Source organism: Serinus canaria, chromosome 7, assembly GCF_022539315.1.
Source record: "Serinus canaria isolate serCan28SL12 chromosome 7, serCan2020, whole genome shotgun sequence".
NCBI lineage: Eukaryota > Metazoa > Chordata > Aves > Passeriformes > Fringillidae > Serinus > Serinus canaria.
Genome location: NC_066321.1, coordinates 21,347,691 through 21,415,424, shown reverse-complemented (window position 1 = coordinate 21,415,424; position 67,734 = coordinate 21,347,691). Strand labels below are relative to the sequence as shown.

Sequence of the window (67,734 nt, the reverse complement as noted above, 5' to 3'; positions counted from 1 at the left end):
GGGCATCGAGGTGACTTCAGGTGTGGCTCCTTGCCTCCTACCACACATGCAGAAATCCAGGAGTCATTCTAGGAGGGCTTGTTAAATGCAAAGCAGCAGCAAATGGATGACAGGCACTTTTAACTGCAGCCCAAAAGTAAATATAGACTCCAGCTTGGCCTAGAGTCACACCATTATGGCTGAGGCAAACAGCAAACCTGTTCAAAGGGACATTTGGAAGGATGCTATGCAGAGTCACTCATCTTTTAACACTGTAATGATGGGAGGGACCAGCATTTTCACAGAAGAGAGACCCACCTTGTAAGGACTGATTGTTCAAGGTACAAACCAGAATCTATTTCGCTACACCTTTTATTATTTCAGAAGTATGTGGAGGCTTACATCAAAACTACAGGCGACAGTTAGTATAAATAACGCTTTAATCAATGGCAGCAAAACATCAGCAAAGTCTATAAAAAGCATCACACTTTAACAGAGATGAGAGTAGCGCTGGACAATGCAACCGCTTAACAAAGGCTCCAATTCACAACGTTTACCCGTGATAAACAAAAATAATCAGCTCCCCTTCATACAAAAAATAACTCTGGAGGAGGGTTACAACCATTGAAAAAAAAAACCAAGCCACAACTCATGTTCGTTTTGCATGGGAGATAACGACCAGTGGGTGCTGCTGGTCACTATTAGAGACATTCCCGACCATTCAGAGCAATGGCAGCTGGAAACTATTTCTGTTTGGTGCTCTCTGCCTCCACTCCACATATTCTCCTGTCTTACGGTGCAATCACACCTATGTAAACCTACAGCGCTCCAGCCTCGCTCAAAGGGGACGTGCAAACAGGGTTGTAAGAGCTGTGCCTGCCGAAGCCAACACTCGTCCTGGAGTTATTAACATTTCAAAAGACAATGAGACAAATTCTGCTCGCAGCTACATGCCTGTTTGACTTCAGTGGGCGGGGGAAGGAAATCTGGGAGCAGAAGTTGGTCCTTTAACTTCGGGAGCCATCTCGGTTGATTAGAAGCACAAAGCAAGGATTTGCTTATCCAAGGGCAGTATTTTCCAGGACTGTACCACAGATGCCAAAGTTGGTAGCTCTCTCTCGAATAACACTTTTGCCCTGCTCGTAGCCAACTTATCGGACTTTAGGAAAACAGCAGGGGTCCGGGAGGAGGATTTTCAAGAGTAGCTAGAGGGATTTTACTTCCCCACACCCCTTTATCTTCTTTATTTTAATAGCTACGTATGAAGAGCAAAAGGATGGCTTTGAGCAGCTCTGGAGAGGAAAGGCCACTACTGCAGGAACCTGGTGTAACAAAACTTGAAAACTTGTCTCAGGAATTCCCTCCTCAAGCGTTGCTGCTAGCTGCTCTCCATGCTAGAGAAAGGGAAGGGTAGTTTGGGTCCAAAAGGTTAAGGGTTTAGAGGTCACTCTTCCCGGCTGAAATACAACTAATCGAATAGAAAATTTGTCCTCTGGGTGAACCTGTTCCTGCAATTTAGCCGAACTTCAGTAAAATACCTTTTCAGCTTCTCAACGTGAAGGCGTCAGAAAAAAGACGTCTTTACTATGTATGAACTCGGTGCTTTTTGTCATAGAAACAATGATGCGAATAATGCGGGAATATCCATCTTTAATATCACGACGTGGAGATATTCAAGTATTGCCATGTGCAAGTCTGAGAACTGGGCTAACCCTAAGGAAGAACAAAGAGTTTTCTCCAGGCTCTAAAACAAAAGACCAAGTCTTAAAGACACTTTGCGGACTTCAAGGGATGAGAAAAGGGCAGAAATTAACTGCTGGCCACAGTTAACGTTGCCGAATACACTCTTGTTGAAAAGCTCGCCTTTTATTTTCGAATTAATTCAAGCCCATTTTGGGCAGCGTTTTCCCGAGCGAGCCCAGAGAGCCGTGAGTTCTCAGTGGGAAGCATCCAGCCTGGAGAAGGGCACGTTAACTCACCCCCTGCTCTTTCCACCTCCCTTCAGTGTTTGCTGAGTTTCCTTCTTGGCCACTTTTCTCTTTAATAAAGGCATCACCTCGTTACAATTTTGGCTCTGTGGTCCCTTTCCTAGGCTGCCCTGAGGGTACAGGAGATAAGGGCTGAGCTTGAAAACGGCCTGAGCAGAGGTGTGAGTGGCTCAGGGAGCTGGTTTGGTTTGGTAGTTACAGAGCACTAAAACTTTGGCAACCAGCAGTCAGGGACAAATTCGTGGGTATTAGACCAGCTCTGCTCCCATCCAAGCCTTTCATCTTTCCTGAAAGCAACTTGCTGAGATTTCCAGCCATTGCAGTCATGTGTCATGGTTTGCTTAAAAACAATCACTGTTCTAAAAAAAAAAAAAAAAAAAAAAAAAAAGGCAACAAAAATCCCCACCAAAACCAGAAACCAGAAAAACCCCACCAAAACAAAAAAACCCCTACCCAATCTTAAAAAAACCACCCAAACCTAAAAACTAAACAAACCAAAGCCATAAAAACCCAATATAAACCCAAAACAAAACAAATCAGCAACTCACATAGCCTATGTCTCTCTAGCAGACAAGAAATTTAAAATCTGATTGAAAGAATGTGTTCAGCTTTCAGCTTTGAACGGCTCAGTTTATATCAGAAATTACATTAATTTTTCAGTCTGAGTTGCTGTTGTTTTCTGTGGGGTTGTTTTTTTGTGGTCTCGCCTCTTTCTTTTTCCTTTTTTTTCTTTCCATTTTTAAATGAGGTATCGATGGTTTAAAGCACAGCGCTGAACAGAGCAGACTTTGGAAACAGATTTCAAGCCTGTTAGCTCTGGATGGCACACGGTAAGAAGCAGGGACACTTTTCCTATTCACGAAGATGGAAATTTAAAAACAAGGGTGGGGGGAACAAGAAAGTTGTGTACGTTCAAGACAAGTAAACATTACATATGTGTTCATGAGACTGGGAAGGAAAAATGCTGTATTTCAGCTCCCCTTCCTCGTTTTTGGTTTGACTATTTTTCTTTTTGTCTTCATTCTTCTATGCAACAAATAAATAAATACACTAACATTACCAGAACATAAAATAACCCGTTTTCACTTCATTTCTATGCACACTTTCTGAGACGTTATGGAAATGAGCAAGAATTTTCATTACACCGAGAAAGGTAAAGCAGCACGAAAAAAAAAGTTCACAATTACTAGTCTTTATGTCCGAATAAAAGACTATGCTATGAATTTCCTGTCCTCAACTTGCCCAAAATGCATTCTCCCGAAATTGCATGGGATAAAAAGACAATTAAAAGTATAAATCCCAGAATAAAGCATCCAATCTTCACTTCCGAATTCAAAACTGAAACACAGGACAGTTTCATTTTCAATGATTTATTATTTTTTAAGGACAGAAGGTCTCATTTAATATTTTCCCAATTCCCACTGCCTGCATGACGGTTTGTTTGTTTGGTTTTTCCTCTCTCTTTCTTTTCTTTTTTTTTTTTTTTTTTTTTTGCTTTGTTTTGTTCTCCTTTTTTAGGTTGTGCTAGCAGAGGCAAATAAAATAAAGTCCAAAGTAGCGTCATTTTGTCTCCTTTGTACAACAGTACCTTAAAGAAAGATGACAGTTTCTGGTGTCCTTAGCTGCTACATGCAGGTTCTGCTTGGGCAGTGTCAGTTATGTACAGTACTGGTCAGAAGCGAAGGATGAAATGGAAAATTTCACCTCTTCTACAAAGTTGTCAAGTCAGTCTGATGGTCCTTGGAACCAGTTTGTAAATGGGGGTTTGAACCAGAGGAAGAAGATCTGCCCTTCGTGTTGGGCAGTTTGTGATCTTTTTTCCACTTCATTCTTCTGTTCTGAAACCAGATCTTGATCTGGCGCTCAGAGAGACACAAAGTGTGGGCTATCTCGATACGGCGGCGCCTGGTCAGGTACCTGTTAAAATGAAATTCTTTTTCCAGTTCTAGGACTTGCTGTCTGGTGTAAGCTGTGCGGGAGCGTTTAGGTTCCCCTCCGTTGTAATTGGGATTCACTGGGAAAAAAATACGGAGAACTTTTACAAAGCTAATCTTGACTTGCCGGTCCGACTTTACAAAAGAAAACCTTACGAGCTGCGAGCATGTGGCCGAGCTGGATTCGTCCCAGTTGCTTACAATGGCCGGGCCGCTTTCCCCCCTCGTTTGAGGCAGGCACTACGGGCACACTACGGGCAGCTAGGTAGGCTGGGAGCCTCTAGAAGGCTCCTAAAATGGAGTTTTATCCTGCACGGCAAAGCCCCGCATGGCCAACGGCCTATTTCCTCAGCAATAAAAATTTATGGCGAGTGTAATTGGCCACCTCGGCTTAAAAAGCTCGCCCACGAGCCTGGCAGGGACTCGGCAGAGCGCCGCTGAGGACGATCGGAAGCAGGGTAGAAGAGCAAAGTAAGAAGAGGATCCTTACCCGAGTTAACATGGACTTTCTTCATCCAGGGATAAACTACTGCCGGCTGCTTAACTGCGGAGCCGTTTGGGGGTTTGAGGGCCGGCTGCTGGCTGCAGGCTCGCGAGTTGGACATTGGAGGCGGTGGACAATGCTCTGCTGGGCCGGGGAAGTGGCTCGCCGGGCCGGATTGCTCCTGTCCGTGACCCCGCGGCTGCCCGGCAGAGCCCTGGGCATTGCTACAGCTAAAGGGCTGCTCGCTGTAGTTTGACCGTGGGTAGAGTCCCTGGTGCTGGAAATCAGCGCCCTGCGAGGCACTGTAGTACTCGGCCCCCTGCTCGCCTAAGTAGCTATTCTGCAAATATTCCTCGCAAGGAGGAAATTTGGGATCCACATACTTAGAGTTCACCATATACGAACTCATGGCCATTAATTTCTGAAGGTAGAAAATACTAATTTTTCTCGTGTTGTCTTTTTTTCCCCTGCCATAGAGCCCTCCTACTTGCTGTCAACTGAATAAAGTTAGGCGGGCATGTGACCGGCCCGGCCAATGGGGAGCCGAGCGCCCACCGCCGCATTTCCCCGCATTTCCAGCGATTCCACTCAATAACATCCCTCTAACCGAATGACCCCCCTCTCCGGCGGGCCGCACCCGCAAACCAGGTACCGGAGGTGTAGGGGTACCCCGGGGCGGCGGCCGCTGCCCTGCCCACAGCCTTTTGTCTGAGCCGGCTTCCCCCAGCCCCCGGGGATGCTGCCCTGCCGTCTGAGCTACTAGCCAGGATGGCCACCGGGGCTTGGTACCTCGCTTTAAATAAAATTAGAAAAAGAATCGAAAGGAATATACAGAGCGATGAGCTGAAGCGGGGTTAAAAGGGAAGGGACTGATAAGCAGGCGAGGAAAAGAAAAGCCATCAAAGAAGAGGGTAATATGATGTACAATAGATCTGTCCTGTCTTTGTCTAGCAGAGGTCATCCAAAAGTTACCAGAATTTAGTTCTGCTGAATAAAATTAGGCAATCAGTAACTTCTCATTCACTTTCGAGCCTCAAAATATACGTGTGCATACGTATGCGTGCCCAGACGCAAACGCCAACGTATATTTGTAAATCTATACATGTACGTATATAAAATCGTACAGATGGCAAGAAAGAGTTCACTTTTAACCACTAAAGTTCAATCAATTGAACTGGAGACGTCATTTAATTAGGTTAAAAATATCACGGGTTTAATGAGATAAATTCGGTCTTCATTCATCAATATCATTCCTGGAGCACAAGTAAATACATTCCAGCGAGGCGAATGCTGCTTTTGCTGCTGTCGTAAATATTTTGATGCGATCTGGACCCTTGACAGGGAAATTTTGCTAACGTCTGGCATATCTAGCTAATTTATGAGTATCTTATAAAAGACTCATTCACTGATTGGTAGATAATATATTTTTTTTTTCCCCAGAAATTTTGTAACTTTTGGTGAATTTAACTGTTTAAATTCACAGATTGTCAGTGAGAGTTAGGACTGAACGACAACCGAAGTTTTAAGAAACGTCCTAAAACCTAGCGAATAGTAGTGAGGCAGCAAAACTTTTATAATTTCTGAGTGTTCAGCATGCACATGCCTCTTGATTCCGCCAGTATTTTAACTTCTAACCATCTGCAGAAAGGTGAAGTTTTTGCATCGACCATATATTCCCCTAGAATCGAATCTGTGACTATATGAATATCACACAAATTCGGTTCTACAGGGTATATATAGACAACGTAATAACATTCTGTTTTCACCTACAATATAGCAGGTCTCTGCAATTCTCTTTAGTCTCTCACTGTCTTCTGAGGAATGCAAACTATTCTGCTGGGACTCAGTTCTGAAATACTGATTTGCAGGAAGGTGGGATTTCAGGAAAGATTCACGCTTGTTATTATTGCTGCAATAGAGCTATACGACCCTCCACCAATTCATAGCGACGAATTTCGCCTACCAAATTCTCAGAAAGACCTGCCGCTTTCTTTAAATTCTCTGCCACTTACTCCCTCGCTATGGAAAATGGACGTGGTCAGTCAAATTGCGCTATTTAGAATAATAATGGTTGAAGTAATTTAGGAAGGAGTCTTTAAATATTTAGGCTAACACGAATCTGAAAAGATTCTCCATAATTAGAAATTCCCCCAAAATAAAAAAAGAATTTCTGAAAAATCGAAACAGAAGCAAAACAGCCGACAACAGAAACAGCGGTTGGTGAAAAAAGATGAGATTAAAAGCTGGAGTTAGTTGCTCTCGGGAAAAAGAGAGTTTCCAAATTTACCTTCATCCTATTATGCTGGTCTAGCTATTATCCCCGCGATCTGCCTGCGAGCCTTAGCCTCGCACCCTCCCAGGTTTTCCCTGCCGTAGCGTTTATGGTGAAGGGCAGGGCGAGAGGTCAGCCGAAATCATTTACAAACATATCACAAAGTTTCATTATTTTTACTTTGTCGACAGCGGCACACAGGAGTACAAAAGTTCATGAATTGTGTCTGACCCAGCTCCTCACTGCTGTCCTGCGGTCAACCTCTTCTCCTTCCACTATTTAAAACAGGCACCATAAGGACAAATAATGGTGCGGGTGTGATACATCCAACCACTGCGGAGGGCAGATTTGGGGGTGTTGCGCTTATCCGAGCGATGTGTACCGGGTTGCTTGGCTGCCTCCAGCTCCCAAGTGCCTGAGCTGGGAGATGCTATTTTCAAACGTCTGCTTTCTGACCACTGCGGCTGTGCCTCCTTCACAGCAAGTGCAACTCAAAACGACTTTATATCCTTAATCTCCCCCCGGATTCTTCAAATCCCTACCCAGCCATTTTCAGCATCTCTCCCCGCTTTCCCATCCTTTCTCTGAGGGGAGAGGGGATACCCCCCCGCCCTCGCGGGGTTTGTTTAGCACCCGGCTGAACTGGCAGGGTAACTCCCCTCCGCCCCCCAAAGAGAGCTCTCGTTTGGGGCAGCCCCCGGGAGCGGACAAGCCCGCCTAGGGCTGCCCAGGGAGCAGAGATGGAGCTGGGGAAGCAGCAGCTCCCCGTTCTGCTTAATACTACACATTTTCATATTTGTTAGACGCTGTGACCTGCATTTCACCTTATTGCACGACTTGCTCAGACAGGTCAAAGCCAAAGAGTTATTGATGAACAAAAGCGTTATATATTCACCTCCTGTTCAACTGCCCATACAAAATACTTTTGATCTATCAGGCTTTTTGTATTCTGGTTCATAATCAGTATGCGAAATGTACGTTGGCAGAAAACAAGTAATCCATACATTTAGGGCCGACCATGTAATAAAATGCCAAGGGCGTCTACGTAGCACAGGACTGAGCTGTGGGGGGAGGAAAGTTACCTATGGAACACAATTAAAATTGCTACTCTGAAGGCAATTCTTTAGTTCGTATTTATAGGACTCAAAAACCAATATTGCAACGGAAGACAAAAAGACCAGGAGAAGCTTGGCACATATAGTGAAATGGATTATTTATCAGGAAACAGGGAGAGGAAGCGGGGAAAGGCAAACAAACACACACCAAACACTCCTCTCCTTTGCATGCTCCGGGTCAGAGCCGGGCTGGCAGAAACGGGAAGGGCGATGTACAACCTAATGAATCTCCAAATACTGCAGTCTTTCTCTCCCTCTTTGAGAGACAAGCCGGTCTCAGCCTGGAGGACCAGGACCAACGCACCCAGCTCCTCACTGGAGCCAGAAAGGTTCAGCAGCAGTTCCTGATGCACACTGATCTTCCGCCCTCCCCTCGGTCCCCCTGGCGCAGCTCAGGCAGGACCATCTGGGATGCGAAAACCCCTACAGTAAAAGATTGCCTTCCTAAGCTCTGATACCCATTCTATACCGTGCCTTCACAGCATTTAAATCCACGTTCGAGTCTCCCTTGCCCCGAGACCTCTCGCACCAGCAGATCAGCTCTACTGCCCGCAGAAGCGGGCTGCAGCTGGGCTGCCCCGGCTTGCCAGCACTGACCCCCCCCAGCCCCTGCCGCCTCTTTCACCCAGCCACCAGCCTGTGCCAAACCAGGGGAACATCAGAAAGCAGGCACAGCTCTGCTTGGGATCCCGCCTGGAGAAAAGAGTGGGAGTAGCCAAGGTTATGAGGTGCTGGGATACAACGTGATCCGTCTGGATTCTGCACAGGGAGGCGCTGTACAGTCCCGCCGAGTTAAAATGGAAACGCTGCTAATTGCTTTGGAGTGCTTAAAAGCAGGACGACACCTGTACAGCCCTGTAATAAACCCCCGGGAGACTGCACCTCTGCTTTTAGTGCTAGCCAGGATTATGACATGGTACCACAAACTGACTCCACAAGAACCTTCACATGCTGACATAGTCCTTTCTCTTTTTTTCCTTTTTTTTTTTCTTTTTTGGGGGGGAGGGGTGGTGGGGGAGGAGAAGGAAGAAATATTCATCAGGAATCATAGTTTGGGGTTTTTTTTTTAGGTCTGAAGTGAAAAACCAGGATTTTCGAATAACACAAACTCTCCAAGAAATAAAAGGTTACTTACTGTGGATGTTCTTCCATACTGCAGAACCTGTTGCAATAAAAACGTTTGTTATTGTTGTATTCCACATACGGGTGATATTTCTGGAGAACAATTACAAACCACGTTTGATAGATGAAGGCAGAGAGGAGCTGGTGGTAAATCCTGCAAGCAGAGGAGTGGTGGGATGGAAGCCCCTTCCAAATGAGGACCACGTTGCGTTCAGGCAGTTTTTTATGAATACACGCTTTCCCTGTGCCTGGGGTGTGATCTTTCACTTTTAATATTCATAATCTAAATTTTTTACGGGATAATTTCTAAAGAAATGAAGAGCCAGACCTCCCTCTTTCACTAATGGAAAAGAATAACAAAGGCCTTTTTTTTTTTTTTTTTTTGTTCTGTGGGAATCCAGTCACATTCAGATCACCTTTGCCAAACCATCACCCAAAAAATACGCCATGCAGCATTATATCCATGCTAAACACAGAAAGACCTGCAATTTTATCAGAATAAATATCGGATTATTTTAAAATAGCTCTCTTTTAGGATCACCTAATTAACCTCTCAGTAACCACGAGACACGCGTCTTTGTTTGCATTATAGAAGAGAAGATTTGACTTCAACTTTCCTTCAAATATTTTATTAAATATATCCAAAGATCACGCAAGGGAAACAAACCCACACGTTTTGTATAATTCTCCTGAAACGCATCATATATTTAAAAGTAAATACTACAGGGGGGTTCTTTTCTGTAAGCGATTTTTCATCTCCTGTATTGCCTTCCTACGAAATCTTGGCGAGTTATTGTATTAAACACGGAGCAGTTCCCTCCGTATCAATAGTTCACTGCATAGAGCTCCCCAAGACCTTTCTTGTTAATTTCTTTCTTTCTTTCTTTTTTTTTTTTTAAAGTTATGCCCACTCTAGGTAACGTTCATAGCTTGTGAGGAGAGTGGATTAATATCAGCATTTTGGCTCAAAGCACCCCCTTACGAAGCCTTTCCTTTTATCTTCAATTTTTATTAAAATAAATTAATTCTTTTTTTATTTTAAAATAATTAATTAAATAAATAAATAAATAAACAAAACCTTATCTCCATTGAAGAAATGCCATTAAATTCAGAAATCTCAGCCAGAGCGCAGCCGGCTCAGCCCGGCGCAGCCGCGGCCACCTGAGGGTACCTGCCCGTTGCCCAGCGGAGCCGTGCCGCCGTGCCGGGGCCGCCGCCCCGCTCCCAGCGAGTGCCCGGGGGCCGGCAGCCCGAGCGCGGCGGCGGAGGGAGGCGGATAGCGGACTTACTGTGCGCTCCCCCCGCGGCCTGCGGGACCCGGGAGCAGAGGTGCCTGCGCGGTCGCATTCCGCCGACGGTTCCCCGCTAACACTTTCCCGATTACTGCTTCCAGGAACGAAAGCATCTGCACTTGTATGCTCTTAAACTAATTTATGGTGGGAATTATATTTTGGCTTGTCAACTCTCAAGCCATAAAACAAAGTTTATTGGAATCACGTGCTTCTAAATAGCCACTCAGGACTTATCTCTGTGGAACCATAAATAACCTTCAGCTTTAAACTTTTATTCGCTAAATAAAGGTTCTCTGAATCTGTCCTATAAAACGGGACCGGGCCGAAATAGCGGGGATGGGTGGAAGCTCAGCTGCATGGCGTTAGGCCGGCCTTTTTGAGGAGCGTGTTTTAGGAAAAGCTGCAAAGGGGACTAAGCGCTCCCAAAGTGCTCTTGGGAAAGGAGCCGGGCGTGTTTTCTGTGGATACCCGTTCAAGCCTTTCTTTAAAGCTCTTGGGGTATAAGGAAGCCCATCTTTAGGAGGAAAGAAAAAAATCCCACCAAAACAAAACAAACAAACAAACAAACAAAAAAAAAAAAAACCAAAAAAAAACCAAACAAAAAAACCCAAACCAACTGAAAGATGGAACCTTTTCTCCCTTCCCTGGGTATTTATGGTATTTTGGTGAGGCTCCCCTGCAAAATGGCTTTGAGTCATTCATCTCAAAACTTGGGAGAGCTGTGCCAGGGGCTGCAGGTTCGCCGGGCACCCGAGGGACCTTTGTAAGTGACCAAACTGCTGCCAAGAGTGAGTGCACAGGGCTTCGGAAAGGGAGAAAGTGTGAAGCCTGCCACAATGAGATCTTTGAGGACTGGAAGTTTAAGGACGGTTATAAAGCAATAAAAGAGCCCTGGTGTGAAGGGAGCAGGGTGTGAGTTCGCAAATGAGAATTTCAAGGAGCCCGAGCACAGGAAGTCAAATGTCCCTGGCAGTCACACAGCATGAAGAAACTCGGGCATCAGCTCCCAATCTATCATGGCTAAGATGGGGATGTCGGAGCGGCCAGCAGCTCCTGGTACATCCCAGGAAGGGTTCGTGCCTTTGCCAGTGGGCGGGGAGCTGTGTCAGCCCCGCCGGGGACCGGCCGGCCGCCTGCAGAGGGGACACGGCCACTCGCCCGGCCCGCGGGTGAGAGTGCGCCTCCGCCCGGGGGCTCGGCTCTGAAGAACGAGCAAAATGCAATTCCTTGCTGCCTGGTGGCACCAACTGAGTGGTGCCTGTTTAACACTAGAGTCTGCTCTCACTTCTTATGAAGTCGCCCAAAAGGGCTAGCTCAGCTCTCACTATATTTTTGAGATGGCTCCAGTCACAGCTAAACAATTCATTTTCCTTCAGACAACAAGAGGTATCCCGAGATCCTTCCCTGCTCCTTCTTTATGACCCAGAGTGGCTTTGCATTCCACTATTTTTCTTGCTCTTTCAAGCCCTTACTCACACAGCATTGCCTTCATGGTTTTTTAGTGGTCTAAGTTGTGGAAGAGCCCTTTCCCTCTCCCCTGCCCAGGACAGCTGGCAGTGCACAGGGTGGCATTTCAGACACAGTGCAAGGTCTGAGAAGCTTTATCAGGCCCAGGGGCTCCAGCCAGCCTTCCCAGAAAGAGCAGTGGGCTGCCTTGCATGAGGCTGACTGCAGGGTCTCTTTCAGCTGCTGCACTGCCTGCGCTCCCAGTCCTGGGCAGGCAGAGGGACAAGCTCCCTGGAGCTCCCTGAGGCCTGCTCAGGTACCTGGGCCTGGCCATGGTGGGCCCTGGATCGGGCTTTGTGGTAGCCTCCAACTACCCTCCTCCTCAAACACATCACCCTCACTGGCTTCTGGAAGAAGAGCTTCTGCAGCAGGCAGCTGCAGGGAGCCAAAGTGCCTATACCTGGAGAGGGGCAAGAAAAGGCTGTGTGCTGGGACATGAGGGGTAGGGAGTAATGACAAAGTGCAATAAAATGTGGGGAAAATATTTTGGGAGAAGAACTAGGATGCAGAGTCGAGTGTGTTTGCCCCAGGCCTGGCACTGAGTGCTGGGTATGGCAAAGGTCAGGCTCTGGGCAGCAGGACCCAGGGGTGGGCTCCAGGCCCTGTGCAGTACTGGGAGCATCTCATCCCTCCCTCAGTGTCTGTGATGGCTTCAACTCTCTTGGCCTGTCTCGTGGGCAAGAGAAGGCCATAGTTTGGAGTTGAGAGACTGCCAGGCATGTGCAGGAGGAGAGGAGCCCTGGAGAGGCAGGTGGCATGGCAGTCAGGCTGCAGAAGTGACAGCCCTGGCAAATGGGATGGCCCAGGCTGGGCATGTGCTTCAGACACACGTGACCAGGACATGTGAAAGATGAGGCTGTGAGATGGTGAGGAACTGATGACTGAGATACTGTTCTCTCTCATTTAAGGACAAGACAAATGTTTCAGTAACTGAGTAATTCTAGCCATGAGATTTTTGAAGTGGGAGCTAGAATGATTTTCGTATTTCCTATTCTAAAATGCAGATGTGAAATTTGACTTTGAAGCTCTGGCCAGTTCATTCTCTAGGCTTTTATGCAAGTTTTCATATTTGGGGCTAATGATCTGGAGACAGATAAGAGGTGTAATGACATAACACAGTAACAATTGGTTTTCCTCTGGTAATTGGTATAAAGAGGTTGGGGGAATAGAATCACATGTGCATGCCGCCATCACTTTCAGTGTGACTTGACAGACATGACGACTGGCACCCTACCCCGAGGACCACATTGCCAGAAAATTAGAGACTCCACCTCTGACTTTGAAGACCTACTAAGCACCTTGATAGCGTCCAACGCATTTCGCCCCTCCGCTTTTATCATAACCCCGACTTTTCAACAGTCACCTCGTCGTCCATGCCCTCGCAGAGCAGGATGTGGGCATGCAAAGTCCCCTGCCTGCAGCGCCCCATGCCCGCAGGCAGATCCGGTGGCACCAGAGGCCCGGAGCGGGCAGGGCGGCGTCGAGCCGCGCCTCAACATCAAACAGGGGCAGCGGCGGCGACACCTCGGGTCCGCGGGGGAAGAGGGCGAGGAGTGCAGGGCAGGGAGGGGAGGCCGGGGGCCGTGGGAGCGTCTCGCCGGGGTAGGCACGGCCCGTGGGGGTGGGTGCCGCCAGGGTCGAGTCCGGGCACGGCTGGGGAAGGTGAAGCCTGCAGGCAACAGGTGAGGCGGAGGCAGGGAACTCTGCCGGGCCCCGGCTTGCAGGAGGCAAGGGAGGGTGTGCGGGGGCCGGGGGCTCTGCCCGCGGGAAGGGAGCCGGCGGGAAGGAGGGTGCTCTGGCACCCGCATCAAAGGAACGGGGAGGGAAGAGGCGGGTGCCCGACATCAAAGCGCGGGCTGGTGACCGGGAGGGCAGCGGGGCACACGAGGGGAGCCCCGCGGCACCGCGGGTTAGGCAGGGCGAGCGAGGGCGCGCACCGGGGCGCGCCGGGGTCTGCGGACCCGGGTGAGACGGGAAATCGCGGCGCTGGAGAGAGTGGGACAACCGGGTCGCGGCTTGAGACGCCCGAGAAGGGCGGTGGAGCCCCGCCCATGTCCCCCGCCCGCCCCGGTGGGCCTCTGCCGCGGGCTGGCGGGCGGCAGGGTACGGGTCCCGAGGCTGGCGGCGGGGCTGTGGGCCCCTCGCCCCGCGGAGGGGAGAGTGGCCAGGCTTGTCCTACAGCGCCTTCTCCTGGAAGAGGCTGTGGAGACATAAGGGCTGGTGGCTGCGGCCGGGGCCTGTCGCGCCCCCGGCGGTCGCTCCACGGCCCGGCCCGGCAGCCCTGAGGGCGGGAGCCACGGGCAGGTGACCGCGTCTCGGTCCGTCGGGGCGTGCGCCCACACGCGGACAGATGCGGCGGAGCCAGGCCTCGACGGCTGGGCCGGAGGGCGGCTGAGGTGACCCCCGCCGCCCTGCACTCTGGCAGGCTCCAGCTCGGATGGCTCCGGGCGTGGGGCACTGGGTAGGCACTGCGGGCTGCCTCCCCTTCCCGCCCCACCCTCCCCCGCGGGTGATGGGAGGCGAGCGCTGAGCTTGGGCAGAGCCTGCTGCCGCTGAATGCAGTTTTATTGCCTCTTGTCTCTCGCAGAGACCCTTCCCCTGCGCCCCGCCCGGCCCCCACGACCTGCTGCAATGTTTATTGCGCCTCATCTTTTCCTTTCGCTTCCTGTTTTTTCCTTTCCCGCTCCAGCAGCATTGAGTGCCGCACTGCAGTAGAGCAGTAAATACCTTTAACAGCTGCCTGCCAACCGAGGGGTGAAATACCGTCTTTGTTCGGGTTTCTTTTTCTGTCCCAAGCGCACATAAAACACCTCGTGGGAATCATATTTTTGGGGGGAACGAGAAAATGAATGGGCGGGATTTTCAATTCCTAAGAACGCAAAACCAACGTGCCTATCTTCTCCCAGTCTTATCGGGTTTCCTGGGCCCGCAGTTCACAACGCACCCCCCTCCTTGCACCAAAGCCCTGCCAGACTGGGGGAACAGAGGCTGCACTTCTCTTCCAGACAACCTGCAGCAGCTAAGCGGCAGCCAACCTGACTTCCCGAATGGCAGCGGGTGCCAGCGGTACCCCGGCACTGTCAGGGACAGTGGGCTGCCGCTTCCTGCCAGCTGCTTTGTGATGGTGTTTTTATACTGACCGTGCGTCAGTAAAGGGTGCACTGGGGATCGGCTGTTTCCTTTTAACACACACACAGAGGGAAAAAAAAAAAAGAGAGAAAATAGAAAAGAAAAAAAAAAAAAAAAAAGATGATGATTCAAATTCTCTCAAACACATCAGGAAAAGAAGCAAGTGCGAGAAGTTCGTCTGCGAATCTCGTACTCCAAAAATTTCAGCACACCAACACATCTATACTCATACCATGTTTTATAGGTGCATAAACAGATATAAAAATACATATATATATATAAACATGTACATATAAATATATATATGTGTCATATATATGAAGGCATATTTATTTGCCATGAGTACTTACAATTTCATAGGTATGTTTAAGAACATGAACCTATGTGTACTTGAATGTTAATAATAAATAAATAAATAAATACAGACATACATCTGATAAGGAAAAGAATAAGAGCAAAAGCAAGCCAGGAAGGAAGCCATTTAGAAAAAAGCTGAATTCCCACATGAACCAGTGGAATCCTAAATGCATGTGTGTATCCGTATGTGTCAGCAGATGGACCCGCAGACACACACATACACACTAGAATTCGTTAGAACATCCTGCTTTTGTTTTCTTCTTTTTCTCCAGGCTACGAATAATTTCAAAACAACTCAAGGACGAGATTTTCCGAAGTTTTCCGAGAGATTTATAGTCAAGAAGCTATAATTATTGTGTCACCTAGGAGGGATTCTGAGAGTGAAACTTAACGCAGCACATATTTTCCACGTTACTCTTGAAGACTGTTGCTATTTTGAAAACGATTCGTCCCAAATAATCCCCAAGTCCTGCCGGAGCTCAGGGCGGCCGGCTAGTGCAAACAGGCAGAGCGTGGGGGACAGGGATCTATCTTACTGCTTACTGTAGCGGGGCTCGGGCTCAGCAGGCTGCGGGGTGCTCGGGGGTGGATTAAAGAACAATTTCTTCTGTGGGTTCAAAATACGTACTCGGGGCATGACTGGCACCTTTCCACCCTCACTGTGTATTATGTGGTCAGGCGTTCTGCTTTGCCGTTAATTAACTGGCTGCTTTCGGGGTAAATGGCAAGTGGGTAAATTCCTGCAATGCAACATCACGGTGCACTGCAACCACCGAGCATCGATGTGAACGCTAAATACCAAACGGCGGCTTTTCCACCGTGCACTAACAGTTTGAAAATGAAGGTGGAATGAGTAAAGCATATATACGTTCACAACAACGTACTCCAAAAGAATATGTGTTCTGCAGAGAGAAATGGAAATGGATGTGTGGATACGATAAATATGTATGAAATAGGTAAGGTGAATATGGATTCATACACATATATTGGTAACGCAGGAATAGTTAACTATTCTATCTCCTCGACACATTTTAAAATAAACCCAAGGACTTATTGTTGGGTTTATTTCCGAGAGCTTGTCCTCGATCTAGCCCCCGATGATTTCCACGTGGGTAGTAGCCGTACTGCGGGCGTGCGTTTCTGGCCGTGTCTCCGAGCAGCCGCCCCCGCATTCCGGCTGCCGAGCCCGGCCCGTGCGCTGCCCACCAAGCAGCTCGGAGTCGCAGCCCTGGCTCCGCGCTGCAGCAGGACAAGGATGTGAGAAAAAGTCCCTGCAGGGCAGGCGAGGGCTGCCGGGACTGGCCCCGGGCACAGCCCCCGGTTCGACCGGCTCGGCAGAGCCGCCCCGCGCCCTCCGCCCCCGCGGGAGCACTGACCCCAATTCTCCTGCTAAAACACCTGTTAGGCTTTAAAGTTACTCGACTGCCCTTCCGCCGTGGGGGAAACAACCTAGAGCATCACCGCAGCACGCTTCAGGCTGGCAGGGCGAAAAAAGTATCCCCAAAGCAGAGGGCCTTATATCGGAAGAAACCCCCCCGGCAGGCAAGGCACTGTGCCCCAGCCTTCCGCCCCTCACCGCGGAACACCAAGACATCGTGGCCCGCGGCGCGTTTTCCGTGAGAGACGGCGCGCAACAGCCGCTCTCACTCTGCGGCATGCCTACAACCACTATTAATAATAATAACACCACCGATAATTACAATAGCAATAACAACAGCAGCAATCATAGCGGTAGTAATAGTAATAGTAATACTAAATGGAAGAAGGGTTTTCGAGGGACAGGTGATGAAGAGGGGCAGGAGGACAGGGGAGCCGGTGCCGTGCCGCATATCGCGGAGTACCGGCGACCAGCCCGAGGGGAACTGAGTGCTTACCAGTTCGCGGCATTGCCCGCCTGCGGAGAAGCCCGGGAGGGTAGCTGTAATCCATTTTGCACCCGTGTAGCAATCCGTGTGCCGGAGAAGATAGCGGCAGCGAGGGCATCGAACGGTGGGAGAAGACCCAGGGGCTGCAGGCGGCGCGGCGGCGGGCGCGGGTCTCCGCGCATCCCTCCGTGGGCGCGGGAGAGGAGGCGGCGCGGGGCCGGGGAAGTGTCAGTGCAGCGGCGGCGGGACCGGCCGCGGGTTTGGGGGAGCGGGGCACAAACATGAGGGCGACTGCCATACACCTCAGCCTAGACAAAGGTTAGAAAAAGAGGGGCTGAGGCTCTCTGAAGGCAGAATGCGGGGGGAAATTCGCCAGGGAAATCAGGAAAAGGCCATGAAAGCGCTCGCTGCCTGCACATGACCAGCCGCAGCCAATGACGAGCCCAAATAGGTCATAAAAAGGTCTATTACCAAGTTGTAAATTTTCTTCAAACAAAAAGGAATTTACTGCAATTCCTTGCGGATTTTGCACATACTGCTTCCCAGCGCCATGTTTCTTTCGCCTGCGCGCAGCGCTTTTACTGAGGCTTCGGTCCCGCCTGCCCTCGGCCTGCGCGCCACGGGCGCGGTGGCGGAGCCCCGAGAGCACGGTCGGGGTGCGAGAGATCCGCACGGGCCGCGGAGAGAGGGGCAAGCGGTCGCGGAACCGCATAAAGAGGGGCATGGCACTGTGCCGAAGGATCCGTTTCTTGCCAAACGAAAGGGGGCTTAACCCGCATCCCCACCCTCTTCCCCCACCCCTCCCCACCGCTCCGCCGGGCACTAAAAGAAACCACATCTGCTTTAGCGCCCACTACTGAAGCGGAAGCCGTCGCCGACATAAAAATGGTCCGAGCGTCTTCCCCACCCCGCAGTGTGCGGTTCCCGCAGGTTGCGCCGGGCACTGTCACCGCGCCCAGTGCAGGCTGCCTCCGCCCCCGATAAAACCTTCCCGGGGCACCAACAGGGAAAATACGATTCCTAGAAAGTATTCTAAAAAAATTAAAATGGGCCTGTGTCCACTAGAAATACTCGACTCGGAGACGGAGTAGTGTGGATGTTTCTTGCTCAAGTTTTGTTTCAGGGAATAGGCAGAGCCCTCAATCCGTGACCTCCGTGCCGGTTGTAACTGCTAACAAAAGTAAACACACCTAAAGATCGAGGTTGGATCTTTTTAACACGCTGCTTCAGGCGGTTGCACACCTTTGAATATTGCGGAGGCTATGGCAACTCTCGTGGTGTCTCTGCGGCACCCACGACTGCGCTGAGCTGCTCCTCAAGGGAACGGAGAAATTCCGCGGAAACCAAAGGCGCGGTACATCCACTCCGCGGCAGTCTCGGGCGGCCTCTCGCCGCCGCTCCCACCACAACCCGCGCAGCTACGGCTTTTCCTTGCCAAAAGTCCGATGGCTCCGATTTTACAGGGGACTCGGTGGCCGCCTGGGTCAATTCCTGACTCCGTTATCTTTTTTCTTAACAAGTTTCCAAGCGAGACCGAGGGAGAGATTTAGATGCCAAGCTATGGGGGTAAATGCCTTAACAACTACAGCGATGTTTTGTTATTCTTAATGAGTAAGACAGGGGTGATTCCAGTTACTACTAGGCCTTCGCCAATTATGCGGGCTCAGGGAAGTCAGTTTTTGCCTGCGTGGCTGCGTTCCCAGTCGGTCCTAGGAGAGCAACGCAACGGAAACTTCTTCAGGAATATTTTAATTTTATTCTTTGTCTGATAATTAAAAGCAACTACAGCAGCAGCGCAGCAGCTCTTTTCCAGACAAACACAAGCCTAAGGAGTGCTCCGCTCGTGTGTGAAGGTCCTCGACGTGCGGGCAGCCCTGGATGGCGGCGGGCGGCACCAGCACGGCTTTCCCGCAGCAGGGCCGCCGGAACCGTGTTGAGTCCAGCCTCCGCCGCTAGCGCAGCAAAAGCGAGAGGCTTTTCCTGCCCGAACACCAATTATGTCGGTGCCACTAGCACGAGTATTGTTTTGAAAAGCCAGGGGGTTTTGTGCGTCGGGCCACCGGGTCACTTTAAACGCGCAGCTAGCAGCCCCACATCCTCCCTTGACACCTACGGATACCGGTGCATTTATGCAAATCCATGCGGCAAAAATGTTTATTTCACTGCTTTGTTGCAGCTTCCCCTTGTTTACAACCTTTAGCCAACTAGGCGATTAAAATAAAACCAAGAACAATAGCTCCGCTCGCTCGTGCCTCAATCCAGAGCTGGCACTTTTCAGCAGTGGAAACGTGCCTGCCTCGGTGGTGGGGAGCGGGGAAGAGGAAGGGAAACGAAATGAACCAAACCCGCCCCACAAGTCCCATCCCCGTGGACGGCGGTTCTCTCAGCTCCGGGTGCGTTCCCGGGAGCGAAGCGGTGGGTGCGAGAGAAGGGCCCAGCGGCGGGCGGGCAGAGCGGCGGGCGGCAGCTCCTCGGGAACCGGGCTTTGATTTTCCGAGCAAGGCCTCGGCTCAGCCCCGGCCTCGTCGGAATGACGCTCGTTTCTGGGCAGAAAATGGAATTATATATGGTGTTTGTCGCAGTTTCTGGCGCGTCCATTCGATTTCCTTCACGGAGCCATTAGTCAGGGGAGCGTCAGCCGGTAGGGAAAAAAATGACGCAAAAATCTTGGTAGAGATTTATACCTCATCCCTCGACCCTCTGCCTGCTACTCCTAAAAAGGACTGCTTTCGGCCGTCCTGTTTGATACCGCGGGACCCTGCCGGGAACGGGAGCAGGAGGCGGGAGGGGAGAGAGAAATTAAATTGTTTTGTTAATGAGAGCGGACCTTTCCTCCCGTGGTTGCAGGAACCGTGAGGCAGGCTCTATCCTCACCAGCTGCGGCCTCCGCTGGGAAACGCATCATATGATAATATTTAGGGGCAGAAACCTCTTCCTCTCGGTCTACGCATGGTTTGGGACTCCTAAGAATTACAGCCCCCGAGAAACCCCCACGCAAGGTCGCAAAAGCTTTGTATTTCCCTGCTTGTCAGCCGTCCTCGGGGGACGCTGGGCCCGTTTTGGCCGTGGTTTGCTTGGAGCAGCCCTTGGGGATGGCGTGGGGCCGGAACGCTCTCCGGGCTCTCTCCCCGCAGCCGGGCTGGCAGCAAATGCTCCGTAGGGCAGGGCCGTGGTTGCCGGCAGCCCTCTCCTGCACGGCCGGGTCGCAGCCCGGGGTGCGCGGCAGGAGCAGGGCCCAGGCACACACCGGGCCCGCAGCCTGCGCTCCGCTCGCAGGTGAGGCCGCGGTCCCCGCTGGCCGCTGCTTGGACCGCGGTTCCTCAGCCCTCGGGGCAGGGAGCAAAAAGCAGGTTTTATACACAGTGTGTCATTCCCAGACCCTGCAGAAACACCCAGCATCGGAGGAGAGACAGGGGAAACTCTGACGGTTTCTTGAGGAGTAGATTACAAAAGGAATATAGAGATGCGCATACATTTGATAATTGAATAAATTCAGTTTATTTTAATCAAATATTATAGAAGGTTAAATATATTCCTATGATATTTTCTTCAAGATTATTAAATTTATTTAATTTATTCAACATAAGATAAGAACAAGAATTAAAATAGTACAAGTGCACTTGTCTTGATTAATAAAGCATTGTTAAATGTCTTACTTATTAATATTTATCATTAGGAAGTTTATGTCGTTTCCCACAATCACCGTCTTTTAAGATTGCAAATATATATATATATATATATATGTATATCATTAGAAATTTATTGCTAGAAACTCTGTATCAAATTTGAAAAAAAAAAAAGGTAGAGGAAATGTTAAATCTAGAGATCGTTCTGGATACGCTAATAAACAAAATAAAAGCACAAACAAGTGAAGCACCCGGAGCAAGGAAATGTCAAACGGAGGGACATGGGGTCACTCGTCCCACGACAAGACCACGTAGAGGTGTGGATGAGCCGAGATGTCGGGCTTTCGCCCTGCTTATTTTTGATTGACTCTCACAAAGACATTTGGGGCCAAAATTAATTCGTCTGGCCTTCAGCTCTGTCTTCTTCCAGATCATGTGCTTCCTTTTTGGCCTCCCCTTCCTTTCCCTCCTGTCTGGAAGCGGGGAATTTGTCCTTGTTGTTCTCTTTTTTCCATTTCATCCTCCTGTTCTGAAACCAGATCTTTACCTGCCTCTCGGTGAGTCCTAGTGCGTGGGACACCTCGATCCTTCTCTTCCTGGTCAGATAGGGGTTAAATAGGAACTCCTTTTCCAGCTCTAGAGTCTGGAATCGACTGTATGTTTGTCTTCCTCTCCTCCTACCCGGCGCTGCTGTTTAAAACAAAAACACAGGGGTTTGGAGGTTGGTGTGGCCGTTCAAAACAAGGCGCAGGCAGGCAGCGAGGACTCCGGTCCCTCCGGAATCCCTCGAGAGAAGACCCACGGAACCGCAGGGAGAGAAAGCAGAGGGCACAGAGGAGTCTAGAGCTTTACACTTGAGTGAGAGGAACACAGCGATAGTAAATGCACGAAGCGCCTCTGCTGTCCTTCTGCATAGGATGTTGCGGGGTCACTTTATCATCTTGTACACCACCCCCCTCCCGACCCCGCACCCTTCCCGTTCAGGCAGCGGCGACGGGAGACAGGAGAGCGTGTCAGCTGCGCCTCCGAGTCCGAGAGGCGTCTCAAAGGCTACTCTTGGGTCGGTAGCTGCCTGCTGCAGAGGTTTCTGCTTGCTCGCTGCATCTCTTTATTATCGCAAGCCACCGCGGTGATAGGAATCGCGGTGAGAGAGGTAGGGAGTGGGGGAGACAGAGGCAGGGAGCGAGAGTCAGCGAGAAAGAAGCAGGAGGAGGAAAAGAAAGTTTCAAACTCAGACGTGAGATGGAAGCAAATTTTTGACTGCGTCCAACCTTGTGGTCTCATCCAGGGAAACATTTGAGCAGGAGACGAGCTCTGATTTAAGTGGTCTGGTTCCTCGCCAATATTAGCACTGGACGATTTACAGTCAGGATATTGTACCAGCTCGGCCTCTTGCTGTGTCGTAAAAATCTGCTGTCTCTGTAAGTTATCGTATCCGTAAAATTTAGCGGGCTCCCCGTGACAGGTAACCCCGCTGCAGGGGGCAGGAGGCGGAGGCGCGGCGGGGGGAGGAGGAGGCGGCTGGTAGGCGGCCGTGGGGCTCCCCCCGGCCGGGTGGTAAAAGTCCGGGGCCGCGCCGCCGCCGCCCCCCGCCCCGCCGGGCGCTGGGTGCGGGAAGCCCGCGGCGGCCGCGCCGTTCCCGTAGAGCAGAGCGGCGGCGGCGGCGGCGGCGGCGGCAGCGGCGTGTCGGCCGCTCACCTCGGGTGCGAAGTGACAGTCGTAGTACGGGGAATTGATGGCTTCCCCCGCCGCCGCCGCTGCGGCCGCCGCCACCTTGTACTTGGAGTACAGCGGGTTGACAAAGTAGGAGCTCATCGGGGAGGGGGCAGCGGCGGGCGGGGGCACGGGGCGCTGCTCACGCCGCCGCCGCCGCCGCCGCCGCCGCCGGTGCCTCTACGCCGCGCTCATGCCGCCGCCGCCGCCGCTGGCCCGTGCGCTCCCCGCTCCTGCTCTCCGTGTATGTGGTGACCAGGACTGGATTATAATCGCTCCCAAAATGACCTGCCTCACTGCTTTTACTATTTCCTATTAGGCACACAGCAGCCCGCGCACGCACACACACACACACACACACGCTCATGAGCTCAGGGGGGACTTTTGGCTTCAGTTTACATGTGCCGCTCCTCGGGCAAGAAAAAAAACTCGGCCCAGCCCTGCCCGGATCCACCCCGGCCCCGGCACCCCCGCTCCCCCCTCCGGTGTGGGCTCGCTAGGAGCCGCTGAAACCCCCGCCGCTCAGGGGCGAGGCGGCCGCGCAGATCCCGCGCGATAACCGCGGGCGCGCTGCCCGGGGCGACGCCGCCCGGCTCACCCGGGCTGTACTGCCCGGAGCGCGGCCTGCACCGCCGGCCGGCAAGGGCAGAGCCCCTCAGAGGGAGCCGATGCCCACCGCAGGGTCTCCGGGGTGCAGGCGAAGACAGTGGGGTGCCCGTAGGGCTGCGGCGTGCAGCGGCAGGGCCCCCTTGCCAACCGGCCCTCCGGGTCATTTCCTTCCAGGAGAGCAGATCGCTGGGAAATGAGATACACATTTACCCTTGACGCCTTGCACGCATGGCTGAGGCTCCAGGTTAATTGATACTTAATGGAAATCATGCCTATGAATATACTTTCCATCATTTCACCCTTGGTGGACGTCATTACCGAGGCAAAGAGAGGGGGGTGTGGGGGGGAAATAAAAATGTGTGGGTGAACGGTTAGCACCGCTCGGGGACTCGGTCCGAAATAAGTGAGCCCTGTTCTCCGGGAGGAAGGAAGGAAGAAAAGCGCTGCCCAGCAGGCTCGGCGCTGCCCCCGCTCGGGCCGGCCATCCCCGCTGGCCCCCGTGCCCCAAGAAACGTGGTCTGCAGTCCTCTCTTTCCCGCTTCGTCCTGCAGTGGGAATCAGATTTCTGGAGAGACACCCTCAGGAGCTCGAGTCTGCCCTATTTCGAAGAGAGACGAAAAATGTAGGTGAAATATAACACAGGCCCAGCCAGAGTCACGTGTGACCGTCAGATGCGAATTGACAAAAAAATCCTTGTGGTTACATAAAAGGCATCTCAGGCTCCTTCCCCATCACACCCTGTTCTTCCAACACCCCCCCTGCCTCCAGGCCGATTAACTCGCTTTGTCTCGCTGACCAGCCCGGCTGCCCCGCATGTGAGCACCCCGACGGGCCCTGTGCCCGCAATGACATCCTTGCCCGGGCAGGGGCCCCGCGGCCCGGGGCGCACGGCTTTAGGAATTCGCGGAGGCTTAGGGACCCCCGTGCAGCCCAAGGAAAGGCGGGGGAGGAGGCGGGAAAGGCCCGGGCACACGCACACGGACAGACAGCAGCAAAAGCCCTTCACCAGACAGCACAGGAAGGCAGGAGGCCGGGCCTGGCAGAGGCTGAGCGGCAGCATAGAGACTCTGCCTCACCCTGCGGAGGGGCACAGAGGGGCAGTGGCTGCTTCCCGCATCCGCGCCAGACACCCCTCCCGTCCTCCTGTGCACCCCTCCGGGGCGTTGGTTCCCGGGGCAGCGCCGTCCCCGCGGGGCTGCGGTGCCCGCGGCGGACCCTCGGTGCCCGGGCCGCGGGCGCGCAGAGAGGGGCGCGGCGCCCGCGCAAGGGTGGAGCGCGGGCGCCCTCTGGCGGTGCGCTGTGGCAGCGGCAGGCAGCGCCCCCGCTCCGCGCCGCCCGCGCCGCCCGCGGCCCCTCGGCCCCGCCGGCCGCTGCTCGCCAGAAACTCAAACTGCGGAGCACCGGCGGGACCAGTGTGACCGACTCTTCCTTTGCTTTCTGGTTTGGGGTTGGGTTTCTTCCTTTTTTTCTTCCTTTTTCTTTCTTTTTTCCTTTTTTTTCTTCCCCCCCCCCCTTAAGTTTACAGTGCCATTTTCTTTTAGCACGTTTCTGTGACCCTCTTTTATTTTTTTGCCAGCGCTATAATTAACTGCATACAAAGAATGCGCCTCGTTTACACATGGCAGCCAGGAAAGACGCCTGAGCTTTGAAGACGACTGCTATCGCGTTTTCGATCATGTTTCTCCACATATTACACCATGAAATCTCCATGTGTGGTAGTTTCAGAGTTATACGTTTTTGTATTGAAGATGTTATTTTGTTTGCCCGCGCTTTTATGTATTTATGGATTGATTTATGTAAACAAAAGTAAAGATGAATCTTTGTTCACCCCCTCCTTCATCACACATGCCTGTGAATTATTCGGTATAATGCCCGTGCACGAGACTGTGCATATGTGGAAACATATATTAACACAACCAACGGGTAGGAATTAAATTATTCTGTTTGACACTAAAAGTAATTTCCATAGATGAACTGCGTTTCATCGATCGAGATGTTCAGTTTCCTTTCTGCCATTTTGAAATGAATGCACGCAATATCAAAAAACAGGTAAACAAAAGGGAAAAACATACCAGGTAAAGTGTGTCAATCTGCCTGATATAAAATGTTAAAAAGATCGTGTGGGCTTGGTGAAAATTTCTTAACAGAGCCTCTGATGGAATCAACACAATGCAGTCTTGTGTACAAGGATATTGTTTATGTGTTGTTACAGATCACACACCCCCCAACCCCCCCCCCGCCATGGGTATTTGCAAAAATATTGAGGCTGGCATCATAGGATTCATTGCTACAGAATATCCAATAAAATACATTTCAACAAATAAGTGGACTTCGTAAAATCTCTGTTTCGTGACCTTCAGGTCCTTTTTGAGTCTGTTGCCTTGGCCCAACGCTGACATACTGAAATTTATAGTCCAAGGTTTTAAGACCTAGTTTGTCTGCATTTTTTTGCCTTTTTTCCCCCCTAACAAACACAAACATCAAAATAAGGTGCTTTCAAAGAAAAGTGCCATAGCATATCGTAAACTCATTAGGTCCAGACGTCTAGCCATCTCAATGGTTTTATTATACCACGGTTCTTCCTGTTTTAAAAGAATTATAGGTATCTTCTCGACAATGGATGGGAAGCAATGCAACACCTTTTCCTGGCGGTGCCTGCTTTTGCTTTCTTTTTTCTTTTTTTTTTTTTTTTTTTTTTTTTTTTTTTTATTCACAGAGGTAAAAAACATTAAACACCAGGTCTCTCAGCTCTCCCCTTAATCTTGAATTAACCGAACTGCTCGTAAATATTTACGGGTCCTTCATTTTAATGGTTGCTCTTTAAACAAAGCATTTTTTACAATGAACTTCATCTCAATTATCTTGATAAAGTCATGTGTGTTTATAAATGCAGAAGGCATGAGGCGCGTTGCTAAATGAGCTCTCGCCAACAAAGCCGAACGTTTGGCAGCGGCCGCGTCCCTTCCAGAGCTTCCAGCCTCCCACTTACAGAAAGCGGAGGTTAAAAGCGACCCAGTAGGGGGGGAAAAAAAAAGGAATAAAACCCATGTTTAACCGAATAGGCATCATTGTGTTTCCTTGGCTCCTGAGGACTGGTGTGGAAGTATTTCCTGGCCGACCCCAAGGGATCGCTGCTGTTTGTAAGAGCGCTGGTACCTGAGGCCCGGGCATGGCGCGGCGGCCGCACCTACCCGGCCCCTCCGCGCTGACCTGCGGCTGCAGATGTGGCTCAGGGAGGCGGGGGAAGGTGCCGGAGGTGCTGCTGGCCGGCAGCTCGGCCGGCCTTTCCCGCCGCCCCGGCCCGGCCCGGCCGCGCTGGGCCGTGGGAGCTGTGCGGGGCTGCGCGGCGGGGCCGGCGGCGCGGGGCGCATCGCGAGGGGCGCACAGATTTCTGCTCTCACCGCAGCGCTGTCGTTCGGTCACGGCAGACTTTATTGTGTAATAAGTGACAACAATTACAACAGGTCCGTGGCTGGAGACACGGAGCGGTTAATGAATACAACAGGCACCGCGGGCAGGGACGGCAGCTACCGGGGCACCGACAGGCGCTAGGCCTATGGCGAGCGGCTCCGAGGGTGATACAACCTCCTAACAGTGCACTAAAGGGGGGGAAATAGCTCGTGGCCTCTCTGTGGCATCTATTGCGAAGGATTCAGACCTAGGAAGCAGAAGTTTGGGGAGAGATTTCTTCTTAGTAGGTCGTGGACAGCACAGCAACCCCCACTGATTTAAGCGGCTGTAATTTAATATGTATTTTATTACCGTAATTATAATTAATTTCCTTACCTTTATTTTGGCAAAATAACTATCTAGTCTACATCACTTTTAAGAAACATGTCAAACATTTAACATCAGATAGAGTTCCCAAAGCTAACGTGCACTCACAATATTGTCATCTAAATGGTCTGGGAAGGAGGAGGGGAGTATCAAGAGACTGAAAAACACGTTGTCGAGCAAGACAAAATTTCCGGAAATACCTGACACAGACCACGTTTCACTTCTACCAAGGAAAAAAAAAAAAAAGAAAAAAAAAAAAAGCGCAATTGATTTAAAATCCCTGGGGTGGAGTGGCGCAGGAGGAGGAGGAATGTATGGGGGGGCTAAGGGTGCAGAGATAGAATAAAACCAAACTAAAAAAAGAAAAAAATAAAAGGCAAACCAAACCCCCCAAAAAACCCCACACAACCAAACAAAAACAAGCAGCCACAACCCCCCCCCCAAAAAAAAAAAAAAACAAAAAACAACAAAACCTCAACAACCAAAACCCCACAGTGCCCCGATAAAAATCCAAACTCAAAAGTAAATCAATAGTCTCCAACTACGTTTCCACCCCAGCGTTAGTCTCCTTTATTGCCTTTCTCCTTGTTCATCTTTTTCATTTTCATTCTTCTGTTCTGAAACCAGATTTTGACCTGTCTCTCTGTGAGGTTTAAAATCCTAGCTACTTCGTAACGGCGGTCTCGGGTGAGGTACATGTTAAACAGAAATTCCTTTTCCAGTTCCAGAGTTTGATACTTTGTGTAGGGACAACGCTTTTTCCTCGTTGAACGAGCGTGGATCCAGTTTGCTGCAGGGTTATCTGGAAGAAGGGAGGTATATAGGGAACGGGGAGGGGGGGGAGAGAAAGGTCGTTAAATTAATTTAACGAAGGATGGACTGTTTTCACAACTTTGGAGGAATTATCATAAAAGCCTTAATGCCCCAGTCTGTTTACTGTACAAATGATGTCTTGATGGTAGGTGGTTATGTGGAGTCTTTTATGGGTGCTTGTTGCTGCTTGCGCTGGGGTAGGCGTCTAGACGTTTTTATAGGTTAGTAAAACTATCAGTTTTGCACATTCGAGCCTTACAGGTTTCGGCAATAAATCAAAGGGGCAATTTCTTTCTTTCTTTCTCTCTCTCTCGCTTTCTTCCTTCCTTCCTTCCTTGCTTGCTTCCTTTCTTACTTTCCTTCCTTCCTTCTCTCCTCCTCTCTTTTTTTCTTTCTTTCTTTTTCTCCCTCTCTCTCTCTCTCTGCCGCTATTCCTCTCTATCTCCCCCACTCCCCATTTTGTTTTGATTGTCTTTATCTTTTATTTTCTTTTTCTTGCCTGTCTTTCTTTCTTCCTTTGTTTTTTGGTGTTTTTTTTTGGGGGGGGGCAGGGGATTTTTTTGGTTTTTTTTTTACTTACTTGGGTCAAGTTGCTGCTGCTTCTCCTCTTTCAGATCGCTGCTCGGGCTGGGGTTGTGGCTGCAGGCGGCGGGGTCCTTGGAGCTGCCGGCAGGCACTTTCTCCCGGGACTCCTGGAGGAAGGAGCTGCACGTGTACTCGGGCACACCGATCCCCTGGGACTCCCGAGACGAGGAGCATTCAGTCCTTTTGGAGGAGGAGGAAGAGGAGGAGGAAGACGAGGAGGTGGCTGCTCCCGTCTCCGGCTTTATCCCATAGTGGCGCCCGTTGGAGGAGCCGGAGCTGGACGCGGAGCCGCCGCTGCTGCTGCCTCCGCTGCCGCTGCCGCCGCCGCCGCCGCCCGGGAAGCCCGGGAAGGGCTCGATCCAGGAGCGCACGTAGCGGCCAGCGTCGGCTGCCCCTAAGTGGGGCTGGTGCATGTAGGGATGGTAGATCCCGGTCATTGCCGCAGATGGCTGATGGTGAACAGTGGACCAGGAGGTGGAAAACACGGTGGATTTTGGTGCAAAGCTACAAGAGGAAAAATCTGAACTCTCTGCAACACCTGATGGCCTGGAGGTCGCACTGTGACCTCCCTGGACGAATCTACTCCCATAAACTTCTTCGCTTTCATGGCCTATGAGAGAATCGACATAATAGTTACTTATGGTGCCACTAGACGACATTTTAGGCTCCCCTCTTAGTCATATAAAAGGTTACACTGTTAACTGTATATGATACCCTCCCGGAGAACAATCGTAGTATTTTGCAGACTGCAACCCTCAACCATTGGTTGTGGAGCCCACGTGATCATATTTACCAATACTGCGAGTAAATCAATCCGCTAAACTGGGGCTGCTGTGATTAAAAAAAAAAAATCATCATCAACAGCGGCCCCGCACAGCGCGCCGCACCGCCTGCGCCCCCGCACCGCGCGGGGCCACCCGCCCGCCCTGCCCTGCCCTGCCCGCCCTGCCCAGCCCTGCCCGCCCTGCGTGCCCGGCTGCCCGCCCGCGCTGCCCGTCCTGCCTGCCCGTCCTGCCCGGCCCTCCCCGCTCTCCTGCCTGCCCTACTTGCCCGCCTGTCTGTCCTCCTGTCTGTTCGCCTGTCCGCCCTGCCGGCCCGGGCGCGGCGGGCGTGGCCGCGCTGGCTGCCCACGGCCGCGGCGGGTGCGGACTATTTCTTCACCTTCGTTGAGCGATTTCTGCCATTCATTTCTTAATCAATGAGAGGCAGGGTGTTTAAATAAATCCAACAGCCTTGGCTTGCTAATCACACTCCAAGCTGCTGAGGGAACCCGCTGGGAAAGGGGGATTCTTGCCTGTAAAAACAAACCATCGCAAGCTGGGACTGTAACGACTTCTCATAAAACAGGAAAATGTTACAGTAAAAGCACATTGCGGTACTTCCATATTTCAGAGCATGTGCGAGTATTATTATCCGCTCCCCCCACCCCCGGACAGAAAGTTTCCCTGGAAAGGATACACTTCTTTTAAAAAGAGATGCCCATTGTGTTGTTTTAAAACAGGTGGAAGACCTCTGTAATGATTTTATGCCTTTCAATAAAAATTTTATGAGGTGTATTTGATTATAGATTAATGTGTCCCTAATAAAATGGACGGATGGAAACAGCAAAGCCTCTGTCTCCGAGCACGACTGACGTGTGCCTGAACACACGCTCCTCTATCTGCGGAACTTTGGGGCTACACAGCCTTAACACAGCCCCGCTTTAAGGTGGCCAGCACTGCCCGGGAGGGACGCGGGCAAGGACAGCCCGGAGGAGGCCGCCCGGCCCCGCAGCTCCAGCGCGGCCGCGGGCAGGCCCGCAAGGGCGGACAGGCTCCGGCCCGCGGAGGCGCGGGGCTGTCGCTGACCCCAGCTCGCCGGCAGAGCTGTCTCCTCCGCCCCTAGTTCAGGGGGAGCCACGTTCAATGCCTACGGGAGATCTTTTTGTGCCCCCTTCGCTTTCTTTTGCATGCCTTCCCTCCCCAGCCTTCCCTCCCGGCCTGGTTTTTCTTGCCCGAGCGAAAGGAGGCCCCGTTAGTACTGAAAAGTGGATTACCCATGGTCTTCTGCCCACGCCTGCTTCCCCGGGCGAGGGACGGTGGCTGTGTCGGGATCTGGAGGAAACGCAGAGAGTTAGTGGCGAGCCCGCAGCACAGCCCGCCGGGGGCACGGACAGCAGCGCTGGGAAAACACTTCCTACTCGCGGGCCGTTATGAGGAAGGGACTGAAATTCCTGTTTATTTAATGATTTATTGCTCTCCTAGGTTGTTTTCTTCCTTTTTTGCCTTTTTTTTTTTTAATTTTTCCTTTTCCCTTGCTTTTTTTTTCTTTTTTTTTTTTTTTTTTTTTTTTTTTTGTCATTTGACTTTAGCATTTTCTTCTGCCATTTTATAATTTCTATTACATTGTTTTCTAGAAGCAGAATTTGTGATACGGCAAAGAATTGCCCCTCGCTTCAAAGAGATATAAATTGGTAAAGCAGGCAGATTAGAGTGAGCCTCATTTTTACATACGTTAAACTCTTGATATGGAGCCAGCTATTTACTTCCCACTGCCGAAACTTCTTTGGTGGTGTAGCGAGTACCTTTAAAGGAAAAGAAAAGGCCGTACGAATGTATGCAATATTTAAGGGGTTGTTTTGTTGGTTTGGGGTTACTGGGGGGAGGGGAGAGGTCTGAGCATCGTTCTGATGTTTGTTTTCGATAAGGGAAGAAGCACAAAGTACCTAGGTGCTTGCGGCTCTCGCAGTTCCAAAATGATGATGCCTTGGTTTGAGGAATATACAGCCTCTTCCCTCTGAGTAAATGTACACGTGAGGAAGTACTGGATTAAATTAAATATCAGCGACGAAAGAGCAAACAAAATGCCACCAACAGCATTATGAGCAGTATCTGTCACCAAGTCGCACAATATTGGCACTATCTGGAGTTTAATTTCTTGATTTAGAAAGAGCTTGGGGGACAAATGGGCGTTGATTGAGAGCGAGCTGGTTTCCCAGGGCCAGCAGTAGCCACGCTACTTTTGCAGCACCCGCTTGAAGGTGAAAGTATGCCCAAGTATTTGCACTTCAATTTGAAGTCATGTTCATTTGCAAGCTATTTGCAGTTCTGCTGAGTATATCTGCTCACACGGGCATTCGCCCGCTCTCAGCACACGTACCCTTCCCCAGCTTCCACCGCAGAGCCCTGCTAATACTATTTTTTAGCGATGTACAGAAAGGGTTAAGAGTCGTGAACGTCATTAGCGGGATGTGTGCTACTAAAATGGAATTGCGCGAAATAAAACGATCTCTGAGCAAACAGAAACGGTGCAGGGTGACAAAAGTGGGTCTGAAGAGGCTGGTGTACTTTTGCAAGCACGCCTGGAAGGGTTTCTGCTCAAAAAAAGCCAGCCTCGCCAGATGCTGGGAATGTTTTGAGGGAATTTTTTTTTCCATCCACGGTCTTCTAAAAGCTGTTGAGCCGACCGAAAACCGAGCTCCTTAACATTTACTTATGCCCAGCTTTGCATTTATTATGGAGGGGTTGTGTTGGTTTTTCCTTATTTTTTTTTTTAGTGAGCAAAGACACAAAATCAAAGTCTGCACATTGTAAGCACGCAGGCAGTGATATTTTTCAAATCAATGTATGAACATCAAATAAAATGACACACATATTCCTGACAGCTTGTAGTAGAAAGATATTTTTATCACTTACCATTTACGAGTTGTACAAGTTGATTGGATGAGGATGTCCAGTTAAGTCATAATATTTTACAACTTTTTTTAATCCGTCCTCTTTTTTTTTTCTTTTCTTTTTATTTCTTTTTGTTTGGTTTGGATTTTTGTTTGTGTTTTTTGTTTTTTGCTCTTTTTTTTTTTTTTTGGCATTCAGTTTGTCAGACTGCGAACATCACACAACATTTTATCAAGTAATCAGTTGTTTACAGACACATTTATAAATTAATTGGGTATACATCATTTCCCAGCCCAGTCTCCACCCCACCCCATAGGGAAAAAAAAAAAAAAAAAAGAAAGGAAGGGGGAAAAAAATGGAGAAATGGAGGAAAAGAAAGAATGCCAGGCAGACATACACAAAGACCAGAATATGGTAAAAAAGGTACACCAGTCCAAAAAGCTGCTGATAGAGAAAGATCAGGAGACCAACCTGCATCCGTGCTTCAAACATTTGTAGAAAACCAAAGGAACCGCAGTAGTTTACAGAGTTTATTGCATTATACATGCAAACAGAACATGCACAAGAAGGACAATTTGCTGCTGAACGACTACTATTCCACATATGCACCACAAGGAAATGTCTACAATGGAGAAGAAGGAAATATTCCATTTTACGAAGGACAATCTCTAAGTTCATTTGAGAGGATAGTTACATTATAATGTGCTTCTCTTTCCCCCCGCCCCCACAGTTTCCCCCCACTCTTTTTCTGAAAGTATTGAATGTACTCAAAATGTTATGGCCCGTGTAACAGCCCCACATAAATACCATTTTGTTAGTAAAAACATGAAAAAGTCACATTGCTTGGATGTTCGACAGTTCCAATAAGTTAAGACCAAATGATAATATTCAATAATAGTTACCCTGCATTACGATGAGAACAAAAATAAATTACACGTGCTAGGTTTTATATATACTCATCATAGTAATACATATTCACTTGCAGCGCTAAAAGAAGGACGAAGAGTCACATTCTATCAGAAAACAAAACAAACCAAACCAAAACTGGAAAATGCCGGGTTTTGCCAGAGTCTCTCCTGCCTTTATCAAGTGGTGGTGCTGTGCCCATTCCTCACTGGTGCCCCCCCCCGGGGTTAGGGTTTAAGAGAAGGTCAGATTAGCGGTCAGTTCCCGGATTCGGTTCTCCCTGCTCATCTTCTTGAGCTTCATTCTGCGGTTTTGAAACCAAATCTTGACCTGCCTGTCAGTGAGGTTTACGCTCTTACTGATCTCTAGACGGCGCTCTCGAGTGAGATACATATTGAATAAGAACTCTTTCTCTAATTCCAGTGTTTGGTGTTTAGTATAAGGACACCTCTTCTTTCTGCCACTCTTTGCAGTTAACCAATTGCTTGTTGGAGTATCAGACTTGATTTCCTCTATCAAAATCAAAGAAGAAGAAAAAAAAAAATCAAAAATACCTCAGACTGTTAGAGTGTACCCTTGGCCATGACCCCTCCTCTGCAGTGTCTGGCAGATATGGTGGATGTGGGCATTAAACACCGCCCGGCTGAGGTGTGGGCTCAGGCAGGGGACCTGCTGCCAGGCTGGGCTCGCCTGTCCCCGGCCCGGCACCCTGCCCTGCGGCCACCCCGTTCTCCTGCTCCTGCCAGTAAGGGTCTCTCAAGTTTTCGGCCGGCGTTTAACATTTCAACAATATTTAACCTGCCGTCCGCCCCATGGACACATCTTAACGGGTCTAGCCTCGCCATGGCCGACACGGGCTCCCACGACAATTGCCACGGAAATATTCCAATTACAAAACAGCCTCGCACTGTATTTTGAAGCAGCATCCCCACACACATCAGCTGAATCGCGCAAGCACACCTATAAACAGATATAGACATTTCCCAGACAAAATGATATATAAGAAATTACTACACCCTGTCTTGGATTTTTTTTTTTCATTTTCCTTTTGGGTTTTCTTTTCCCCACCAGAAAGAAATCTCCCCCACATGAAGCTAGACCTGTACTATTAAACATAATTGAGATAAAGAAATTCTCAATGCACACAGAGGGTAAAAATTGACCTAGAGGTTGCAAAGTACATTTTGATAGCAGAAAATTTCTCGTTTTGGGATTCTTCGATACACGCCGTTCAAAAGAAAGGCGTTAGTGCACTTTAAAAGGGAAAATAAAATCAGAGTGCCACTACTTTCAGGTTTTAAAAGCATTTCAAAATACTGGTGCACTTTTGGAGACCAACCCAAGGTTATCTAAAGCACCACATTGAAATATTCCACCCTTGGACCAGGCAGATAGCGGGCTGCTGCTTTCATTGTGCATTTCTTTCCAACTTTACCCAGTCCGGTAGCACCTATTCCTCACCTATTTTAAGAGGATCGTAATTAACTTTAAATGCAATCAAACCGCAGTAAGGCTCAGTGGAAAAAAAAAAAAAAAAAAAAAAAGGAGAAATACTACGAGAGAAAAGTTGAGCTGCTCGTATTTTACAACCTCCAGACCCCGCTTTTTTTAGAGGTATGGGGCTGCTTTTGGCTGCTGCAGTGCATTACGGAGCACACGGCTATATTCCCCGCATCACAGAGGCTGTCTGCGTGCACGGGAGAGGCAGATCTCTACGGAAAATCTTTGGACCGTTTTGTGTAGCATTTTTGCCTGCCAAAATCTTCAGAGAGACAGCACCTGCAGCCCGATACTCCTTAGCATTAAATGTGATGGCTGTGATGCTCGTTAGTATATTCGAGCGTGCTTTATGGTGCTGGCGTGTTGGAGTTACACCACGGCACGGCTTAAACTCGGTAATACAGACCTTTACTCTCCTTCTCCTGGACTTCTGGGCTGGACACGGAGCCTTCGGGCAGACAGCTCCGCTCCTCTTGCAACGTGGACTTGGGCTCGGGACTTTCCACTTGAGAGACTTTAGCGGTGCTGTCTTGGTTGTTCGGGTTTTCATTCATTTTCTTTTCCAGCTGAAGTTGAGCAGATATCTGCGGTTTGGAGCTGCCGCGAGGGTTTAACTGTAACATTACAGTTGAACTCGTTTCAGGGCTATTATTGTACTCTTGGGTTTTCCCAGTGGCGTAGGTCTGGCTCAGTCTAAAATATCCTGGGACAGGAACCTCGGGGTTCTCAATGGGGCATGATTCAGACACCAGCCTCTGGTAGGAAGGGACGTCTGCAGAAATGAGTTTGGATCTCTTATCGGAATACATGCAGCAATTGCTTTCTTCTTTAATATTTGTAGTGAAGGAACAAGTGGGGACCTGCTGTGTAACAGGTTGCTCTATTCGACAAGATCTGTTCGGGTCTGTCCAAGTGTCTACTTGAGGTATATAAGGATGTACATTCATACCCATATTTTGGTGATTAACTTCTCTCTTAGCCAGAGACGGAAGCAGTCCACAGGTTTGCATCCCATACGTCCCAATGTCTGTGCTAGGTGGCATATACATGCTGGCGCTGTTGGAGTAGAAACTGTCACTCCTGCACGCACTGATGAGAGAATCTACTAAAAAAGTATTAGCGGCAGGAGAGCTGTTGGGAAAGGACATTTTGGGGCGGAATTTGAGGAAGAGAGATTGTGTCCTTTGTAGGCTGACATCTCTAGGAAAACATTCCCGTGTAATTGCGGATGCCTCCGCGCGACCACATGACAGGCGGGCCAATGGCAGCGCCCGCCGCCCCGCGCGCCGCCGCCCCGCCGCTGACGCGCCCCGCCGCGCCGCCCCGCCGCGCCCCGCCGCGGTCAACAGCGCCCCCTGCGCCGCCGCGCCGGCACCGCACCGCGCCCCCGCGCCGCGCCGCGCCCGCCGCCCGCGCTGCGGCACCGGCCCGGCCCGCGCCCCCCCGCACCACGGCCGCGCCGCGCCGCGCAACCTCCGCGCCCGCCCGCCAGCCCGCGGAACCTCCGGCGCGGAGCGGAGCTGCGCGGCCCAAAACCGCGCCTGCCTGCCATGGCTCCTGTAAAAGCCCCGCCGCTGACAAGTGCGGGGACAAAAGGTTGCGGGATTTATTAATGCGTATTAGGGAGAATCAGGGGCGATCAATAAAACCCTCATCTACATTCTCGGGCTACTCGGTAATTTTCTTGCTTCTGAAGCTTTTTCAAGAGTTATACCCTCTGTTGCCGCGCACGGGAAGATATTTTATTAACAAATCAATCGAGACTTTGTAAAGGATAAGATTAATAGTTAAGATTTAGCATAATGGCGTTCGCGTTATGAATTATTGAAAATTATACTATTGATTTTTTTCCTAGCTGCTAACCGAGAAGGTCAATTTTTGTTTTAACACAAATCGTCAAATATTAAAAGGTGGACTTTTGTCATAACTCGAATTTTATAGGGAAGCCACATTCCTAAAATTATTTTACAATGCTCTCTCCCGACCGCCTGGGGAAAAAAAAAGGAAAGAAAAAAAAAAAAAAGGAAAAAGAAAAAAAAAAAAGAGAGTGGGTTTTTCTCTTGCCCTGCAAACCGAAAGCATCAAAAAGGAAAATTCTCGTTCTGTAGAGTTCCTCATCAAAAAAAACTTGCAGAAACTCATATCCTCACTGCAACTCCTTTAACTTCTTTAAGCAACTTTCTCTGTCTTTTTTTATAAGAATGATGAATGCATCTGTATCATAAAGCAAACAAACAGCAAAGAAAGCAACCAACAGAAGGCAACAGTAACTGTCTACATGGCAGATCAGAGTTTTCCGTCCCAACATTTTAAACGTGTTTTATTGTTTTTCCTCCCACTCCTTAGCCGTATTTGCACCCGCAGCTACTACATTTTAAATGGTGGCGGTAGAAACTGTTTATTACTCTTTATCGTTTTACTTTCCTTTCTCTTTTCTTTTTCATTTTCTTTTTTTTTTTTTTTTCCCCAAACTGGGGTATTTCTTATCTGGGACTCATGTTGTCAAGGACCCTCATCCACACAAAGTGAACTTGTTGATAATTTTTGTTTGGGACTCATTCGCCTCTTTATTTTGGGCCTTTCTACCTTCAAAACACCCTTTCAGATCCCCAAGAGCAGGCAGCACGTGAAAGGATTTTTAAAAATTTAAATGCGTCTTTCGCACACTTACAAACATGCGTTTTCCACCAGCGTGGGTTTGAATTTTCCTCTGTTTCCTGGCATTTGGATGTTTTTGTACTTTACCGTACACTTTAGACCGCTGGAAACAATAACCCCATTTAAAATTTCGCGGTGGTGGCAATGAGACAGACCTTTTAAAACCTTATCGCAGCTGTTCAAATACAACATCATTGTCAGGTTAAGAGCCAGTGTCTTTTATAGCTGCAGTCTCCAGCTCCTGGGTTGCCGGAGAGTTTAAATATTTCCTCCGTAATATTCGCAGCAAGCAGGCTCTTTCGGCAGCATCCCCTGCGCCTGGCGCAGCCCCTGCCCGCCCCGGGCACGCTTGGCCGGCGCCGCGGGCTGAGCCGAGCTGCGGGCGCTGCGGCGCGGTGGCCACGTAAGATCATGATCAGAGCCATGGCTAAGACTCGCCTGCGCCGGGGAAGAAGCCGCGGCGGAGCCCACGACGCTCCCTCCGAGCGCCGCGTCCCCCCCCTCCTCTCCTTCTAGCAATTTCCTCCTCTTCAACAACAGCCTGGACAACCCACAGAGTTTAAAGAAACAAAATACTATTTTTCTTGACGCAGTTTAAGACTTGACTATTAAATCTAATCAGGAATTTTATGCCCATCAAATGGTTCTTTCATAATCTTTATTTACACTGTAAGAAAAGGGGTCCCAGAAATATCCCAGCTGAAAGTATCAGCCCAGAGGTTTGCGGCGGGTTTCGCCCAACAGTAAAGTTAAAACAATAAGCAAATCCTGAGCTGCTTTCCACACCGGCCTCGCTGCTGCTGCTGCTGCTGCTGCTGCTGTTGCTGCTGCTGCTGCTGCTGCTGGAGGAGCTGAATTCTGGGCTCTTGATTAGACATGAGGGCTCTTTGATTTTTTTGTAATTGAAAATATTAATTTCATGCATGTCACTACACGGAAACTCAGATGACTGTTGTGATTATAGTAATTTAAATATTGCGTTCAGGACTGGCACACGGCTTCATAAGACCCTTCGCTCACGGTAAATCATGAGGGATTTAAAAACGGGCAGCAATTTTTTATTGAAAATGAACAGTAGAAAGTTTAAGTTTGATGTAAATAGAAGTTGAATAAACATGCGAGAGCCATTGGGGAGCTGGGGACTTAGGCTCTGGGCATTTAATGTCACTATTGTTTTAAATCATATTAAAATGGAATAAAGTAATTAACATTAATAAATAAATCAATATTGTGCAATAAATGAGATATACAATCTACATTAATATAAAGGTTTTGCTCTCAGAGCCCCATATTTTTTAGAACGAGGGTGAAAAAATGCCCCGACCAATGGGTCCATGCAGATGTAAATTACTGTTTGTAATAAAGCATAGGTGGACATTACAGTTTTCTCCTCTAGCAAATGTCAGGGCTAAAAACTGGAGGTTACCAGACATGGCAGCAGGGCTTAATTTTCACTGCCTTATCTCCCTGAACCTTATTACTGGTGATATGATTATGTTTTTGTCTCGGCCGTGCCGAGCATTCTCATAGTTGCAATTTGCTGTGTTTGTGTCCCATTACGTGAGGGGGATGGGAGAGGGGTACGAAAGAAGCCAGATATTTTGCAGATGCCTTCAGTAACAAAGGTATTGCGAGAAATGTCTTATTTTTAAAATAGGCTGGAACCCCGGAAGCTTTTAGAAAATTTCCTTTGATTTACTTGATTTCACCATTTTATTTAGGGTGTCTTTAAACGCCCTGACTGTATATTTTATGCCACGCTGTTAAATTGCAGGGACATTGAAGAATAGTTTTATTTAAGAAAAAAAAAATCGAGTAAGATATTGTGATCTTTCTTCTTTTAATAAAGCAAATGTCATGTTGCCCAGATTTCCCTGTGCCGTATTTTCATAGAATGAGTCGGCGTCTGGGCTCAGATTCTCTAGATTTTTTTGACCGAGGTAAGGGGACAGACACGACATACTGATGACACTATGCTTTTTTCCAAATATGAAAGCCTATAAAATAAACAAAATAGCAGGCTGATCTTTTCTTCAAAGGTGTTATTTCTGAGCGTAGGGATTGCACACTAGCACTGGCCGTACGCTCAGCTTCGCCCTAAATCCCAGCCCTTCTCCTATTGCATTTCCATATTTTTGTGCACACAAAGGTGCCTGAGTGTGATGAGATTTTAGCTTATATATTGGTGGCCAGTTCAGCCTTCAGCCTATTTGTACTGCATATTTATCTTTCGGCGGATTCCCGCCGCATTTATATTTTAATCGGAAAATAAACAAATGCCCTTTTCGTTCTACGTAAAGGGCAAGCCCAAAGACATTTGGAAATAGCTCACAATCTTTTCTATTTAGAGAAATTTAACTGAGAAAAGGGTAAAAGGGAAAAATAGAAGAGGTTACAGACTCACACAGAATCATCACATTTACACAATGGTTCAAAAAAAAAAAAAAAAAGGAAGAAAGCGGCATATCCATGTTCTCTTGTATAGATATAATTTTCCAAAATTACCAGCGCACCCAGGTTCCCATCACCCGTTCGCATTCTCTGACTTCGGCCTCACTGTAATTGCGAGGGGTTAAAGCACCTCGTATGAAGCCTGATGGGCTCGGGGTTGGTGCGGGCTCTCGCAAGGAGCCCTCTCATGCCAAGAAAAACAAACACCAAAACTTCGCTAAACATTTCCCCCGGGGAAAGTGCATGTCCACCGAGAGACCAGGGCATTTTCCTCCGGGATACGGCTCTGCCTGCAAGGGCTACCTCTGCTGTCAGGGATCCCAAGGATTTTGGATTGTACAATGTCGTTTTATTACCGCCGGAAAGGCTATTTCTAGGAAAGTGTTAACAATGAACTTCTAAAAAGGAAAAAAAAAAAAAAAAAAGTAAAAGAAAAAGAAAAAGGAAAAAGAAAAATAAACCACACACCTACAATCCAGCAGACAAAGTGCCAACAAATGCGTTCATGAGAGACTGGGCTTTAAAAAATGCGGAATATGGCTAAGCCAACATGAAATAGATTTCGATGAATTCTGCAAATAAGCAGAAAGCAGCGAAATCCTTTCTTTCCTCAGGTTCTGACCAGAAGTGTACATTGGAAGGACAAAAAAACATAAAACAAAACAAAAAAAATCTCAGAAAGACAGAACATGCTCGGTTGCTGGAGAACGTCCAAGAAATTCATAAGAATGACTTTAATTCTGTAAGATCTACTTTCATTTTAATAGATCTCCATAGCACTTTTAAAGAGAGGGACTTCTTTCAACAATGCCTTGGAAAGGTGATGTTAGGATGTTAAAAATATCTTTTCTCTTTAGCCTCTCTGTCTTTCTTTTAAAAATAAGCACACTGAGGAGCTAAAGTTAATCTCACCTTTAAATAAAATACGTTTCTAACATTATATTTTCTGTACCTAGAGGTTTATCTAAGAAAATCCTCGAGTAAGAATCAAAGATAAATTGTGGAAATGCATGTTTTTTATATTACTTTTGTTCCACTCGCGTTAAGGCTGTCCTTAAAGGAGTAGATAGATTTTCGTTCTAGGGAACGAATTCTGAATATCTTTGGGGTTTGATTTTTTTCCTTTCCTAAAATTATTGGATTTTTTTTAAAGCTCGGATGCATTATAAAAGATTACGACCAAAAAAAAAAATTCTTTTAAAGTGGCATATTTCTCCAGCACGTCACGGTTATGGGTTATTTGTTTAATAAATCTTTTTGATGCTTTATTTTCTCATTTGGAAGGCCCTGAAATCTTATCGTTACTTATATATTAGATATTTTATTAGCAGTGGAATTATTATTAGGGGGGAAAGAGACCGGAGCAGCGGAGGCTGCGGCATTGCAGCGCCTGGGCGCGCCCTCCTGTGGCCGCTGCCCGCCAGACACCGGGAATTTTCTCCTCTCCAGGTCTTTCTCCTCCGCTCAATTCGCTCCCAGTCATGGGCTTCTTCCTTTCCTTTTTCATAGAAACTTAACACCGCTATCATTGAGCATTTAAGCAAGATTAGTGCTGGGGTGTTTCGGTTTCCGCGGCCCGCTTTTGCGGTGTCCTGGCATTTTGAAGGCGTATTAATAGGCTGAGATAGACTGTCAAAGCACTGCAGGGAACAGAAAACCAAACGGCTCGTTCTTGCCCTGTGGATTAAGGATCGGGAGACACGCGAGAATTTGGCTATAAGGTCAGGCAAAATGCCGTGAGGAATTCCCCGCGACTTCGCGCATTTCTAATTAATGGGCTTTGTGGGGAGACCGCTTAGAAATATCGTCTTTGTGCCTAAATTACCAGACATTTCCTACTATTTTTGTTCTAAGCAAACCCCTCTTTTTCTCACGAGCTTAAAAAAAAAAAAAAAGGGAAAAAAAAAAGAACAAATTAATTTTTTGGGGGGTCGAATTCCCAGGGCGCGGAAGAGAAAGAGAGGGAAGTGAGGAGCCCCCTGTGCTCCAGCTGGCAGGGACTGGAGCAGGGCACGCTCACTGCACGACGCCGAGAGCTCACCTCGACCCAGCCGGGATTTTCTTTGCGTTATGATGCATTTGCTAATATGGCCAGCTATGCGGTAAAAAAGTGTGTGTGTGGCTGTGCGTGTGTGTGAGAGAGAGCCAGGGAGGGAGGGAGAGAGAGTGAGACAGAGAGAGAGTGGGTGGTGGTTGAAAATAACAGAGGAACCTTAAGGCGCCTAATTATTCAGAAAGGTTAAAGGTGATGACCTTGACATTTTGGAAGTTCAAAGGCATACACTTATGTTTTTCTTGCTAAAGTGTTTTAAATTTTTTTTTTTTAGTCATACCTCCCTCCTCTTCTATTTCTCTATTTTTTGAATTCTCCGGTTTTTCCTGACTTAGTTGGCACTTTTTCCTTCCGTGCCTGCGAGAGTAGCGAGAGCCACCTCGTCCCATTCAAAAAAGCCAAATTCTTTTCTCACTCGTCGCCTTTATTGCACATTGCGGAAATCTCTTTTTCGCCCACCAGAAGGTGTATAATATAACCCAATTAAGCTGTTTAGAACCTCGGGTTTTATGGTGTTGTCTAGACAGTTCAAGGTTTTGTAAACAGCCCAGCCAGGTCACGCAAGATAAAGCGGCGAGGAGCGGAGCGGATCTCCTCCGGGTGCCGGCCCCCGGCGGGGCCCGCCGCCAACGGCAGCGCGCTCAGCTCCGCTCCCGCCAGCGCCGCGCTCCGCTCGCCCTGCCCGGCAAGCACGTTAGAGAACCACCACTGTGCTCCCAAGTGCTGGGGGTGGTTTTGTGGTTTTGGTTTAGGGTGGTTTTTTCTTTTCTTTTTTTTTTTTTCCTCTTTTTTTTTTTTTTAATTTAATTTTCTTTTTTTTTTTTTTTTTTTTTTTTTTCTTTCCCCAACTAGCGCCAATTGTTTATAGCTCCCTCTTGTCTGACTCGCTTGGAGCCCTCAGTCTTTCTGCCTTGCTCTTCACTAACAAGTAAACAGTCATTGGCGTTGGGGATTCTGGGCTTATTGGGAGCCTGACCAGTTAAACGAAAAGCCTTTTTCGTTGTTTATAGTACTGGTAGCACCATCAGAAGTGATGGTCTGCAGACAGCCATGTTGGCTCGGTCTCACAGCGAACGAGGAAGGTACGCATACCTACAAAGGAGAGTTAGGCATCTGAACTATTACTTAATTAAAAAGCTTTTTAAAAAAACCGGCTAGGCTTCCTCACATTATTATTTAACTGAGCTTGGCTCTAGCCCGGAAAACGCTAGGATCCTTCGGAGATGGAAATCCATACAGTGCACGGAAGTTATAACCTTAACTTTACTAGAAACCATTTATTCACATGAAAAAGACAGTGGCCCATGCTTTTGGATGACAATAGAAACATATATATATATATTTTATATATAGCGAGCGTACATTTACCATCTCTTAAATAAACCGCATTCACTTAAAGGGAGGAAAGTGTTATCCTAGCTCAAAAGCAACAACAGAGCCCCCCCCGAACTCAATGAATTGTAAGCAACAACTACCAGACACACTGCAGGTCCATTGCTGGCACTGTGGGAGAGGGAAAAAAAAGCACCTTTGGCGAAAAACTCTCGAGAGTGGACAGTTGGATTTACCCTAGTTTCCCCTTATCAGGAATCTGCTCCGCCAAGCCCCGAAATCTCCAGTGGCCATTCAGTGTGGGGAGTTGCACATGAAAATGAAACTTTGAGTTCCGCAGGGTGGATGTGTCAAGTAAACAAATTAACTTTTGCATTCAGATGGTAGGTCAGAGAGACCGAAGTATTCTTTGTTTTTCTTCTTTCTTTCTGTTCTCTTGCTTTTTTTAATATATTTTTCTTTTTTTTTTCTTTTTCCTTTTTTTTTGTGGTTTTTTTTTTTTCCTTTTCAAAACAAGGGATTCCCTGTGAAATACTGGAGTCGATCTCTGTTCAGTTTCTTTTCTTTCATCCTTCGATTCTGGAACCAGATTTTAACTTGCCGGTCAGTGAGGTTGAGCATTCTGGACAGCTGCAGTCTCTTCTCTTTGTTTATGTACACGTTGAAGAAAAATTCCCGTTCCAGTTCTCTTATCTGATATTTGGTATAGGGGCACCTCTTTTTCCTTGATCGCTGGGGAATTGCTGAAATTCAAGAGAGAAAAAACTGATTCACGCTGTTGCTACGAACATGCTCAGCTAGGGTTTGATCAGAGACTTTGATAATATCCCATTGCCTGCAAAGCAGCCCTCTAGCACTTCAAAAAATATTCCTGAGGCTTATAATCTCCGGGTGACTTAGCAAGAAAAGCTAATATTTCCCAACTTCTCCTTAAAAGAGAGCTCTTCGAGCAATACAGAGAGATATTTAAATGGGCTGGAAAAATTCCAAGTTTCTCAAACTCCTCTCACACACACCCCCCGCCCCAAACAAACGAAGATCTTAAGCTCTAAACCGAAGGCAGCTCTGAGCACTACCTGTGAAATCTCTCCGTCTACCCCCGACGAATCAACAATTTAATAACAATTAATATCCTCTTCCAAGAATACCTTAAGCCCACCTAAATTGGTTTCCTATCGTAAACACGCTTTACAACGGTAAAGGAAATCTTATAGGATATATAAAATCCTTTGGATGCTTATAAAATTGCACATAAAATGCGGCTTGACAAAGTGTTGGCCTTGTACTCTTGCCCCCAATTTACTACTGATACCTACCTGAACTGTTGCTCTTCTCTGCAACAGCCTCACCAGAAGGGGAATCAGCGCTGTTTGCTGGTGTCACTTTCTTCTCCTGGCTGGAAGGTGTTTTACTGCAAGTGCTGTTCTGGGCTTTCAAGTCGCCCTTCTCCGCGTCCCCCTCGCTCTCGGAGTGCTGCTGGTACGGGGGTCCGGGGGCTGTCTCGTAAAACTGGTCGAAGCCTTGCGGCAGGATGCCGTTCCTCCCCACCGAGCTGTAGAAGTTGGAGGCGGCGGGAGAGGGTCCGTGGTGGCCGCAGACAGGGTCCGTTTTGAACAACATTTCCGTCCTCCTGTTCGCAGGCTGCAGAAAGTCTCTGTGCATCACCTCTTCAGCTGAGTAATAAGGAGCATAACTGCCCCTATACTGCCATTTGCTGCGCTCTAATCCGTATTCCCTGAATGCCACTTCGCGCACAGGTTGAACATGAGGTAAATTAGAAGAATAAGGAAAAGTCATTTGACAGGACGACGATTGAGACAAAAAAGAGGGTTTCGTCGAGAAATCTGAGGGTGAGACGTAATAGGCGCACCCTGGCAGATACATATTGGATGTGCCGTGACTGCAATCGTCAAACTCAGTCATGTCTTCCTTTTTGCGATTGCAAGCAACCAGGAGGCTTCAATGCATTGAACAAGATCCATCTATTGCACAAGAGGGTTTGGACAGGATCAACTAAGAAAAAATCCCCACCGTGTGCTGACGTGCAATTCATCTTGATTGATTCTAGTGGTAATTATGTCACGTGACGCGATGTAGAAATGTCCTTATATCTATATCAGCCCCTCGGAAAGGCTCCTAAGATCTCTCCAAAGAGCCCTCCCAGCACGGGGAGGCGAGCTCGCTGTTTGTACAAATATAGCCGGTTTTAAGTCTCATCCTTTCAGCAGGCGATGTGAGACACACGTAGGTGGTGCGGATCACCTGGGGCCGCGCCGCCCGGGCAGGCGCCTGCCCACCGCCGGAGCCCGGCGCGGAGCCCCACGGCGCGCAGCCCCCCGCCCGCATCTCCGCCCGGCCTCCCGGGCAGCCAGGGGGGAGCACTGCCACCGTCGGGGAAGGCAGCCCCCGGAGCGAGGCCTGGGGGCTCACGGACGGGCACCCCCGGCTCGGAAACGTGATCGCTTCCTCCTTAGAGGGAGCGATACTCTCCGGCCGCCGCTCAAGCAGATGATGAGCGGGTGGGTGATGGTTCACTCAGGAAAGCCAAGTCCCATTCACACATTCGAGCGTACGACCGGATCTGCCCGCCCGGCTCCTGCAATCCACAGTTGGCATCAAAACCGGTCACGAAATTCAAAGCCCGAGTTTCGATCACCTCGTTTTCCCTCGCTTATAAGCCCAAACACTGCGCACTTGTGTCAGGGCGCCAAACTGAAATGAGAAATACGCAAACAGAACATCTCTCAGCAGCCGCATTTACGAAAGGGAGATACTTTCGGGCTCTCTCTAAGGCAGAGGGCTATGGCAGGAAAATAAGTCCACCAAGCACGGTTTCCTTGGGAAGCAGAGCAGCAGACAAAGTGACCTCTGTTCTCCTGCCTCCAACTCCCACCAAAATGTTCATTTTCATTGGAAGGGAAAAGCAAGACTTGGGAGCTGGCGGCACGCACAGCGGCCGCCAGCCCCGCTCCCGCCCTGCCTTCGAGGGCTAATTTTTTGCCAATTTTCCTTTTTTCTTAAAATATGATTTTATACAGACAAGCACAAACAGGGCCGCAAAGGTCGAAAAGAGAGGAGACTAACGAATACACGCCAGCAATAGCCCTATACTCGACCAATTCCTCATTCCAGAAACATTTGCCAGCTCTCCATGAGAATGGATCTTTTCCGCCACTGTACCGCACAGCCAGGTCAGCTCCATCACATGTCGCTCCCCAAACAAACCAGATATCTGGGCGAGCTCCCCAAGCCGAGCACGGCCGCCTCCGGACACCCCAGCGATGCCCGGGCGGAGGCTCCGGCAGTCGGCAGGCCCCGCATCACCTCCACAAAGGCACCTCCGGCCCCCACAGCCAGCGGAGAGCCCGGCAGGTGGGGAACCGGCCCCACAGAGCGCCGGGCAAGCGGGGACAAGGCCTGTGGGCTCCTCGGCTCCTCGAAGCGGCCGTGCCCGCTGAGGACTCGGCTCGGCTGCTACAGGAGCCTCCAGCTCGCCCTCGGCCACGCCATGCGGAGAGGCTCCGGGGGCGGGAGCCCCGCAGCCCGGGCTGCGCCCCGCAGCCTGCCCCCTGCCCCGCAGCCGCCACCGCCACCGGCACTGCCCCTCCTGCATCCCCTGGCTCCCCAGAGCAGTCGAGGGCTACCCAAGGGGCTTCCATGCCGCAGCCCTGCTAGCCCTTTCTAAAAATAAAAAGACCAAAGCCAGGCAGATATTATGGAGCTCATTCTTAACAGCCCCTCACCGCCTCCTCTTTCTTTCCTTTTCTCTTTTCTTTGTACAGTTGGGTTCTTTTTTTTGCTTTGGTGCCTCACTCGCCAAACACCTCAAACGCCACACGTCGCTCTCGGCAGATAGACTCTTGCAAGTTGCAATTTATCACTAGAAATCAAAGCACAGAACCACCACTCCCTCCCTTAATCGTCTTCCGAGCCCTCTCGGTTCTGCGGCAACACAAAAAACCAGCCTCCCAAAAATGATGTCTGCGCAGTTAAAATGGCTCCTGTGTCACTAATTACCCTGGACCTTGCAGCAAAGCAGGGCAGGGCTCCATTCGGATTGTGCACCCCCTCCCAAGGTTTCTGATCGCCTATCTCGTCAAGAGAGATGATTCTGGAAACCTATGGATCTTCATTTTCTTTACCCTTCAAACTACTAATTGCGCCATAGCCAGAATCTTTCACCTTCTTTTCGATGCAACAAGCCTAGCATCCATTAAATTTTGGTGCAGGAGCCAACCGGTTTCAACTAATTCAAGTTCAAAGACATGGCGACGATCTGTTAATACGAAAACTCTTTTAGGAAACAGTCCTTTAAGAAACGATCTATTTTGAGAAATGTGAGACCAATATCACAGCAGAGACCCCGCTGGAATAAGGCAGAGCTGGGGGTCCCCGCTGCCAGAGCCTTTTCACCCTGGGGTCGGTACCAGCCCAGTTCTGAACATCACAATAACACCCCCCCCCACGCTCCCCCCTCCTTTTTTTCTTTTTCCCTTACGCAGATTAAATAGCATCGAAACATAAATGCACATCATGTACACAATCAGGCGAATACTTTACCGTTAGGCGTCTTGAAACATCTGCAATCGTTGCCTGGAATCACCAAGTATTCAGGTCCAAGAGACATTTCCAAATGCTCTCCGTGGAAATTAAGGCGACTTGCGTAACGTTTGGGCTTAAAAATACACCCGGTCCGGCTGGAGAAGATGCGGTATTTTTGTGCCACCCAAGATAAGACACTAACTTGACCTTAACTTTGTTATGGCGCCCCTAGTATCTGGAGAACGTGAACAGACACTGTCTGGCAGCTCTCGTAAAAACCGACTGGAGAAGAGATTCTGAGTCATTTCATTTATTGCCACTACAGTTCTGCAAGAAAGCTTTTCCTCTCTGCCAAACTTTAATTATTTATGCTCTTTTAGGAAGCACAAAGGCATCCAGAGCCATTCCCAACAAAACAAGTTGCGCTTGCAGCCTTATCAAAAGAGGAGGGATGGAGAGCCTCCTCGAAGGGCTTTATCACGTTTAGGGTGCGGTGGAAATGCAAAGATGTTTATGTTTAGAGTAAATAAAGGGATGAACCGTTGTCTGCGTGCTGCGGAGGGACGCGGACGTGGGCGCAGCAAGAGGGTGCCCGCCGCTCCATCCCGCCCCGCACACACCCGCAAAGCCGCTACAGGGGGCACCTGAAAAGACACCCGAAATAATCCAGTGGAAGGGCGTGGAGTACATCCCCCTCACTCGGGTGCATCTCCTGCTCGCCCAGCCGGCGTGTCGCACACGCTTGTGCACACGTGTGCCCAGGGGACAGCCCGGGTGGGTGTGCGCAGGCAGAGCCGCACAGGCAGGGCGCGCCCCGCGGCTGCAGCTCTGCCACGCGTGTGTGCCTCCCCACGCCCGAACCGCTGTCCTCGCCCACTGCTTCCGAGGAAGGGATGAGCCCTGGGGTATGGGCACGAGTGAGATCGTGCACCATTTTCTGCCGCCGATGTGTCTGTGCACAGTATGAGCCCACAAACACGTTCGTCTGAGTGTGCACACGCGGTTACACACAACGGGCACTGCTGAAATGAGTGCATCTACAGATACACAAGCACATACAGAGACACGTTATACACAGACTTTCTCAACAAACCGCAGTTTAGATCCTACCTCCTCTGCCTTTTCTCTTTCCGTAGGCGATTTAGACTAGGAGCTTCACAATAAGCCATCATCGTGGATCAGATGCGTTTAATAAATAATATATTGCCTTTCACGTATTTTCATCGGAGGTTCTTCTTCGGATTTCATATCAGCCATGCAATAAAGGGATGGGTTGTACTGGGGAGGACTAGGGTGGGGAAGAACAGAGCAATGGATGAATTTCTCATGGACTGTAGCCGTCTGAGTAGTATTCCAGGAGAGGGTAAGAAAAGGGACTTTATCTGGTTTTTGCTCTTCTCCTGGCTTGCATCATTGGGGTTGCTTCTAGTTTTTTAATTAGGGAATGCCACTGGATGAAGAGACCATCATTGTCCGCAATGCGTCAACTCCCAGCACAGAGACCGAACGTATCGAAGGTTTGGAGGGACCCAGGAGTGGTTCCTGTGGCTGTGGAAGGCTGGGTGTGCATCCCTCGCCCCCGGGGAGCTGTCACCCGGCGAGGCTTCGTCCCCGCTTTTCTACTGGCAGCCACCCCGCCATGAGCGAGGTAGGGTTTTGTCTGCATTGGGCACTGCGGGCGGTAACAGTGGCAACAAATGCTTTGGGTTGGTTTTCCTTCTCCCCCCGAAACACCACCCAAGCGTTACCTTTGGGGCTCCCTGCAAAGCTTTCGGGAAAATGGCTACGTCTCTGCCCGCCTAGGAATGCGGGATTTAGCTCCAAATTCATCTGGACTACCGTGCCCTCCCGAGCACGCCCAGGAGTGAGTAGGAGCAAAGTTCAAATATGATTCTTTATGAAATAATGAGTTTATTGCCTTTGGGAAGGCTATCGCCCCGTGTAAGTAGGTAGCAGCTTTGTGCCGTTCCTTGCTGTTGTTTAGACTTTTTGTATACACCACGAACAACCATATCTGAGCCTATTTCACACGCCAGAAAAGAAGGCAGCCTCTGCCAGCCTAATTATTGTTACTGTTGGGAGCCGTGGAAACGCTTTTCGTTAAGAAACGAAGACTTAGGTTGAAACTGGAGCCAAAAGGCATTTTAATAGGGACTTATAAATCCGCAATATTTTTCTTTTAAAATTCATATTCTGAGATATCAGACTAAGGGCAATGTGTAGTTTCCTCAGGCCTTGGAGCTCTGGCCGGTCTGGTCTGGCTGCTCGGCTGAGAAAGCCTCCCATCAAGATGTGGGAAAATCCATCTAATTTTCGTCCCAAAACAGGGATTAAACGGCTTAGACCCTGCTACCAGCTCCTCTGGTTGGGTTATCCTCTGAGGTCTATATCTGGGCAAAACCCCGAACCGGTTCTCCCTTCTCCCTCATACAAATCTATGCAGAAACGGCCATGGGGGCTGACTGGTGGAACAATAGCCCCACCAAAACCTCCGTGTTGTTCCTGCGCCTGCAGCACCTCGGGGTGAGACGTGGGCCCCAGCCTCCCCTCAGCCGCTCTGAGCCTGGGCCTGTGTCCCGGCACCGCCCGCTGTCCTTCGCCTGTCGGGGCAGCGCTTGGACAAGGCCAAAGTCAGGAGCGCTGCAAGGGCAGGGCCCGGCCCGGCCCCCGGGGGAGGCACCGGCGCCCGACCCCGCTGCCCCCGCACCGCCGCGGGACTCCGCGCTGCCCCGGCGGCGGCTGGCACGCGGCGATGGGGAGAGGGGCGCTTTTCCCCGCAGAGGAACCCCTCGGCCGTGCCCGTGGAGCAGCCCAGCCCGCGGCCGGGGACGGCGGGCACACAGGGCCCTCCCGGCCGTGCTGTGCCGTCGGGCGGGCCGCGGGCAGCGGAGCGGGGCCGCCGGGCCGGTTCGGCGCTCAGGTTACGCGCGGCCTTGCGCGGCTGTCACGTGCGCTCTCCGCCGGGCTGCGGTCGGATCTGCGGCTCCGGGGGCTGGCGAGGGGAGGGTGGAAAGGGGAAAAAAAAAAAGACTAAAGAAAAAGGTTTATTTGCTAACCACTTTCCCCATCGCTGCTCGAGCAGGTTACTCCAAACCACAAAACAAGCCGGCGCCGCAGGCTCGCCCTGGCGTGCAGGGCAGCAGATGAAGGGAGCAGCCGGGACTCACAGAGCTGACGTCTTTACTAGGCGTTATTCCTTTATTTTGCTGCAAAATGGTGTTTACATACAGATAAAAGAAATCGATCTTAGTTTAGCACCGCTTGATCTCCGGGGAAAGAGAGGGTGGGATGCAGGACAAAATCTATATAAATGGAGAAAGAAAGGTAAAAAGCTGATAATACATGTTTCCGTGCTGGACCGGCTCGTCTTCTTCATCCTGGCTAAGAACTCAGCACTGCCTATTTACGGAGGGATCCTACGCATTTCGAGAATTTGGTTTAAATGGTAAAAAGACACACTCCCCGCGATTCACTGGCGCGTACGCTCTACTCTAGGGGTGAACAACCCGGGCACAAGTTCATGCAGGAACGAGTGGACTCTGCTCTAGTACATAGAAAGAGCCTGCTCTCGCATAACTACTCTTTTCTTTTTCATCCTCCGGTTCTGAAACCAAATTTTAACTTGCTGATCGCTTAAATTCAGTCTGTTTGATAGTTCTTTCCTCTTCTGTCGGTTAATAAACTCATTGAGGAGAAACTCGTTTTCCAATTCAGCAATTTGTTGTTTTGTGTATGGTTTCCGTTTCTTTCTTGATCTCCCCTGGGTGGGGCACCAAGGCAAACCTACAACAAACACGTCGATAATTTAGTGGATTAAGTCTGGGTATACAAATATAGGAATATGAAAAAAAACCAAAAAACAAAAAAACAAAAAAACCCAAAACCAACCAAAAAGGCGAAAACAACCCTCCAAACCCGCAAGATATCAGAGCTAAACTAGGTCAGAAAACTGGGCAAAGCACATCTGACAGCACAATTTCTATCTAACCTCCGAGTCAGATTAAGCTATTTTTGCTCCGAAAGAGTTACATGGAGGGTTACAGAGTAATTACAAGCATCTCTTAAAAAGAACGTATAGCTAGGTCGCTTCTAACTAAAGCGAGATATTTAAGGCATACCATCCTGCACTGAAGGTCTGAGGCATGACTGGACTGCTGCGGGCTGAACTGTCAGGTTCAAGTTGACGGGATTCTTGATGTCCTCCTTTAAGCTTGAATTGCAGGAATTCACTTCAAAAAGAGCAGCCGAGCCATGCAAACTTCTCTGCAGGCTCGAGTGGTCATACTTTACGGGCTTTAAGTTGGCTGTGTGAGTAACAGTTGGGTCATTTGCAAAAGATTGCCTCTGCCTGCATCTCTCCTCTTGTTTGGAGCTCGTATCGTGGGCGTAATATTTATTGTTGTCTTCCAGGCACTCCTTGTTGCCGTTGGAGCTGATGTTGATTGGAACGGAGCCGGGGAGGTAAGGCTGCGCCGCGCCGCCGAACGCGTGGCTCTGCGGCTGGGCTGCGCACGAACTTGAGCAAGTCCAGGGGATCGAGCTCCGGGGGTAGGAAATGGTGGGCAGAGCCGCCAATTGACTGCCATTAGCCCGCAAATTAGGAAAATAAAAGGAATCTGGCGATTGCAAATTCAAGAGAGAACCAACGTAGCCAGATCTGTAGAGACTGCGATCACACATTTCCAACAAAGGACTTCAGCTGTTCTTACAGCGGTATTTAGTTACAACAGGGAATAAGCGGAAAGCCTGAAACGATTGGACGAAACTTTGCAGACAGGTTCTTCAAAGCCGGTAATTTCAGCACCGCCTCCAGCGACCGAGCCACAGAGTCCCCCCCTCCCCACCCTTTTTTTTTTTTTCTTTCTCTTCACCCCCACTTTTAAAAAGTCTTATGATAACACTTGAAATATGAAAATATCGAGCTCGCAAGGGGGAGGGGAAACCACGGTCTCTGCTTCTATAAAAGTGGCCGGGGTGGGTTGGCAAAGCTGCGGCGCCAGCGGAGAGATGAGCGGAAAACAAACATTTGCCGGGAGGACAGGGCAGCCCCGGGTGCAGCCCCGTGCCGGCCGTGCCCCCCGGCTGGCAGTGCTCGCCGCTGGCAGCACCCTCCGGGCCAGAACCCAGATACCCACGGTAAGAGTGAGCACCGAGCACTGGAAATAACTTGTGATGTCTGTGAGATGTGGATGCTTAGGGCATACGTATGTACTTCTGCCCCTAATTGCATGATTTGCATCTGCATATGCGTGCAAATAAAGCCTTAATCGATCGGATATTACCGAGATCGTCATTCTGGCACACTGATGACCAGCATTCTCTCAGGTCCGCACGTCTGCCCTTTTTACCCCTTTTGCCTCTCATCTTCACTTGGAAGCTCTTCTAGGCAAACGACGCTTCTAAAACTCGGAATCTGTTTTGTCTTTGAAATACAATCAAACAAACATCAACAAACAGTGAATAACAACAGCAGCAACACGGAATTACTTGGGCAACCCTCTGAGATTAAATAAATAAATAAACAAATAAATAAAATCGGAAGACTTCAAGAAAGAAAATGCCAGGGTCTGCTCTTCAGCAGAGAGGGTGTGAATGCAGCAGCGGGCACGGGGAGGGGAGAGCCAGCCTGATCTACCAGGTTGTGTCTGAGGAGCTTTTCTCTCATGAGAAGAAAATCATCCCTCACTGTTTTATTGCTGTGTTATTTTGGGGAGTTACACATATTTTTATATTTTTGATTGATCAATCAAGAATCCATTTGTTCCATTATCTCTCTCATTTCCCCACAACCCCAGAGTTATTAAAATCATATCTGAGGGCATCCTCACAGATTGCCCGTGTCCTTTCCCAAACCGTGCGGTTCGCGAGACAGAGAAGAGGCAAGGCCCAGTGTGCTGCACCCGAAGCCCCCGGCAGGGAGCTGGGAGGCTGGGGAAGGAGTGGGGCACCCATGGGCTCCGCGCTCCCGGCCGCTCCCTGCCCCGCCACCCACAAATCTGCCGGACTCTCGGGAGGCCGATCCGCCACCCTGAGCGGGCGTTTCTGTCCTCGGCCTCTCTCCAAGATCTCCCCGGTGTGTGCGAGTCCAACGTCAAGCAAAGCCTTAATGCCCGGACCTTCCCACTTTCATTACCTCGGTTAAAAACTTGAACCTAGTTAGCATGTAGGGTTAATTTTCCCTGTTATTATCTTCTTAATCACAGTTTTAATCTTGGTTTTATTTCTAAGGCGAGATCAGAGACCCTGCCCTTCTTGACATTGTCCTAATCAAATTCATCTTTCTGTTTAATGGGAAATTGAGGGAAATTCTGCAGTAATTTCATTGCCCTGGAAAAAAAATCTTTAAATGATTGCTCTCTCCTAGACCACACAGGACCACACAAGCACCGCTGGAGGATATTGCTGACCACTGCCTTTAATTTTTATTGTTTGAATTATGTCTACTAATTGAATCTCCCTCTTATTAGCGGACTTGTATTCTAACTTTGTGTTCCCTAAGAAGATGGGAATATATTTTTTTTCATAATCGCCTTTTACAAAAGAGCTGATTTTATGTTCTTGGAAAAAAAAAAAAGGAACATTCAGTTCAAAGGCTATATTTTTGTCTGCAGTAAACACAAGGAATGGATGTGAGTTCCCAGTTACCGGAAAGAAAGGTGACACTTCAAACTAACTTTTATGGGGTTAGAGAAAACAGAGCTTTCAATTAATATTCAACTCATTTGTAATTGCTAATTAATACAAAAAATTAAAAAGAAAGAAAAAAATATAATAAAGATCTGAAGAAGCTGGAGACACTCACAGTTACGGAAAGTGTTTAAATCTACATGGAAAAACATTTAGAGAAACATCATGTTCCAGAGGCGGCTGGACTCGGAGCCGAGGGGAGCGGGGTGGAGTGGAAGGAGAGCCTCGCACGGGCTTGTGCTGCTTTTTCCAGCCACAGCCGGCTGCTGGTTTGGGGGCGGCGTGTTAATGCCTCGGGTGTCCCCCCGCCTGTGTCTGTACAGGAAATATCACCACTGAGGAGCAGGGCGACCCGGAGGCCTGCTTTCACACGCTCCTTTCCTCTTTTCCGCTCTTTTTTTTTTTTTTTTTTTTTTTCCCTGCTTTTTAAACAGGCGTCCGTATAGGCCTGGACATCAGAGCTGACCACACGCTATAATTTCACTGGCATAGTCTTCCCGTTTACAGACGAGGGGTGCTCTGCGTGTGACCGAGCAGCGTCCCTCGCTCATTTATCACTCGGGAACGCGGCGCCCGAAGCGAGGAGCCCGATTCCCCTGCCTATGCCAGGGGTTGTCCAGGAGATGGCAGGATTGCCTCAGACATGGCTGGGAAACAGCGCTGCCTGTCAGGAGCCGAGCAATGCCTCGCCGCGCCACTGTGCATTTGCAATTCGCTTTGTCGAGGTACATGTTAATTATCTGCAATAACGTGCGCTACATTTCAGACGAACCTTCATACCCTCTTCTCTAAACATGGACGGCTGTGGCCGCCTGCAGCTGGGGCTGAGCGGCTGCAGCCCGGCCAGGGCCCAAGTGCAGCTGATGTCCTGAAGAGCCCGAGCTGTGGCCGAGGAGGTTTTGAACAAGGCTCACCAATGCCCCAGCTCCAGGCTTACAAAACCCTTTTAATTTCAGCCCGTAGGTAGGGGGGCAGATGTGCGCCTCATCTTCCTTCTGCCTGTAGCTGTTGGCTTCTTAATGATTCTGCACGTTCTTACGAAACTAAAAGGCGACTCCTCTCCATCTGGTACCGATTTGCCAGACAGTTCGGGTTTCATTCTGCCCGAGGAAGGCGGCTTTTGCTCGGCGAATTGCGCCTTCTGAAAGCGCGGAGCCCGGCAAAGCCAAAGGTTAAGCCTGGAAGGAGGAAGAGAACAGCCCGCGATGGCTCCACGGCCGGGAAACAAAACAGCTCTGGCAGTGCCCGGCCGTCCGTCTGCAGGGAGACTCGGTGGGAGGAAAACCTCTGCAGAATTAATGGCAGTATGTGTGGGTGAGTGGGGGTGCCAAGGGGGAGAATACAAGAATTTAAAACATTCGGAGAAAAGAAGGTTGCATCAGCAGAGCGGGCTGTTCCAGGCACGTAAATGAAGAGCAGCACAAGTGTCCTTTTATACTAGAATTAAACAAAGATGCTCTTCGTGATAAAATCTGAGCTGCTCAGAAATTGACTTTTTTCGTCCTTTCAAGGAAAACAAACCCCATGAACGTGCGGGCGGAGTAGAAAGGGGAAGGAAGAGGGCGGAGGAGGCGGAAGATAACCTCCCGATGGAGCCGTGCGGCTGCGGAGAAAACGGAGGGCACGGCTCCGGGCCGGCCCCGGGGAAGCGGCAAGTGCCGGGACGTTTTGGAAAGGGAGAACAAAGGGGCGGCGGGCCGCCCTCGGCGCCGGGCACCGGGCAGGAGGAGCGGGCTCGGAGGGGCAAGGGAGACACAGCCTTTCGCCTGCTTCCCACGCCCCGTGTTTCTCGCCGCTAGCACTTCTTTCTCACTAAAACCTTTCCTGTCGACAAGGCACCCTCGGATGCTCTTGCACATCCTTTAATGCCCGTCTATCGACCTCTCATTTGCCAGGAACGGCGTCCTGTGTCCCTGAGAGGATTCTAGGCAAACCTGGAGCCCGTGAAACCCCCTGCGGCAAAAGAAGGCGAATTTCTCTCTTTTTATATACAGCGAAAAGAAATAGTTTTATTAAAGATGGTTTAGGAAAAGATTTGCAACATCGTTAACAGTTTGGAAGTTCAGATTGTATTTCCAAAACAAAGTAAAAGCTGACTTTAGGACAAATTTTTAAAAAATCGTTTATGGAGAAATAGATTTATCGTATGTCTTACCACATACAAGGGTAATCAAAATGTTTAGAGCAATAGTATATTATAATAAATAATACTAGTTTGGAACACATTTTAATAATTAGATGAGGCACATTAACAGAGAGGATACCTCTTCTCTCTCCTAGTTGTTGATTAGAGTGTCTGATCACCCTGTGTATATCATAACATGCACACTAGGTTTAAAAGAATAAAAAAATCGACAAAATCTTAGCCTTTAGGCCCATATAAATTATGGCATCTTTTGAATTTCCTTATTTATTGCTTCTGTCATAAACACCCGTTTAGTTTTGTAAATTAAAACCTAGCAGTGACCTTCGCTTGTCCATCAAGGAGTTTTTGGGCGTGAGGAAGTAGAAGAGTCTTGGGTTGGTCCAGACAAATAGGGCAGAGCGGACAGTCCCGGCCAGGTCTGTGCAGGTCCATACACACCTCTGCGGGGCCAGCCTCTCCTCTGGCTGCAGGCCGAGCTGGCCAGTCCGTCCTGCCCAAAGCGCTGCCTCGGGGAGCCGCGATCTGCGCCTCCGCGGAGCGCTCAGCCTCGCAGCCCCTCCCGGGACACAAAATTTTCCCTTCTTCAGCCGGGGCTCCTTTTCCAGCCGGGCAGCGCTGACTCCTCGCACTGAAAACGAAACTGCGGCGGATAAAGCCCACAAACCCAAGCTCAACCCCAAATCCGCAGAAGCGGGGAGCGCGGGGGGCACGCCTGCGATTTTGCTCCCCGCAACAGCTCGGAGTGGTTCTCCCTTCACTCAACAAAATAATTAAAAATTCTGCTACAGGCAGTAACCCTCCACTCAATTCTCTCCGGGTCCCAGTGGACCAGGCAAATTTGGCAGAAGCCGGGTGCTGCCACGGGTCTGTATTCCGGCTTTCTTGTATTTCCGATTGATTTTTTTTTTTTTTCTCTCGGCGTGTTTTGAAGTTTACGATACCAAATCAAAACTGACACTTTCTGGCACTGGCTGTTACTCAGGAAAAAAAAAATCACAGAATACCCCCCAAAGACTTAAACATTAAAAAAAAAATTATAACTTTTACCGTTCAACATATTTAAATTCGTTTATACTGGCCTAGAGGGAAGAACAGAAAATATAATTAATATTAATATTATTATTATTTTCAAAAAGAAGAAACTATAATTCAATTCAAGACTTGTCAACATTCCCTTACACTGAGAGAAAAACGCTGACTTTCACGGAAAACAATTACGGAAATTTCGCCACCGCTGGGAGGACAAAAAAATTTAAATATATTTTCAAGTCTTTTCAAAAGTCTTTAGCTGGTGGTAAATCGAGTTTATATTTTCATCACTGTCCGCAATTAAGGTTATCAGGATACGTTGTCTTTCAGTTTGGAGACTATTTTCTTATCCTTCACCCTCCTGTTCTGAAACCAAATGGTAACTTGTCTCTCAGACAGGTTTGTGGCTGCGGATATCCTTCGCCTCTTGTCCTTGTTAATGAACTTGTTAACGGCATATTCATTCTCGAGTTCTTTAAGCTGCAGTTTTGTGTACGGCACTCGCTTCTTCCTCCCGCGCCGGTAGACACACATATCGGGCTGGTTTAGTGCAACGTCCCCTATTGTAAAAGACATTATGTGAAAAATCAGAATTTTATTACAGGCTTTTAAAGCTTAACCGATACTTGTTGGGCACTGGTTTTCATGGGCAAATAAATAATGCCGGGTTGTTTACAGTTTATTATTATTTACACTGCCACATTATTTGCACTCTAGTAAAGCCCCACCAAAACTTTGATGGACTGTCATCACTTTTCAGGCATGCATCGCTAACCGAGCATGCAGGGCGGTGGGGCATTGGCTGGGGGGCTGAGTGCGGCTCGGTGCTGGCAGCGCACACACAGAAATGGCTTTGCTGAGAGTTCCCCGGGTTTGTTTGCATGTGGTTTGTGCCTCTGTGCCCTCACTACTCGCGGTCTCTTAAGTGCTCTGGGGCTGCCGGATCAGTCGCCAGCCGGAGAGGCAGAGGAGAGCAAGCCTTCGAGCCACCGTCCCACAAACTTCAAACGCGACTATAAACCCGGCCATCGAGGGAAGCAGCGGGACAAGGAGCCCGGGGCCGCCCCGGCTCTCTCGGCCCGGGGGTCGGGTGCCCTGGCGCTGGTGGCGGGGAGGTTCTGGGGTCAGTCCCGCGGGTATGGAAAGCAGAGGGTGAGGATTTTCTCGGGGGTAGACGGCCGAGGGGAGAGTGAGAAAAAGAGAATATCCACCGCCCCCACCCTGCTCTATGCGTGTTTGTGCAGCGTGTCCAGCTCGGCAGGCCGCCCCTGCAGCCCGGGGGGCGGGGGAGGGGACGGGAAGGCGGAGGAGGCGCGGGGGTGCTCTGCTCAGACCATTTCTCCCCCTCTCGTACCTGGAAAGGACGATTTCCAGAAGTGCGAGCTCTGTGTCTGATCTTTGGCACAGTAAACCTGACTATTCCAGCCATTAGCCAGAGTCCAAGACTGATAGCCCTCCATTGATATGTATGTTTCGTGTCTCGGTTCCCCAGAGCCAAACGTTGAGACCATGTCTATGTACCCAGGAACGTGCTGGTAGGGGGTTGTATAGCCCTGGTAGAAGGACACTTCCTTTGCCCTGGAGGAGACTTCATTGGCGGGGACACTGGTGCTGGTCAAGCTGGAGACGTCCATGTACTTTTCCACGGGAAAGCCGCCAATGGAGGCGTGGGGGGGAGACTTCAGGGCGTTTTGCTGTATCCCGACCCCGTGGGACATCCTGCAGCTATAGTATCCGTTGCCAAAGTGATACCCATAGCCCAGCGCGGGGGCGGCGGCCGGCGTGGTGGAGCCCGGGCAGTCCTTGGTCGGGGGGTCGGGCCTGGCCGCCGCCCCCGGGCGCTCCCCTCCGCCGGTGTAGGCAAAACCCGAGGCGGCGGCGGCGGCAGCGGCGGCGGCGGCCGCTCGGCCCGTGTGCGCAGCCCCGAAAACGGGAGAGGAGAGGAAATTACGGCACTGCCCGGGGGCTCCGCCGCCGCCGCTGCCGCCGCCGCCGCCGCTGCTGTCGCCGCGCAGTCCGTCCATCTCCCAGCTCGCTGCTTTGCTCATGGCCTTGCACATCGCGGGCGGCGGCGGCGGCGGCTCGGTCCCCGGCCGGGCATGATGCGGATGGTTATTTGCCTCCAACAGGTTGGATCCTGGCGGTACGTTTATAAAAACGAAGTCCAGGTTGGGAGGGGGGACCGGGGCGGGGGCGGCCGGCCCCAGATTAGTTTGCCTCAGCCCGGGGGGCTGCTCATAGGCTGCCGTCGGAACATGTGACCCTCCCGCTGCCCGCACTGCCCCTTTCGCCTCGCAGCCCCCCGGTCGGCACCGACGGCGCCCCCACCCTCTACTCCCACCCCCGCCCCGCCGCCGCGCTCCCGCCCCGCCACGGCCCCGGCGCTGGAGCGGGGGGAGATTGGGCCGGCGAGCAGCGGTGATGCCCCTCCGGACCAACCTAGGCCCCCGTTGCTTCATCTCCCCCTTCCTCCTGCTCGCGGCTTCAAAAAGGCCAGCCGAGTACCACTGGATCTTTTGAGGCCGCCGGTAGGGGCCTTTTTTACAGCCACGGACAGGGGTCTCACCGGATCCACAGCGAGACCTTCTCCAGTTCATTGTTGCCTCTGCAAGAGGGGGAAAACCCCAACACAGTCTTTGTACTCCCTCCTCCCCACCTCCCTTCTTCCCGGCCATATATGGAGTAGATGGGCTTTGTTCTATGGGAAAAGGGGTCCCCTGGCTTCACTGAGCTGTCGGTCCCTGGTAGAACCCTCCTTCTACCCACCCCCCCTTAACCCCCCCGACGCCCCCCGATATTGCTGCCGGCTAGGAAAACGCACGGGGGCTGAGCGCAGCGCAAGATGGTAAAGCTGGCACTCATCAGATGTGGCTTTTTTCCCCCGCGCAGTGTCAGTTCACGTCGTGGTAAGGCAGCCTAGTTAAAACGCAATTTGCTTACACTGACGGCTGTTCTTGTGGTGACTTCCCAAGACGGTGGCAAATCCTTCTGTCGTCTCCCTCGACTGTCTCACTGAGTTGGGTTGGAAATGCAGGAGCGCGAAGTACTGGAAATGGAGAAAGCTCCGAAGACGACTCCCAACTCCAGCTCCAGCCCCAACCCCAACCTCAACCACAACTCCAATCCCTACCCCTCTGGACCGAGTCCAGGCGCTCCGCAGTTGTGTATTGCACACTTTGCTCTCTCTTGGGCGCAGAGGGCAAGAAGTTGCTGGGAAAAGTGTCAGCTTCGCGGGGAAGGACAGGGAAACTCCGCGCCGCTGAAAACCATAGAGCTGGGGCTGTGTTTACTGTCCCTGCGGAGGCTCAGGCGCATGAGAGAGGAGAGGCAGCAGCCATGGAGGTGAAACTCTGTGCCGACACCATTGCGGGTGCCCTTGCCGAGCAGCCCGGGCAGGTGGTGGCGGGGCTGCCCGGGCGCTGGGCTGTCGCGGGACAGCCGCAGGTCCCGCAGCAGCCCCTGTCACGCAGCCCTACTTTGTAGCCGGTCTAATAATCGCCGGCGGTACCTGGAAGCGGGGTTTGGAATGACAAACGGGTGCCCATAATCACGGCAACAACCGAATGTCCCAGACGAGTTCATGTTCATTAGCTCTGACCGCATATTTGCTATTAATCTTTCGCAATCAGCTAGGAGTGAGCCAGGCGTGATTACATGTTTCTCTCAATTATAAGCCGAATCAGTATTTACTCTCAGGACATTAAACGCTCCGTAATTAGAAAGAAGTTTTGTCGAAGAACAATTTTCTCACCCTTTTATGTCACTGCAAGCAACTTTCTACCGAAAACGTCGCTATAAAAAGAAGCCCAGAGAAAGGAAGGACTTTATTTTTCCGGACATCTTTCTATGTGTATTCCCACGTCCTGTAGTGTTTCCTCTTTCAATAAATGCAGTAAAAATTTCTGTCATGTCAGGACCTTTAAATAAGGCCGCGAAAGAAAGGAACACCTAAAGAGCAGGGTTTCTGAGCTTTTTGAGGTCGATTGCATCAAAGGAAACCACGGTGCAGCCGCGGCGGCTCCCGTAGAGGTCTTCAGCCCTGCCGAGACCTCTTCTCCAGAGAGAGCCCCTCGGTGTACCAAAAAGCTCTTTGGGAGGGTTCATGACCAGCAACTTCAATTCTATAATGAGCTGCTTTGTGAATGGTGTAGAAAACAGCACTGCCTTGCATGGCAGGATATTATACACAGGAATAAATGATCTCATGAGCAAAGGTCGGTTCTCGGAGAGCACCCACCCAGTTTACAAGTAGCAGGACGGGTCCCGCGCCCCCGGTCCAGGGGGCCGTGCGGAGGCTCCAAGCAGCCCGTCTCTTCCTTTGCACAGGGAGGGCAGTTCCCATCGGGGCTCAGCGCCGTGTCGGGCAGGGCTGGAGGACCTGCCGCGCTGGCCGGGTGTCTGTCCCTGCGAGGCCGTCCTCGTCCTCTCTGGGCAGCGCTACTGAGGGTGTCCAGCGCCCCGAGGAGTCGCCTCGCATTTTCCATTGACACATTGCATGGGAATCTGCAGAATACATGAGCTAGAAGGCAACGCTGCAGGTGTGCTTGTGCTTCTCCAGAAGAAAAGGTTGTGGGTTTGGATTTTTTTTATTTTATTTTATTTTATTTTTTTTATTTTTACAATCCTGAAATCATCTCATTTAGACAAGTGCATTTACCATGATTTAATACAGCTAGGATTCTACTCAAAGCTTTAGCACAGGCTTTTAGTATCTGCCTAGTATCCATCTCTTACAGGAACCCCCCAGATTTTTTATCTCTTCCCTCGCCAGAATTTGCCGATGGTAATTCTGTCGATAGGAAGTTGCTTCTTATGTTAGTGCTCGTTATAAGAAAAAGAATTCTCTTAAAGGACAAAGAGAGCACACAAACAAAATCACTCGATTTATATGTCTCCCAAACCTTATCCCGTTTCCACTGCGTTCCATTGTTACCTTTTAATTTGTATGAACTTTTAACAGCTAATCAGAACAGAAGAACTTTCATTTTCCCCCATGCCTTTGAAAAAATAGCCAGTTATGATAACGAATACATTGAACAGCAACACGTAAAGAATTGTTAAGCTATTTTCCCCTCCAGATCTATGCCCACAGCTTTTTACTTTAGTTACTTCAACCTTAAATAATCCGTTTCGAGACGGAGAAAATTTTCTCGGGGCTCCCCGCGTGGTATCGGTGCAGCGGCCACGGGCGGCTGAGCACTGCGGGCGTTGAACTTGAGCTCTCGGGTCACGGGCGGGTGCTGGTCGCTCTTTGCCTGCCCTCGCCGCTCTGAAGCAGCGCGGGGACCTCGGGACCCTGACCTTGGACCAGCTCGACAGCCTGCCGTGGCTGCAACCTAAACTGAACCACCGGCCGAGACCCTTTGCGGCCGGACGTGGGCTTTATCGTTTGAGCGAAACCCCGTCTGTGTGCAGAGGCAGCCTCAGAAGGCACCATGAAACTGAGAAACTCAGAGCCATGTAACTGTGAAACTCGCCCAGCGTCCCGTGGATTTCTGCCTGGGCAGCGCGGGGAGGGCCGGTGTGCAGGGCCCGCGGGACTCGGGGACACGCTGTGCAAGTGTCCTTCACTCACCAGTGACATCTCACAGACAATATAGACTGAACGCGCCCCGAGAGTGACCCTATGCTGATATGGCGGCCTGAGGCAGAGGGGACAGTCGGGGCTGAGCAGCAGCGTGCTGCGCGCTCAGACACAGGGACAGCCGCTGCGCGGGCGCGGAGCTGCCCTGCCAGGAGGCCTCCGGCTGGTGGGAGGGGGCGGGCAGGGCTGGACGAAAGGGTGGCAGCACCTGCGGGCAGGACCGGCGAACAGAGAGGGCAGGGCTGGCGGTCAGATCAGGTGGGGCTTGCGGGCGTGACAGGCTGGAGGAGAAGCAGGGCTGGTCCGACAGGACGGGCAGAGCAGGGCTGGCAGGACAGGAAGGCAGGGCTGGCAGGGCAGGGCTGGTAGGGCAGGACGGGCAGGGCAGGGCTGGCAGGGGACGGCTAGCAACGCAGGACTGGCAGGGCAAGGCAGGGTAGAGCAGGACGGGCAGGGCAGGGCAGGGCAGGGTGGGACGGGCAGGATGGGCAGGGCAGGACGGGCAGGGGAGGGCTGGCAGGGGAGGGCTGGTAGGGCAGGCAGGGCATGGCTGGCAGGGCAGGGCGGGCAGTGCCGCCGAGGCGCCGCCAGGTGTCGCCGCCGTGCCTGCCGCCGGTGCCGCCGCGGGCGGAGCGCGCCCCCAGCGCCGCGGGTCCCTCGGAGCGGCCCCCGGGACCGGCTCCCCGCGTCCCCGCACTTCCCACGGCCACCGCACCGCCGCCTTCTCCCACCCCGAGGGCCGCGTCCCGGAGACACTGCGCTACCGCGGATGTCCCCTGCGCGCTGCCCTGGGGCCCTTCCCCGGGATAGGAAGCAAATATTGCCGCTCGTCTTCCCAAGAACGCTCCGACTCGGGAAAAGTTGCCTGAGATGCTTGTCTCATTTAATACAAACTTCGTTTCAATTAAACTACATGACCCCTTTTCCCCGGGTAAGATTTAATAAATGAGTACTGAAATATTCTTTGATGCCTCCAGCAATAACTTTCAAGGTAAAAATCTGGCCAAAGGCCTAAGCAGCTATTTAAACTTAGAAGAACAACTGAGTAAACAGAGTCTAACAAAAGCTCACATATTTCGGCAGTTTCTCGGCCGTCTCTGTAACTTCCTCCTTCTTTGCCCACTAATGTCCCCTCAATGTCCGTGGTTTTTCAGGCTTAGCTATTGATTTTGAACAACTACAAACATTCGGAAAATTTTTGTAGGAGCTGCTATTCTTTTTGGGAAAAAACCCTAACAACCAAACAAAAACCCCCACGGAACACCACCAAAGAAAAAGAAAGCAACAATAAAAAAAAAAAAAAAAAAAAAAAAAGCTAAACAAAACAACAATCCCAAAATACCAAAATAGAAACTTCCCTGACACACACAAACATCAAGCAAAGAGATAAATATCAGTGCAGTAAATACCTCTACTTTTCTGGGATTTTAAACAGCAGACAACTGGTTTGTTAGGGGGTTGACGGTCAGGGGTGAACTCATTAACTGCATTGCAGGGAACAGTTTTGTAACCTCACCTCTACCTAGTGGAAGATTATTAACGTCTGGTATAACATTTTACAACCCTTGCATATGAATCTAGCTGCATTTTAAGATACTCCGTACATAACCTAAGGAATCAGTATTATTTAAAAGGTGCAAAATATAACCCTAGTAAAGATCATTCATAGCCACACTTGAGTGTAACTTATTTTTCTCACATTGGGGCTTTTCACATAGTCTTTTTCATCCGCTCCAAATAACATAAAACACGTTCTCTCCTTTTTAGTGGTGCAGTAACATTTTTTGAGTCTAAAGCTGTGCCGGTTCTGGTGGCGTGCACATACGATCGCCTCCGAGATGTGGTATCTCGGCTGCGGTTTTCCAGAGAGCAGGGGGAAAGATGCTTGCCGCGTTACAGCATGTAAGAAAACAGACGAGGGCGCCAAACGACAGCAATAAACCCTGCCGCAGGTTTCCGCTCCGCCTCCGCCCCGCCGGGACCGGCGGCCGCGCCGCCGCCTGCTGCGGAGCCGGGCATGGCGGGGAAGCGAGGGGCTGCGGGAGCCCCGGGCGGGGCGGGGCGGTGCAGCTGCCGCCGGCGGGCCGTGGGCCGGGCGCGCTCGGCGGGGGCGCCCCGGGGACTCGCACCGTGCCTCCGGGAGCGCCCCGCGGAGCCGCAGCTCCGGCCCGGCCGGGACCCCGCGGGGTGTCACCGCTCCTCTCCCCTCCGCATCCGCCCGCTCCTCCGCCGCGCCTGCGGGCAAGGAAAAGTTGACATTTACTCTTGTCTGGTTTGGGAGCTGTAAAACACAGGACACCACGCTGCAGTCTAAATTCACATTTCAAAGGGCTGACATAAAACTCTCATTAATAGAAAGCTGTATTTTGCAAACAACGCCTAGAATGTTTCTTAAATATTTGGTGGAATGTTTAGGGGGACTTTAACAGGCTATTGAAAAAAAAATCTGACAAGTATCCCATTTTCGAACTATGAATCATGCGCAAGAGCACAAGAACTTAGGAGATGCGTGTGACCAAGATTAGCAGGAACAGCTCTCGTTAAAAAAAAAAAAAAAAAAAAAATTAAAAAAAAAAAAGAAAGAAAGAAGTCAAACCCGCTTTTAATCACAGGAAACATTCGGGTGTTTCTCCGGGAGATGAAACTCGTATTCCCAGGGTCTAAACATTAGATGATGTAGGTGAAAAAAAACCACGGCGAGAAAAAAGGTTGGGCAGCTATCGAAGCGCACTTCAGAGATGCTAACGACAAAGGATTTATCTTCGTTTAAATGGTTGCCATCAGCGTCATTATTACTAGCAAAGTTACCACTGAAGGGAGACTTTCCGACTGTCACGTCTGCCGAGCGCGGCAGCCCGTGTCTCCAGCAGCGCGGCCACGCTTCGTCCCGCGGCAGCGGCAAAGAGCAGAGGGATGAGCTAACTGAGCCACAGGTAACTTTGGAGAGAGGGTGTTAAGGTGATGTTTCTGATAGGTCGGAGCCTGTAGGCAATAATCCCCATCCATCATTTAATTCTATGATTGCTTTTTAATTTTCAAACACTTAGGTTTTATTGGTGGTGGGGAGAAGAGAAGCAAAGGGCTGGAGTGAAACCTGCCGGGAGAATGAAATGGATGCCCACGGAGTGTTTTAAATCACGAATGTATTTAATGTTCTCCAGTTATTTCCTTCCCCTATCTTACCATAAAACAGTCAGTATTTTCCCAGAGGGAAGAAAAATCCCGGGCTAGCTTCGTCGATAAGCAGGATTATAGAAAGTAAAAATGAGATCATATTTAAGGACGCAAAGAAGACAAAGATAATAGAGTTGTAATATAGTACATTGTAACAAATATTTTAATCTCCAGGTAGCTACTGTAGGTACACTTGAATCTGGGCAGCGAACTTGTAAAGTCTGGGCATAAGGATTGCGTGTGTGAGGGGGTGCGTGGGGGTGTCAGTGTAAATTCCTAAATAAAAGTACTAAAGTGGTCTGGAAATGGGAGGGAAAAGTAAAGAGATATCAGCGGCAGGAGCTTCTCGATCCTCTGGTCCTATTGAGCATTTCCTTGCCTTGTGATCTAAAATTCGCCTCAGAAATAATAATAAAGGAAAGTATTATCTAATATTTAGCATGTAGTTCTGTCCGAGGACAAATGAGAAAGAAGCTGCATCATTAGGACCTAAAAGGCAACAAAACAAAAATCAGAGCATAATGATGCACCTAAATGAAGGGGGAAATGTTGCACAGCTCATTTTATTAATCAGACTGTCAATTCCACCCCAGAGGCCAAACCCCAGAGCAATTCAAGCAGGATCTGATCAAGCTAAGGACAGGAGCTTTACTCCTCACTTCTTGTCTTTCTTTCTTTCCACCTGGATATATTTGTCTGCTCTGAAGCCGCCTTCATTATCCACTGACAGGAGCTTGTATTTATTTGCTTATAAACCTGTTACAATAAATGATTATTCGAACAGCGTCATTCGTACCTTAATGACGAGCACCACTTTTTGATGAATGACATTTCGGGCTAGAAAGGATGTATGGGTCATTTTGACCAGTCATTCCCTCGCTTTGGCATCCCACAATTTTTACACCTCCCTCAAAAACAGATAATAATATTTAGAGACACTTGCCGGGCTGAATGTGAATTAGCCCCTGCTGCAGCTCATCATTAGTACAGGACCAGCCCTGCAACTTTGACATTTTTTATAAAGCTGAGATGATGGAAAGAATAAGAAAAGAGATGATCCTGATGGAGAGAGGGCTGCACAGCCCTACAGCTGGCAAAAGGCTCTCGAATTTGTCAGACTCAGCTGGAAATGCGGTGTTGGAGGCCCTTGAAAATTCTCCGCACAGTGGTCGCCTCAGCCCGAGACTGACTGCCGCCTCCCTGCACAGCGCTATAGGGGACATCTCCGCCAAAGGCAAATTTGAAATAGACACTTTATTCAATCTCCAGCATCCGAGCAGTGAAAGCACTGTCTCCTCCGAAATCCCGCCGTCGGAAAGCAGGAAGAAAATCAGCCTTTATTCCGAAGTTGCTCAAGAGGCAGATATGAACAGTGATGTGGAGGTGGGCTGCTCCGCGCTCCGCTCCCCGGCCAGCCTGACTTCCTCCCAGCTGAAGGAAAACAGTAACAAAGGTAACTCTTCCTTTATCATCTTCATCTAAGCCCCGCGCTTTGCCAACCGGCTTTAAAAACCAGAGGAAACCCACTGCCACCGCCAAAGTTGCCGGCCTCTGCATCGGCGCTCTCTCTTCTGCGAAGACAGAGCTCCAGGCTGTAAAATATTATTACAATTACTGCTCTACCCCAATAGCCGAGACTCACTGTCCGGGCAGCTCCTGTGCCGGTGGCTTCGTGTGTGTGTGTGTGTGCATGCCCAAATCCATTGATATGTAGATATATATCCAGAATATAGGTGGGCACAAATATCCACCCACCTATATTTAGGCAAAGCTTTCTCCGTGTATTTCTCCGCTCTCTTGGAGCTCTCGGTCTCTCTTGAGCTGTATATGAGTGTATATACATAGATTAAATT

The 67,734-nt window shown here is 49.9% G+C and overlaps 8 protein-coding genes across 12 annotated transcripts in view; 1 reads left to right on the top strand and 7 right to left on the bottom strand.

Moving 5' to 3' along the window:
- Positions 1-3,321: 3,321 nt before the first annotated feature.
- HOXD4 (homeobox D4) lies at positions 3,322-6,050 on the bottom strand. The gene is made up of 2 exons (XM_009088020.4): positions 4,392-6,050; positions 3,322-3,981 (listed from the first exon to the last, which is right to left on the bottom strand). The coding sequence occupies exons 1-2, from the start codon at positions 4,798-4,800 to the stop codon at positions 3,677-3,679; spliced, it is 714 nt and encodes a 237-aa protein (XP_009086268.1). The 5' UTR covers positions 4,801-6,050; the 3' UTR covers positions 3,322-3,676.
- A 14,548-nt stretch (positions 6,051-20,598) lies between these two features.
- Positions 20,599-22,523, bottom strand: HOXD8 (homeobox D8). 3 transcript variants are annotated; one of them, XM_030241686.2, is made up of 3 exons: positions 22,368-22,523; positions 21,941-22,088; positions 20,607-21,359 (listed from the first exon to the last, which is right to left on the bottom strand). In XM_030241686.2, exons 1-3 carry the CDS (start codon positions 22,482-22,484, stop codon positions 21,064-21,066), a joined length of 561 nt encoding a protein of 186 aa, XP_030097546.1. In that variant the 5' UTR covers positions 22,485-22,523; the 3' UTR covers positions 20,607-21,063. The 3 variants fall into 3 exon arrangements, with proteins under 3 accessions (XP_030097545.2, XP_030097544.2, XP_030097546.1); XM_030241685.2 differs by having other exon boundaries at positions 20,599-21,356; positions 21,941-22,523; XM_030241684.2 differs by having other exon boundaries at positions 20,602-21,359; positions 21,941-22,523.
- Positions 22,524-26,400: 3,877 nt separating this feature from the next.
- Positions 26,401-30,373, bottom strand: HOXD9 (homeobox D9). 3 transcript variants are annotated; one of them, XM_050977000.1, is made up of 4 exons: positions 30,202-30,373; positions 29,328-29,460; positions 28,162-28,776; positions 26,401-27,570 (listed from the first exon to the last, which is right to left on the bottom strand). In XM_050977000.1, exons 3-4 carry the CDS (start codon positions 28,601-28,603, stop codon positions 27,329-27,331), a joined length of 684 nt encoding a protein of 227 aa, XP_050832957.1. In that variant the 5' UTR covers positions 28,604-28,776; positions 29,328-29,460; positions 30,202-30,373; the 3' UTR covers positions 26,401-27,328. The 3 variants fall into 3 exon arrangements, with proteins under 3 accessions (XP_050832957.1, XP_050832958.1, XP_009086267.2); XM_050977001.1 differs by lacking the exons at positions 29,328-29,460; positions 30,202-30,373 and adding an exon at positions 28,960-29,082; XM_009088019.3 differs by lacking the exons at positions 29,328-29,460; positions 30,202-30,373 and having other exon boundaries at positions 28,162-29,082.
- A 1,962-nt stretch (positions 30,374-32,335) lies between these two features.
- HOXD10 (homeobox D10) lies at positions 32,336-35,449 on the bottom strand. The gene is made up of 2 exons (XM_009088018.3): positions 34,632-35,449; positions 32,336-33,237 (listed from the first exon to the last, which is right to left on the bottom strand). The coding sequence occupies exons 1-2, from the start codon at positions 35,371-35,373 to the stop codon at positions 32,960-32,962; spliced, it is 1,020 nt and encodes a 339-aa protein (XP_009086266.1). The 5' UTR covers positions 35,374-35,449; the 3' UTR covers positions 32,336-32,959.
- Positions 35,450-43,226: 7,777 nt separating this feature from the next.
- On the bottom strand, positions 43,227-44,642 carry HOXD11 (homeobox D11). Its single transcript, XM_009088017.2, has 2 exons — positions 44,036-44,642; positions 43,227-43,462 (listed from the first exon to the last, which is right to left on the bottom strand). Exons 1-2 carry the CDS (start codon positions 44,640-44,642, stop codon positions 43,227-43,229), a joined length of 843 nt encoding a protein of 280 aa, XP_009086265.1.
- Positions 44,643-50,805: 6,163 nt separating this feature from the next.
- On the bottom strand, positions 50,806-51,941 carry HOXD12 (homeobox D12). The gene is made up of 2 exons (XM_009088016.3): positions 51,380-51,941; positions 50,806-51,044 (listed from the first exon to the last, which is right to left on the bottom strand). Exons 1-2 carry the CDS (start codon positions 51,939-51,941, stop codon positions 50,806-50,808), a joined length of 801 nt encoding a protein of 266 aa, XP_009086264.1.
- Positions 51,942-57,432: 5,491 nt separating this feature from the next.
- HOXD13 (homeobox D13) lies at positions 57,433-59,147 on the bottom strand. Its single transcript, XM_018911971.3, has 2 exons — positions 58,478-59,147; positions 57,433-57,683 (listed from the first exon to the last, which is right to left on the bottom strand). Exons 1-2 carry the CDS (start codon positions 59,145-59,147, stop codon positions 57,433-57,435), a joined length of 921 nt encoding a protein of 306 aa, XP_018767516.3.
- A 7,763-nt stretch (positions 59,148-66,910) lies between these two features.
- The window catches only part of EVX2 (even-skipped homeobox 2), a 3,033-nt gene continuing 2,209 nt past the window's right edge, over positions 66,911-67,734 (top strand). The window contains exon 1 of the mRNA XM_050977022.1: positions 66,911-67,334. Within this exon, the coding sequence (XP_050832979.1) occupies positions 66,911-67,334 (424 nt within the window). The remainder of the gene's footprint in view (positions 67,335-67,734) is intronic.

Bases quoted from the DNA above. Each gene is read 5' to 3' on its own strand.
- HOXD4 (XM_009088020.4), bottom strand. From the start codon at position 4,800: ATGGCCATGAGTTCGTATATGGTGAACTCTAAGTATGTGGATCCCAAA. The intron at 3,982-4,391 runs GTAAGGATCCTC...TTTTTTTCCCAG, and splicing joins GAAAGTCCATGTTAACTCGG to TGAATCCCAATTACAACGGA.
- HOXD8 (XM_030241684.2), bottom strand. From the start codon at position 22,484: ATGAGCTCCTACTTTGTCAACCCGCTGTACTCCAAGTACAAGGTGGCG. The intron at 21,360-21,940 runs GTTGGACGCAGT...TGTTTTAAACAG, and splicing joins TCCCTGGATGAGACCACAAG to CAGCGCCGGGTAGGAGGAGA.
- HOXD9 (XM_009088019.3), bottom strand. From the start codon at position 28,825: ATGTCGTCTAGTGGCACCATAAGTAACTATTATGTCGATTCTCTCATA. The intron at 27,571-28,161 runs GTAAGTAAAAAA...CCCTTCTTCCAG, and splicing joins GCAGCAGCAACTTGACCCAA to ATAACCCTGCAGCAAACTGG.
- HOXD10 (XM_009088018.3), bottom strand. From the start codon at position 35,373: ATGTCCTTTCCCAACAGCTCTCCTGCCGCTAATACTTTTTTAGTAGAT. The intron at 33,238-34,631 runs GTCTGTATTACC...TGATTTTGATAG, and splicing joins CCAGGAGAAGGAGAGTAAAG to AGGAAATCAAGTCTGATACT.
- HOXD11 (XM_009088017.2), bottom strand. From the start codon at position 44,642: ATGACTGAGTTTGACGATTGCAGTCACGGCACATCCAATATGTATCTG. The intron at 43,463-44,035 runs GTAGGTATCAGT...CTTGAATTTCAG, and splicing joins AGAGAAGAGCAACAGTTCAG to CAATTCCCCAGCGATCAAGG.
- HOXD12 (XM_009088016.3), bottom strand. From the start codon at position 51,941: ATGTGTGATCGCAGTCTCTACAGATCTGGCTACGTTGGTTCTCTCTTG. The intron at 51,045-51,379 runs GTATGCCTTAAA...TGTTTGTTGTAG, and splicing joins CAGACCTTCAGTGCAGGATG to GTTTGCCTTGGTGCCCCACC.
- HOXD13 (XM_018911971.3), bottom strand. From the start codon at position 59,147: ATGGACGGACTGCGCGGCGACAGCAGCGGCGGCGGCGGCGGCAGCGGC. The intron at 57,684-58,477 runs GTACGAGAGGGG...CTTTTACAATAG, and splicing joins CTGGAAATCGTCCTTTCCAG to GGGACGTTGCACTAAACCAG.